Raw genomic sequence first — 71,123 nt, 5'->3', positions numbered from 1 at the left:
TTGGTATCTACCACCAAGACACAGAAACATTCTTTAGAAAGTGTTTTAGAACACACCACTGTTCACTGTAGCACTCAGTTCAATCGATGGAACATGGAAACAGCTGAGCTCTCTAAGCACAGTTGAGTGGGTAATGGATGTGTGGTACATATATACCTGGTGGAATACTATACAGCCACAAGCAATAATGAAATCAGGCAAGTTACTGCAACTTGGATGGAACTGGAGGGTCTCACATTAAATGAAGTGAGTCAGAACATCAAGGACAAATGCCAGATGTTCTCACTAACATGTGAAATATAGAACCACATGTCTAGGGAAGAGAAGACATTAAAAGTGGCCAGAACCATTGGATTTAGATGACAAAAACAAAAACTTCCGGGGAAGCAGAGGCATGGAAGGGGAAGAGAGAAGATACAGGAGAGAAATGGTCAGAGAAAGAAGGAAAACGTGGAAGAGAAATGTCAGTTGGGGGAGGTAAGACAAGAGGGTTGGGAAATAACACAAGGGCAAGGCTGGGGGTTCCCAGGCTTGACTGTGGCATAGAAATGGCGACCCGTTCACAGACCCTGTCCTATTGTGAGTGGGACCCCAACTACAAGGATGAGACCTCAAACTGCCTATCAAGGAGAAGGGTGAATGAGTGAGGGGTCCAGGGTGTGGATAGGGTAGGCGGGTGCAGGGAATGGGGGAGGGGGGTTGTGGATGGAGGGAGAGGGGATGGAGGGAAGATATAGAGGGTAGGGGAGACAAGCTGGGAAACGGGGTGTAACTGAAACTCTCATCAATAACATGGTGAATGCGGCATATCAATTTAAGACTAATTAGATTACTTTTTAAAAATATATATAATAATCCCTCAGACACTGGTGGGAGATAGTGGCATTTTGGTGGTGATTGTGGTGTGGTAACATTGTACCCTGAAGCATATGAGCATTTTCATTCTTATTTTTAAAATTTCTTTTAAGATAAAAAGAAGAATTGGGGCTGGAGCAATAGCACAGTAGAAAGAGTGTTTGCCTTGCGTGCGGTCGGCCCGGGTTCGATTCCCAGCATCGCATATGGTCCCCCGCGCACCACCAGGGTTAATTCTTGAGTGCAGAGCCAGAATGCACAGAGCCTCTGTGCATTGCCCGGTGTGACCCCCAAAAAAAATAAAAAAGAAGAAAGAAAGAAAGAAAGAAAGAAAGAAAGAAAGAAAGAAAGAAAGAAAGAAAGAAAGAAAGAAAGGGATAGCTGTCCCCCCCATCTCCATCCCCCAACTTCACGACCCCTTGCAAGACCGTCTCAGGGAGTGGAGCGGGGACACCCTCCTCCTCAGAGTATCTCCTTGGAATTCTGCCCTCGGCACCGCCCCTGCGTGGTCGCACTGCTAGGCCTGTGCACAGCGACCCCAGAACTGGGTCCTGAGCCCGAGAGCTTTTCCTAAGTGACAGAGACACTGTCAGAAGGGTAAGCGGGGCCTGTCCAAGCAGAGTGGAGAGACGGTCCCCTTAGCAGGGGCCCAGTTAGCACCACACGCACTGGGCTTAGTGCCATTCGGGTGTGGCGGAGGCTGGAGGGCAGAGCACACGGGGCTGGGCGGGGGGACAGGAAGGGGGTGCTGGGGGACAGGCACGGCGGTGGGGGGTGCTGGGAGGGAGGACAGGCCCGAGGGGTGCACAGCGCCCTCGCCAGGCCCAGGAAGTGCGAGGGGACCGGTGCCCGGCCTGCCTTCCTGAGGGAACTGTCCAGCACCCACACTTCACTCTCCAGCGCGGCTCCCCGCGCCCAAACGCCAGCGGGGCGGCGAGGCGGCAGGGAGGGCGCGTGGCCAGTTCCCTGGACCTTCGCTCAGCAGCCGGGCGCCTCTCGGAGGTGGGGCCGTGGGCTCAGAGCAGCAGGCGGGCAGCCTCCCCGGCCACCCAGCCCGCCTGCCGCCTGGCCAACCCCGCCCAGGGTGCTTAGGCATCGCTGCACCCCTCCAGGCACGAACTGGACGGGGCAGGCTCTGAGGCTGCACATCCTGGGCACACCCCCCTCCTGGGATGCCTGGCCGGCCCCCGGGTGGGAACTGTGGGCGCTCCCTCCCCAAAGAGAAAAATCCTCTTTCTCCTGCCCCCACCCAAGCCCAAGTCCTGCCTGGGCGTCTCCCCAGGGCATTCAGTTCTGAGACCCACCGCCCAGACACCCCGGCAGATGCCCACGCTCTGGCGCTTCCGGCCACCAGCCTCTATCCCCTAACCCTCTTCGGGGTTAAGCAACGGCCATGCAGGGCCCTGGCCACTAACTGGCATAGAGGACGCCAACCCAGGGGCCGCGGGGACAGGTGGCCAGGAAGAGCTGCCACCCTACCAAGTTGGGGGGACCCTCCAGCTGCCCCCTCCTGCAACTCTGCATGCCCCAGAACAGATTCAGGGGTCTCCCTGAGAAGGCACCGTTAGCTCCGCCTCGCCCCTCTGGCTCATAGGCAGGGGTTGGGGAGATAAGCCTCTAAATGCCACGTGGTCTTTCTGATGACCCTGCCCCCCCCCCAATCCAGGATCCCAGAATCACCTCTTGGGAACAAAAGACAAGGCTGGGCCCAGCGCCCGAAGTCCCCACCCTGCCAACTCAACCACCCGCCCGCTCTTTAAATTCATGAACTCCTCTGAGGAGATGCAAGCCCGAGGAAACGCAGGACAGCAGCTGAAATTTAGGGGCACACCGGTCTCTCGGTTGAAAACTCTGGGGTGCCGTCATGAGGGGTGGGCCGAGACCCCACCCTGTAGGAGCCCCAGTGACTGCACCCACACCCTACAGCTGCCACCATGCCAACGGCCCCACCCCACAACTTTGAGAACCTCTGAAGACTCATCCCCTTTCTGCAGATCCTGAAGTTTCTGGACCACCCCAAACACAACACCTGCAACTTCCACGGTGCTGGAAGTCCCGAAGAAGCACAGCGTATGCGATTGGAAAGGATGCCAACTAAACTCAACACAGAGAAGAGTAATGCAGGTTTCCATGAACAGCTAAGAAAATCCTCAAAGACTTCACAGCCCCTGGGGAGATATTACAATTTTCACCAATTTTCTTCTTTTGGGGGGGGGGGACGGTTATTCAGGTGTTACTACTGGCTCTGCACTCAGGAATTACTCTTGGTGGTGCTTGAGGGACCCTATGGGATGCTGGGGATCGAACCCGGGTCGTCCACATGCAAAGCAAATGCCCTACCTGCTGTACTATCACTCTGGCCCCACCAATTTTCTTTCACTGAAGCATTTTTTTGATAGTTCTTTCAACCATTTGGTTGTAACAAGCAACAGAAGACAAATTATGGTGTGTCTGCTAAGGGCAGCGGGCATGGGGGGGGCGCGATTGGGAAAATGGGGACAATGGTGGAGGAATGGTCACTCAGGTGGTGGCGGGACTGGAGCTAGAACATCCAAAGCCCATCACAACTGTATTACGAACAACTCTGTAAACCAGGGTGTTTAAATAAAGGAGATATATAAAAGACAGCGCTTCCAACCAGAAAAGGGGCCGGGTTGGGTAGGACCGGCCACAAAGACTAGCCTGGCATGACTCCCTGTGCCCTGTTGGCCTCTCTGATCCATGGAGGACGCTGGCGGGTACCACCTGCCTTTCTCTGCTCTGGCCCACACCCCTGCCCGATGCACACCCCTGCCCAGACAGGTCAGGAACAAAGGAAGGGTGGGGGCTGCCTCGGCTGCCCCCTTGGCAAGGCCGGCTCCCAGTTCCTGCACACCTGCCCTCCCCACCCTCACCTCTGCCTCCACCGGGCCAGCCTAGCCACAAAGCCCCTGCCAAGTGGCCAGGAGCTGCCTGCCCAAACAGCAGGTGCCCAGCCCCGATGGTGAACAAAGAAGCTGATACAGAGAGGCTGTGGTCCGGAGCGGTCGCCCAGGGCTGTTCCCCGCCCCAGATAAAGGAGGAAAACACCCATGGTACCTGCAGGCGGGGCACTCGTGTTTACTCGTGTTTACCCAAACCCACTCCGGCTTTCCGCGGCTGCTCAACAGCCTGCCCCCGTCCGTGGACGGGCAAATTCCCTCGGAGACCCCTCTGCACCCACAGCCTCCTGGGCACAACCCACTTCTCCCGGCTGCAGGAGTCTCTCCCCTTCCCCGGGCTGCGTGTCTGCTCTGGGGCTCACGGGCACACGCAGTCCGTGGAGGGGCTTCCAGGCACCGGCTGGCATGGGCCAATCTCTCCCCTCCCCAATGTCTCCCCTCCCCAATGTCTCTGCTTCCCCGTCATGGGGATACCCGGGGCCTTTCTTCTCCCGTCCACTTTCTGCAGAGCATCCACGTCTTGGCGTCTGGGACTCGGGAGCAGCTTCCGGGAGACGGTCGCCAATTCTTTAGAGCTTTGTGTATGCTGTGTGTGGCGAGAGGCAGGTGCAGCCTTTCTGTGCAAACCATCCGCTCCCGCCGACCCCCAACGGCGGACTGCGTGGAACAGCATCCCCTGGCGGGCCCGCGTGAGCACTGTACCACGGGGCCAGGGACATGCTGCGGGAAGGTGGACGGAGAAGCCACCTGGGTTGGGGACAGGGACAGATATGCAAACCACTGCCCGAAAGGGAAAGTTGCGTGAAATCAGCACCACAGCAGAGATTCGGGTGGGCAGCCGGGAGGCGGGAATAGTGGTTCGTGGAGGGCCGCGGGCTCCTGGTTTTGGGCCCCAGCCAGAGCAAGGTCCTTAAGCGCCGCCGTGTTTGCTCCGGATCCCAAGACAGGAGTTGCTTAAAACCCAGAGGAAGAGGTGTGGACACTGGGTCTTCCAATCCAATGAATGAAGGGTGGCCCAGGACCAGCATACTGGTCGGCAAAGCTGGGGAGGGGCACTGGGAGGCATCAGGCCAGGCTGAAGTCGCAGGGCCTGTCCCATCTGCAGTGGGGTGCCATATCTCTCCCCAAAAGGTCCCTTTCTGCTCACAAGCCTTGGTCCTGAGAGATAGTACATGAGTTAAGGCATCGCCTACCTGGGTTGGACCCCCAGAAACACACACAGTCCCCCAAGCATAGTCAGAAATGAGCCCTGAGCACAGAGCCAGGAGTAAGTCCTGAGCCCAGTTGAGTGTGGGCTACAGTATTAATAAAATAAAATATGCCAGTGTCTTCACAACACAGTATTGAGAAGGATCCACATGCTAGCGAAACACACTGTAGAAATAGTAAAATTCTCCTAAGTAAACTTTATTTTAAAGATACGTTTCTACGGTGCTAACACTGGTTCACAAGAATGCAAATGTATTTTATGTTTTAGGGGGATTCTGTGAGCCCACCATGTCACCCACCTCCCACAGGGCCAAGATTTATCCATCACCATCCATGAGACCAGTGGTTCCCAACCAGGGGGGGAACCATTGGTCTCACGTGGGCCTTCGGAATATTCCAAGGTGGCCCCAGTGAGAATCACATAAATTGGGGGGGGGGGGGCCTCAGCAGGAGACTAAGATCCAACTGGTAGAACAGGGGGTCACAGGAAGGAACCAAATTAGGAAAGCGGGAGGCCACAGTAGGAAAAACATTGAGAAATGCTGCAATACACCCTCCCCTAATGTAACAATAGCCCATCTGGCCATAGGTGCTTCCCCTGCCTCTCCCTGCAGCCCTGGGGGTGGGGCAGGTAGTCCCCCCAGGCAGGCTTCCCACCGCGGGCACTGGTGCATACTGGTCGGCTCCATTCTGTTTTCCAGACATGCCGCTCCTGCTCAGTGAACAGGTCACAGGATGGTGTAAACATCCTGAATGTACTCTGGGACCCAGACTCTTGCCTGGCCCCTTGACTGGGACACTGGCTTTCCGCTGTAGCGCTGCGCCCCCCCACACCTAAGAGGTGAGCCTGGACAGTACCTGTGTTTGGGAGGCAAGCACTGAGGACTGGGGCTCAGGGAGGGGATGTGACTGCTATAGCAGCCTGCTCGAGAAAAGACAAAAATCCTGTGACCGGGTTTTCCTACTTCTCCTCACAGAATGGGGCGGGGACCTGGGAAAGGCTGCAGCAAATGCTGTCTATTTTTTTTCCTGGAGCAAAACAGAGACGAGAAGGAGTGAGTTCTCAGAGAGGGGGCGTGACCACAAGATTCTCAGATCTGTGCCTTAGGAACATCCCAGAAACTCATTTAAACTAAAAATGCTCTCCCAGATCATTGATTCTCAGTATTTGTGTTCTTAGAACCTCCTTACTCTCCCTTAGAACCTCCTTACTCTCTTATAAATGATCATGGACACCCAAATAAACTAATTTTTAAAGTATTTACAATCTATATTATACAGTGAATTCAAACTAAGGTTTTATAAACATTATTCATTCAAAATAACAATAAGAAACCATTGTGTGTTTATATAAATGACTAAAAAAGTTATTTTAAAAGTTTTAGTTATGTAATAATTTTTTTTAAATATAAGTGATTTCCCAACCAAAACATAGTGTTTGGAGAAGAGCAGTACAGTTTCATAATTTTCCAAATCCTTCAAATGCTTCACTCCATTAAAGAGAAAAAGTTGGATTATTCTGTTTCACAGTGGTAGGGCGTTTGCCTTGCATGCAGCCAACATGGCCGACCTGAGTTTGATTCCTCTGCCCCTCTTGAAGAGCCCGGCAAGCTACCCAGAGTATCTCGCCCGCACGGCAGAGCCTGGCAAGCTACCCATGATGTATTCGATATGCCAAACACAGTAACAACAAAGTCTCCAATGGAGACGCTACTGGGCCCACTCGAGCAAATCGATGAACAACAGGAGGACAGTGATTCTGCTTTACCTTAGTTCATTACTATATATTAATTCATAGCTATATATAAACATATTATGTAGCTTCCTCTGAACATTTATGAGAACAAAAAGAACAAAAGGTAGATCACTAGTTATTATGAAATTACTTTGGGCTCTGCCCATCTGTGGAACACTGTCTGGGCTCTCTGGGATTCTTGAGAACCAGGTTCTCGCAGGTCTGGGGTCTGGCATGGGCTAGGGCTGGTGGTGCAGCCAGGCTGGGAGTCAGGAACAGGACATTCATCGAGGCTCTGTGACGTCAGCGACTATTCAGAACCAGACTTGGCAGAAATGGTCTTCGAAGGCTGAGAGGTTGTTTGAAAGGATCTATCCATGAGGGCCTAAAATTTTGCTCTCCGGGAGTTCAGGATGCTGCGTAGGCACACAAAAGACCCCTTAAAATCTAGAAAAATATGATTTCAAACACAGCTCTCTGGACCCTGCTTCGGAAGGCTCTGGAAGGAACAGCCAGTAGCTGAGCTAAGGTACTTTTCACGGGCTCCCCAGGTGAGTGCAATGGTCAGCCAGGCTTAGGAGGCCCTGCCAGGGCTACAGCCGTGTCTTCTCGGGAACAGAAAGGCTATCTGGCTGCGTGAGTGTGAAACTCTTGAATTTTACTCTGAAATAAAACATCTGGGCCAGATTGATAGTATGTTGGTTAAAAGGATTGCTTTGCAGGGCCCGACCCCAGTTAGATCTCCAGCACCCCACAGAGTCCCCAGAGCACTGCCAGGAGTGATCCCTTAGCAAAGAGCCACGAGTAGGCCCTAAACATCACAGGGTGTGGTCCAAATCCCCTCCCAAAATAAAAGTATCTTCCTAGAATTCTATATGTATCTGAAAAATGCCTCATGTTTATGTTATTTTTTTTAAAAAGCTCATTTACACTGAGGTTGCTTAGAACATTAAGTATGGAAGACATAGCTGGTATAGCATCTGTATTTCCTTCTAGAAAACACAGTATGGGCTTTCTCATGCACACATCCCGTACTCTTCAGACCCCACCTCTAAACTAAAGCGAGATAAAATGCCACTGTTCTCCGTGAAGCAAATAATGGATCTCCTGTTTCCATAACAAACTTGTAAGAGAGTTTGTTCCTATTGGAAACTCACTGTCACTGAATAGAAATCTTCTTGGGAAGGAAAAAAAAAATAATAATGTCCCTTCATATATGTTCTCCATCGGGGATGCAAATTGCCATGTAACAGACACCAGGGGATTTGCATTTAATCAAATCCAGAGCTGGTCACTGCAGCAGCATCAGAGAGGGCCACTGCAGGAACCTTCCCCATCTCCAGGGTCGACCTTCCCAGGAGCCTGGAGCCCCGGCCAGGGAAAGCAGCACAGCCACGCCGAAGTGTGGGCCCAGAACCATCCAGAATGGAAAATGGTGAGTCAGTGCCTCCTTAGAAAATGCTCTTAATTTGATAATCCTAATATTTACTTTCAGCTTCACAAAGATAACCTAGAGCAAAGAGCAAGAAGAAATATCCCAAACCCTGGCTAGAACCCATGAAAACAGAGAGTGGACCCGCAACAGCAGCTGAACCCTGGACTGCAGGTTCCTACTTCTCGTGTCCAGCTGCTGAGGGCTGAACTGGTCTCTGCTGCAGAGCCTGGGGTGGTATTTGGTCTGAGAGGCCAAGCTCCTGGACCATTACTTTTATCAGATGAGGCGTTTGATGGTCAGGCATTCTTTCCCAGTATAGTGAAGTTCCATGTGAACTGCAATGACTCCCATCTCGCTCATGCAATGCACGGAGCTCCCAGACTGGGGCTGAGGGGTGGTTCGCAGCCTGAGAGAGGAAAGAGCCTCAGGACCAGACGGCAGCCAGCACAGAGCACCCCACTCAGATGTGTGTTAATGTCTGCAGAGAGGAAAACCACCCATCAGGAACAAATCTGAAACTAAAATGTTAGCATATGAAATGCAAATAAATGATGACAGAGGAAATATGATAAAACATAAACTATCTTGAAATAATGGCTTTTATTTTTGTGAGGAGTGGGGGACTCCCAAGCAGTGCTCAGAGGGCCTGGGGGCCACTCCCAGTAATACTGAGCCAGGTGAGTCAGTGCCAGGGCCCAAAGAGTCAAAGCTGCTAGGGTAGGGCCGGGGGTGCTGAGGACCACCAGGACCATTCCTGCAGTGACCTCCGGGGCTACACCTAGCTTGGGGGCTGGAGGGCCGGGACTTAAATTCAGGTGCTGACCACTGAGCCATTTCCCTGGCCCCAAGAACGATCAGTGCTTTTAAAAAATGCTCAGACTCAGCAAAGTCTCATCTGAAAAGATTTTAGAAGCCACAGAGCACCTGTGTTCTGCAGCCTGGAATAATCAGTGATAGAAATAGTGTTTCACAGCCACCTATGAGGATAGAAAGGTTTGGGAAGGGGGAAGGGAGAAGTGCTTCCTGAGATGGGCTCCTGGCAGATGCCACTGTGAGCAAACGAGAATCCTGCAAAATCCTCTTGCTAGTGAATGTGGCCTCCCATCTTTAGAAATCAGCCATTTCAGGTTCAGATTTGCTGGGTATTTTGCCCAATTTATGGAGAGAGCTCTACGTATTTCATATGCTATTGCTTATTAATATGTATTATATAGCTATATGTTACTATGTATTATACGCTTGCACTATCACTGTATCACTATAACTGTATCACTGTCATCCCGTTGTTCATCAGTTTGCTCCAGTGGGCATCAGTAACGTCTCTCCATTCGTCCCAGCCCTGAGATATTCGCAGCCTCTCCTTACTCGTCCTTCCCAATGGTACCATATTGGAGGCTCTTTCAGGGTCAGGGGAATGAGACCCATTATTGTTACTGTTTTTGGCATATCGAATATGCCACGGGGAGCTTGCCAGGCTCTTCTGGCATTTTCACTATATATATATCTATATATCTACATATATATATATATATCAAATAACTCGGGTTTGGGGCTTTTCACAGTTAGCTGCTCAACTTGCTTTTCCCTGTAGTCTCCTTGGAGTTTCCCATCACCTCCCCGGATCATGTGGGAACCCCAAAAACTTGAGCCTCTAGTGGATAGAGACCAGTTTTCCCATAGGCGTCTGCCTCCCCTCCTGCAGTCGGGGGCCCTCATATCCTCAGCAGTGGTTGGCTGGATGGCAGGCAAGGAAGGGGACCCTGAGAAGCACACTGGCCTTACTCCACACACACCCTGGTGCTTGCTGGGCCTCTCTGGGCCCTATTGGTGGCACCTCCATGGCAGAGAAATGCAGCAAAGAGAGGCTGCCCACCAACAAGCCAGCAGTGAGGGCTTTTCTGTTTTGTCGTGCTTTACCCACTGGGTGTCAGTCTGCACGAGGAGGGGCCACTGTTGGCACTGATGCCCTCTCCTCTCGGTGTCTGATGAAGCATCTCATATGCACCCCTTGGCGTCCAGAGGGCGATTTGGTGACTTAAAGCTCAGCTTCTGCATCTGTGTGGCATAGAACTGAAGGGGGGAGGAGGGGATTGGGGGAGGAGGGGATTGGGGGGAGTCAGGGAAAGTTTGGCAACAGTGCGAGTTTCCAGAATGCACCACCACTCAAAAGTTCACATGGAATCAAATGTGGAAGGAATCCGCAGCGTAGCTTGCAGTGCTCACCCTCACTGCAGAGGGGAAAGGGGCTGGGAATGGAATCCAGGGAAGAAGCCCCAGCTAAGAGCACTGGCCAGACAAGTGCAAAGCCAAGTGCAAGCACCAAGGCAGAACAGCCAGCATTACTGTCTTGGGTCCCTGGGCAGGGGCAAAGGGGAGGGCAGGTCTGTTCTACGGTGAGAAGGCCTTATCTTTTCAACTCTCTCCTTCCCTCCACATGTGTAATGAGCACTCGTGAACCCTGTGGAGATTAGCAAAAGTCTCAGGGGCTTCGGACACAGGATTTCTGACACACGGCGACAACACACTCTAGAAACCGCGACCTTCTAGACATTTGCATGCAGTACGTGTGCCTTTGACTCGGCAGAGAAACTTCAATTGTTCATAAACAGTATCAAAAGGCCAGTGTAACCTGCCCTACTGGCCCGATGGGCATGGCACAGCTGGCATGCCCGGGCCGCCGGCTGCCCAGAGCCACACATAGGTCATAAGGCCCCGCACAGACACGGATGCCCGCATAATTCGGGACAGGAGTCTGGCGGGTGAATTTGCTTGCACTTGCTCTCCCGGAGTGCACTGTCTTTGTTTTCTCAACAACCGATCTCTGAATGCAAGTTTCTATATAAGGGATTTGAATAGGAACTCTTCAGCAACTCCTGGCTCATGCAGGTGGATTCTTTAAATAGACACAATGCACCGGAAGACGTGTCTGGGGTGGGAAAGTGGGTGCCACTTTCAAACTCTCCACACAAGGAGGGCAGGGAGGGGACGAGGCCCAGAATGCCCCTAAACATGAAGAATACTCCAGGTGCTGGTTTTGAACAGCGTTTCCCCACTGCGGGCCATAGAGTCCCTGGATAATCCCAGGGTGCCACAGGCAGAAGTAGTGTCAGTGGGGGGCCATGGCACAAAATTAGGACAGGAGTTGGGGGCAGGGGGTGGCACAAGAAGGAAATGAGGTTGGAAGCAGGCCATGGTCAGAGGGCAGAAAGGCTGAGAAGTTCTGGGGCAGAGGACTGGGACCTGGTGTCACTGCTTAGCTGAAATTCTTTCAGTTCCCTTTGATGCTGCACACAAAGGAGGTGGCTGAGCTTGGGGGTGGCTCTGCCCAGCTTCTCTGCCCTGAAGCTCTGAAGAAAGGGCTCCCTCCCTTCTCCCTTTCTCTGAAGGTGCCATCTCCACCTCCTTTCCCTCACCATCCGTGCCCACTTCCCTGTCCCTCAGTGCCTCTATGAGTCGAAGAATTTGACTGACTTCCCATCTATTCTGGTGATTTTATTTATTTTTTAATTCATTCCACAAGTCTTTATCAAAGTCTTGCTGGATCCGGGCGCTTGTCCAGCTGATTGTTCTCTCCACTCCTCCTTTCCACTCCTAATATGCCACACCCTCCGCTGCATCCTCTTTTCCCCCAGGATACCCCAGGACACCCCAGGACACCCCAGGACACCCCTAAACTTTTCAGATTCCTGGTTTCTCCTGGGCAGCAGAACTGTGGTAGCCCCACATGGGGCCTAGAGCTTGGATTCCTACCCTGGGTATCCCTGGGAAATCCAGACTTCCACAGCTATGAGTACTATGGGTTTAGAGGAATTTCTTTGAATGTCCAGTTCTAATTCCGGTCAAACTTCTCATCTGAAAATAGCTCCAGGATAATGTTGTGATTGTGCCACGAGCACCTAAAAAATCAACATACACAAGAAGGGAAGTTTTTCCCCATCAGGACAAACTCTGTTCCTTGGCTTCTTGTTCTCTCTTCTGGGTCTTGCTTTGTTTTTTGAGTCTGTAAGGGTGGTGATAAGAGGAGTGAGAAGGGTCCTTAGAACATCTCCCTTCCTTGCTATTCCCATTGTTTCTCATGACCCGGCCATTTCTACCTTCTCGGCTTCCTCATCTTCATCCCACCCAAGATCAACCTGCATTAATCTATCAAAAATTTCATCCAATCACCCAAACACGTATGCCAAAAAATGAAACACACAAAATAATGTGACACTCTTCCTGGTGGAACATGTCAAAATCTCCATCACCAACACCATCAAGGAGAACTTTTCCCAGACTGGTTTTCAGCATCTTCAACACTTCTATCCTGGACAGCCACAAAAGCCAAAATGCTTTCAGCAAATTTAGACTAAACCCTTCCAGTATGGCACAGATAACCAGTCACATGCTTAATAAAGAAGGAAATCATATAAGGCATGAGCCAGGGATGGTGCTACATAGGAGAACCAGAGTGCCGCCAGATTCCTAGGGAAGGTGCAGCTTTAATGATGTTTCCATTGTGAAGATGGCACAGGAACTAGAACTTGCAGGAGGCCAGGACACTGAGCCACAGGGGGATGGGGTGGCCTTCCAGCTGACGTTTGTAAAGATGCCCTTCAAAAACTCGTAGGAGTCCTGAGAGCCAGAGGGGTGGGGGATGAGGACCCGAGAGTGGTAAGATCGGGCTCAAGGTCAAAGAAGAGGATTTTAGTTTTAACTCTGAGCAAAATGCAGAGTCGCTGTCTGGAGGGGTGACAGGACTAGCTGATGTGGTAGGACTCTTGAGGGGTGAAGGGTAGAAGCCTGGAGAGCCAGCTGGGGAGGCGGCTGCTGAGGGAACTCCCAGAGGAGGAGGGTCTTCCTGTCAGTGGCAGAATAATGGCAGGAGCCCTGGTGTCTGCTTGTAAGTGGCATCATCAGGAATGCTAGAAGCTGGTTTGTGACACAAGAGACAGAGCAGAAAGGAACCAGGACCCAGGAACTATGCAATTGGGCAGTTCCAAGCAGGGTCTGGTGCTTGAGACAGGGGGTTTCTGGGAGAGCAAATGAGAAAGGGGAGTATGGAGTTGCTATTCAGTGAAGTGGGGCTGGAACCAATTTCTAGATTCCCCAATGAAGATGGGTGCCCAAGCGTAAAACCCACACAGGCCCTGGCAAGGGGCAACCATTTGCAACTCATCGACACAGATGGCATTTTGCAGACATTAGCTCCATTCCCCAAGGTCCTAAGCTGTGTTTTCTGTGCACACCTTGCACCTCTTAATGCTCCTTCCAACTTATGCCGCATATTATGTCTCCAAGGCCCCATCGCCCTCCCTGAGCCTGTCCACAGTCTTCCTAGTCTGACCCATGTCCAGCCCTTCCCATAAAGCTTCACCAACACTCCTGAGTGTGCGTGTGAAAGTCTGACACCTCTCATTTAAAGGGGATCTTTCAGGACATCTGCTATAGGTTCTAAATTTATTCTGCACCCCCCCCCCCCCCGCCGCCCCGCCGTGGCTCAGAGCTCAACTTGACTCTAAGTCAGGGCCAACTGGTGCATAAGTCTAATTACTTGATGACAACATTTCAGAAGTTCTGGTCTACCATCTCAGAACCTTTCTCAATTAATCATCCTGTAGGTATTTGTTAAACTGATACAGAGCAGGCCTATTTCTAAGAGGTTGTTCGGGCATACACTCGGCAAGTCAGACTGAAATCATCAACTAAAAGAGCCTGTGTAAAGTAAAAGTTAGCAAAAATTGTCAGCAAACACACAAAGGCTCCTCGCCTAAGCCTCTCCATGCCTCCATCCTCAGCAAACCCCCACCCCCACCCACTGGCTGCTGTACTCAGTCAGTTAGGCAGAAATGCTCAAACAGAAACGCCCAGGTTGGAGTCATAGAAAGTCCTTAAGGACTATATACACGTTCCTATATGTAACTGTGGTCCTCAAACTTCAGAATCACCTCAAGGGTTTGTGACGGCACAGATTTCTGTCACCCCACACCAATCATGATAACCTTTACCTAATGGCCAGGAATAACCAGCGCTGGCAGGATCACAGAGAAATAGGCACGCTCTTCACTACTGGTGCAAGTGTTGTCTGGTTCATCCTTTACGGAAAACAATATAGAGATTTCTTCAAAATGTCAAAATGGAATCCAGTGATTCCACTCCTTGGTATCTATCCCAAGAATACCAAAACACCAATTCAAAATATCCATGCCCACTGATATTCACTGCAGTGCCATTCACAACAGCCAAACTTTGGAAACAACCCAAGTGCCCAACAATGGATGAGAGGGGAAAGAAACTGTGGCAGACATTCAGAAGAGAATAGCACTCAGGTATGAGGAAAGATAAACTCTCTCCTTTTGTGACAACATGGATAAAACTGGCTAAGCAAATAAGTCAGAAGGACGATAAATACTGGATTATCTCCCTCTTAGATGGTATATAAAGCAGTGAAGCAAAGGAGCAGGCAATGTCCAGTGAAAAACAAGCCTGTGGTGACTTTGACTGCAGAGCTGAGGTTAGCACACAGAGGATAAGGGAGGCAGACATGGACGAGAAGGGACACGATGGAGAGATGCTGACATCTGGGTGGCGTAGTATGGACACGGGCTTTGACCAGTGCCCACCCAAGAGGCAAGATCTGCACTTCTAGTCCCACCAAGCCCCCTGCTCTGCCCCTTCTGCCCCTTCATGCTAGGAGGAACCCCCTCCCCCACCTTCCTCCTTCAGGCTGCTCAGGGCCAACTGCCACCACCTGCTCTTCTCTCTTCCAGCCTCAGAGGTCAGGGCCAACTTGTGCCCTTGCCCCCAACTCCATGCTCCTCTTCAGTCCTCCTTCCTTGGGAAATTTCTCTCTCCTTCCCAAATTTTCTGTCCCGCTGTTGGTCTGCCCAGATATTCTCACATCCCTGCCCCTCTAAGAATGCAAATAGCCTTAAAACCACAGCAAACCTGCCTCCTCACTGGACACTTCCCCTTGCATGCTCCGCCCCCACTTCCCCTTGCATGCTCCCCCACTTCCCTCCAGCCCTGCATAATTTCCAATCCTCCACGTGCTCCTGTACATTCCCCCCTTTCCTCTTGCCTGCATTCACCGAGAATCCCCCTGCACGCTCTCCCTGTGGTTTTGTGATTCTAAAATCTGCCCTCTACGCAGAGGCTGCTACCAGAGAAGCAAATCCAACCACACTCCTCCTCCCGTCCTTAGAAACCTCCAGAGCAGGGCCAGAGAGAGAGTACAGGGATGAAGATGCAGGCCTTGCATGCATCCTACCTGGTTTGTCCTGGAGACCCCAAACACCATCCTGGTGGCCTGGGTAATGTCCCTCACCGCAGGGCCCAGGCAGCACTGCCCTCTCTGGCCCTCACACTGAATCCCTATCTACCAGGGTGGGGTCCCTGGACCTCATGAGCACCACCCGCAGGTGTTCCCCTGTCCTCGCCAGGAGCTGACACCTTGGCCGCCTCACCCCAACAGCCCAGACTTCCTTCTATTATTGCACTGCGAACATCTGCGTTATAATCATTTTTAAGGATTTCTCTCCGCCCACTAGATAGCATGTTCTTTTGTGTCCCCAGTTCTCAACACAATGCCTGACACACAGAAAATAATAAATCTGTGATGAATAAGTGCCGCTGTAGGCTTTTCAAAAAGGAAGTGGGGGTCACATCCATACAATTCTAGGAGCAGCACCTAAGATTCCTTTGTAACAAGCATGAGGTCATTAAAGCTTTAAAGTTAAGCCTCTTAACCCTCTTCAATTAAAAGATACATACTGAGACCAAAGGCTGTCAAAATGAGACCAAAATCAGCAAATAATTTGGTTTCTCTGAAACCAGGTTGCCTGTGGCTATGTCTGAATAAAATAATATATTATCTTGGAATTTAAGTGTTCTCTTTCTGTTGCATGCTGGAATGCTGCAGGAAGTGTGCTGGCGTTCAAGGCGTTTCCACGTGCCCGCTTTATCACACAATGACAGCCATCACCCGGCCTTGGGCAGGCACCACGTGGCCTCTGGCTTGGTTTCTGCCTCCTCAAACACAGCCTAAAGTCCCCATGGTTTCAGCCAGATTAAAGAATTATTTTCCGTTAAATGCCTAATGCCGGTCGTGCTGGTGTAGTCTGCTATTCTCTCAGATGCTGGATTCTGTGTCAGCTGTGCATGCTGGTAACACCTCTGCAAAAATGAACTTCCACCATCCGACCCACCCCAGAGCGCTTCCCAGGTCAGAAACTGTTGTGGGATTCCTCCTCCAGCTCGACCACCAGTTCAACATGTCAGTTCCAAGGTCCCCCTGTCATGGCCAGATCCACCTCAGAGACAGGAACACCTTGGGCCTGGAAGCAATGCTTCGATGCAATTCAGAACCAGGGGCAAGTTTTCTCTTCTAGAATTCATTCTAAAATTCTTCGTTGTGAAAATAGCACATTTTATGGGTTGTTGGAGCAACAATCTGACCAAAGTTAGAATCTCAGCTGTTTTCTTATTAGCAGCCATGAGCTATTAGCGAATGACTTAGCCACAAATCTGTCTTTCAAGCTATAAACTGGATCAGGTACAACACAGTTTTAGACTGCCAGCGTTGTTGCAGTAACTTCAGTAAGTATATGTCGTGTTGTGCCCAATTAATATTTGTTATTGGGAATGAATGACACTTCCCTTTCAGTGATCTTTAAACTTCTTTTCATAGCAAGTCACTGTATTTTCAAAAGTTTAAAAGCTCTCGCAGCATGCATTAAACAGGTAACTTGAGAACCGTTATCCACTTAGGCAAAATTACCACACAGCACAAACTGGACAGATCTAGTTTTTGCATCAAAGCAGACAGAATAGGTAGGAAAAAACATTGTTTCAAGTCACATCTGATCTCTGCTGCTGTTGGTAAAGTATAAACTGTAGGTCTTCCTGGATGAGAATGCTGGAGAAAGACTGTGACGGCACTGATGAATAGAAGATGAAACAGTGTTTCTTTTTGTTTACAGGGCCACGCCCCCAGCAGCACACTGGGGATAAAACGGTGGGACCCCCAAACAGCAGGCCTGTGCTCTAGCCATCTCCTTGCCCTGGCTTAGTGTTCTGTTATTTAAAAAAAAAAAAAAACTTTGGTACAGTTTACATGAATTTCCGTCAAAAATTTGGAGACAGGACAAAACGACCTGGGTTCCAGCCATTTCCAATTCAAGGAGTCTTTTACTTCAATGAGAAAATAGCATCAGGTTTAGCCCTTAGTAGAAGGCTATTAATTTTTCCATCTCCAACTTCTGCTTAAGTCCCAGGAGACTTCAGCAAACGAGTGTATCAAGGCGTGAGAGTGAAGCACACAGTCAAGGATCTCCTGGCAGAGAAACGATCCCGGCAGACGAACAACTCAAGATTTAATGTGAGTCCCCACTCAACCCCTTATGAAGCTTTAGGGTTTGTACCTTCTGAAATCCACAGTTTCCCTCTCCCATCTGCATCCGTCTACCACTCTCCAGGGCAAAGCTCTATTCTAGCTGCCTTGTAATAGAATCTATCTGTGTTAACTTTGGGCTGGAGCGATAGCACAGCGGGTAGGGCGTTTGCTTTGCATGCAGCCGAGCCAGCCGACCCGAGTTTGATTCCTCCGTCTTCGATTCCTCTGCCCCTCTCAGAGAGCCCGGCAAGCTACTGAGAGTATCTCGCCCGCATGGCAAAGCCTGGCAAGCTACCCGTGACATATTCTATATGCCAAACACCGTAACAACAAATCTTACAATGTTATTAGGCCCACTGGAGCAAATCGATGAACAACAGGAGGACAGTGACAGTGACTGTTAACTTTGGGGCAAGGGATAGTACAGTGGGTAGGGTGTTTGCTTTATGTATGGCCGACCTGGATTCCAAATGGAGTATGAAAAAAAAAATGTTTTCGGGGCTGGAGCAATAGCACAGCAGGTAGGGCACTTGCCTTGCAAGCAGCCAATCCAGGTTCGATTCCCAGCATCCCATATGGTCCCCTGAGCACCACCAGAGGTAATTCCTGAGTACAGAGCCACACCTTACTGCCCACTACCATCAAATCAGCACATTTCGACAAATGACTTTGGGAGGATACATGTTTAGATCACAGCAACCTGAAAATGAAGGACACAGAAACCAGGGAAAATACATGATGCAGAAAGAGGTTCTAGGGCCAGGAAGGTATGAGTTCATCCTAAAAATGGGAGCTTTGGAAGCTCAGGCAGCTGGAATTCGACTGAGTTCACGGCTGTGGCCCAACATCTCAGCATACCCCAGTGCAGTCCTCACATCAGTGACCTGGCGAACCTGGGTGGCTAAACTTGGGCCTTCCCAAAACATGGAGAATTGGACTTCAGGTTTATCCCTATAGACAGACTGGACTGTCCATCCACTCGTGGTTCCCAACTACCACCCCAGAATATCAGCATACTCCAAGAAGGCGACATTGATTCCTTCCCCATTCCCTCTGGGTGGCAGGAATCCTGAAGAGGACCCTGCCTGACGGCACTAATGGGGCTAGCTGCAAAGATGAGCCTGGCCTTTTCTTTGTCATACCATTGCAGTAGGTAGACTTGAGTCCAGTCCCTTGGGGAAGTTCAGGCAGGGAGGCCCTACTTAGTCATGTTCAGAGGCTGTCCTGGAAAGACGAGAAAGAGCCCAAGGCAACTTTGAAGGGGTGAGAAATCCAACTAAGCCATTTTGCCAGACACACTGTGCTACACACACACTCACACACACACACACACACACACACACACATGCACACACGCACACGCACACACAACACAGAGCAATCCCACATCAGACCTGGAAATGTCTTCTCACATGGCAAAGTACAGGATAAAGTTAAGGATCTGACCCTGCAAGGGGTTGGGGACCAAATGCATCACACACTTCCTCATGAGCAGGAGTTTCAAAAGTAACACACACACACACACACACACACAAAATAAAAACACAGAAGAGTCACAGTGCATTGGACAAGGCAGAGCCTGGAGCCCACCACGAGATCACAACACAGGCAGCCCCAACATATTCCAGAGCACAGCCACGTCAGCACCCAAATAGGACCTCTGGTCTCCAGAACTGCAAGAATAAAGGTCAGTCTTGGTTAGGCTGCACTCTGATCCTGGTCACTGTAGCAATAAGAAAGGAACACACATTCACTATGGAAACTGCATCCCCAACACACCTGCTTTCCAAAGCAGGTATCTGATGCCCAAACTGCTGCTAATGTCCCCAGTGGCTCTGTGGACCCATCTTTACAGCTTCCCCTCAAGAATATCTGCTTTTTTGTGCCATGAAACATTTCCCGGTTCTTCGCAGTAGGAATAAGAGGTAGGTAAAAAGAGGAATCTCTCGATTCCTTCATCAAGAGAGACATGCCAGAGATTGGACTCAACCACCAATTCTGTGCATTTTGGTTATAGTCCTATGGTCTCACAAATATGACTGCATGTATTTTTTCTATTTCTCAAAATTCTTTTATTCTTCTCTATGATGCTAGATTCTTCTATAAAAATATTAAAGCATGAGCCATCTACCAACATCTTGTACCCTTAAAAAAAGTAATTAGACTTGTAATAGAGATTTCTGTTGCATTGTTTCTAAATTACTCCATTTCAACAGAGCACCGTAAGAGCTAATCATTTAAAAAATATTAATTAATAAGTAAAGTAAAGTAAAGGCCCTCCCGTTGATCATCGATTTGCTCGAGCGGGCCCAGTAACGTCTCCATTGGAGACTTTGTTGTTACTGTGTCTGGCATATCGAATACATCACGGGGAGCTTGCCAGGCTAATATTTTAAAAATTTGTTAGGACAATAAAGAGAAGGAAGGGGGAAAAAGATATAAATTTTTTGTTTTGAAATTCAACATATGATCTGAAGTTTACTGAGCTTTCTAAGTTTTTCTTTTCCTTTTTTCTCTAAGTTTTTCTTATGTGATCATAAAGATTCATTTAAAATTATCAAATATGTAATAGCTGTCACAGAGACTTGGCCAAAAATTTTTGCCAAGTAGGAAGAGCAGTTCATATTATAATTAAAATCACATGGAATGAAGAATTTAATTAAAATGGGGAGGGGGTGTTCAGAATGGATCTGAGAATCAAACTCCGATGTGGAATCTATTTTTTTCTGATTTATGGGTCAATATTAGCTAATTATTATTAGCTATAACTGTCATCAAAACTTTATAGTAAAAAACATTGAGGAAATATACATCAAAGTTTCTGAGGTCAATATTCTACACAAATATAAAGTAACTGAAGATTTCTGAAGGTCTGTACTGAGAAAAATGCTGGAGAAAATGTCCTGCGTGGGACATCAATTTTGATAACTTTATGAGCTCTGAGTTATACTGTCTTGCCGACAGGGTCCCAAAAATAACCACTTCCCCTTGGCATATCTCTTCTCATGCAGCCTCTGGTGTTTGCTTTTCAAATCTTAACTGGGATTATTTTGTTTCCTAAGTTTTCCTAACCCCTTGCCTTCCAACTGGCTGCTCAAATCTCCAGGCAAGGCCACCCAGGACTGGGCTGTGTTATCAGCTGGGGTTCTGGGCTAATCATCTTTCCTGATTACTTTTGGAAGGAAACCATGGCCAGCACAGAGATAGAAGCCTGACAGTTGAGCACATTGATGGGGAACGGGGGTGAACAGCAGGTGCATGGGGGCCAGCCCGATCAATACATTTATGGCCCTGAGTCCTTCCAAGTGTTTGATCTGGGTGGCGAGAAGGGGCGGCTCCAGCCGCAGAACAGATGTGCCCTGCCTCGCTCCATACCCCAACAACTGTCTGTGCCCCCCATCCGGAAGACTAGCTGCAGGGTGTTTACCTTCGCGCCCAGATGCTGTTTGGAGGCACCAATTGCTGGCACCTGTCAGTTACCTCCGCATGGAAACATTCTCAGGCCTCTCCCTGGGATTTGCATGATGACTTCTCCAGAAGTACAGAAAATGAAAACCCACAATGGGAAGGAAGCTGGACGGCAGCGTATCCCATAGTGGCCCTGATCTCCCTCACACACCACTGAACCCATCTCTTGGCCAGCTCCAAGCGGCCACTAGCTTCTCAGGCGGCATCCCTCTCCCTGACTTTCCAGCCACGCAGTCACGGGGACACACCTGTCCCCTCTCCGGGCCTCGGTGCCCTTGCCCATGAGAGTGGTGGGTTAGGAGGGGCCCTCCCGCTTCCGTCTCCAATTTAAAAACTCATCACTTGAAGATGCATTGCCCCATTCCTTTTTCTTCTTTACTTGGGCCATTCACCTGGAAAATTGTTCCTGGCTTTTACAAGAGCACTGGCCCTCCAGGGTCCTGCTGGTGTTTCCAGCCTCAGACATCGCGCCGGGGCCTGCTGAAGCATCTAGGCTCTGAATTCAGATCCTTGCTCGGCAACTCCTCACTGATGGGGAAAGTCACTTAATCTTACCCTCCAAGGTAGATAAGAGTATCTGCCTCAGATGTTATTGTAAGGGTGAGACTTACTATTTGCCAAGGGCTTGGCACGGGGGATGTGTTCAATCAAAGTGCTGGCTCTGAAATACGGGCAAGTGTTCGAGCAAGGCAGCTGCCCAGGGCTCCAGAGTTCAGTGAGCACTTCCCAGGGCAGAGTGGGAGAAGGGGCCAGTTTAGAAACGTAGAGTTAGGGCTTTGCCCCCTGTACTGAACCCTGTACACCGAGGTCAGACCGGATGGCATGGGGGGGCACGGGGTGTGCCCAGGAGCAGCTGGGAAACCTGCTGGAGGATGTGAGGAGGTGAACTTCAGTAAAGCAGGGGAGAGAGGTGGGGTGAGCAGAACAAGGGCTCCACAGACGCCGAGGCAGATGGGGTGTGAGCAGGAGTTCGGGGCATGGGTGATGAAACTGAGGAAGGAGAGGAGGAGGAGGAGGAGGAGGAGGAGGAGGAGGAGGAGGAGGAGGTCGCAGTCCTGGCCCCAGCCTTGCAGGCCAACGTCCCAACGCCCAGCTCCCTCCCAATGCACAGCAAACACATCTGCTACCCTCGCCCCCAGCACCCACAGCACCCACGGCTCCAAAGTTCTCTCTCCCCCGACTAGTTGGGATTCTACTGTTTTGAGGAATCGAAGTGGGCCCAGGCAAAGGGGCCGGGAACACTAGAGTAAGGAGCCTCGCAGCCTGGCTGGGTTGTGCCTAAGAGTGAGACCACCCCAAAGGCCTGGGAAGAGGCAGCCTGGGAAGGGACTGGGTCACAGCTGCCATGTGCCGTGTTTGCTGCCACAGGAAGCGTGTGGCTCTTGTGGTGTTGACACTCCCAGTACCGCACAGAGGAGAGAAGCCCCCAGGCGGGGTGAGGTGGGAAGCTGAGGGACTGCGATCAGGACCCGGATTGCCTGGTTTCCGGAGTCTTCTCTCTGCCCAACTCTGCCCCTTCAGAAAGGAAAGGGGGAGATGACGGCCCCCACAGCCCTGCTGCCTCCAGAGATTCCCCTCCAAGCTGCCCCACCCCTGCAGCTTCAAGAAACCCAGCAGCTCACTTTAAGCCACTAGAATTTCTTAGGCATCTTTATAAACACAACTGACCCACCTGTGAGGCTCGGGATGGTGGTTGAGGGGTGGGGGGTGCGCTCTCCTGCCACGCCCCCCTTTTCAGGTGCTGTGGGAGAGATCAGGAGAGGAAGACAGCCCAGGGTCTCCTTTCCGAGACACTACGCCAACCTTTAATTTGTCCTGCCGAAGACAGAACCCAAGGCCAGAGCAAAAGCTAACTGTAGCCTTCTGCCAGCCCAAGCCCGCTGACACTGGAGCTTCTAGGCTGTGATCCTGCATTTTGCTATGCTAAAGGCAGTGCCAGGAAAGGGACGGAATATGAGTGAGATGAGGCCTGGGGTGCAGTGCCTTAGTGCTAGTAGCTGCAGCCTGTGCTTCTGTTGCAGGGAAACTTCTCGGGGCACAACCCTCTCTGCACCCTCGGATCAAAGAGCGCAGCTTAGGTAGAAACCGGACCAAAGTGAGAGCAAGGGTGAGCTGGGGATGGAGCCCCAAGATCTGAGGGTGCGAGTGTAAGAACTGTGACTGCAGGCAGCACCCAGAGCTTCTCCGATTCTTGTCTTATCTCAAGGGTCACACTCTGAGGTACTGGGGTTGGGGTCCAGGAGGGAGGCAGGCAATGCTAGGGATGGGGTGCAGAGACTTACAAATACATGCAAATATATGACTTGACTCTTGAGCCAGAGATCTGATTTCTTAAAAATTTATCATGTTGGTTCTTTCTCATCTCTCCAACTCTGATGAACTGAGCCCACCTTCTGTTGGGCACTGGCGTGAGGTGTCGGGGCTTGTTTGGAACATTTGAGGGTCATTAGACAGCAAAGTGCTGTTTCGCTGTGTTGTGTGGCCCAAGATCTGCCCTAGAGTTTAGTAGCAGCTGTGCTCTCTGATGCTTCAATTGTTTCTCTGCCATAACCCATCTCCCTTGCCCCAGTGACGTTCCCCCTAGACTGCCAGCAGAAGGCTCTGCTTCTCTGGGTGGGGTTTGCACAGTGACTGACAAAAGCAGCCCATGTCTACCGGGGGGAGTATCTCCCCACACCTTTAGCTCACTCTCACAGCACAGAGCTTAGCAGATTGCTTGTTAATGTTGCCAACCAACCCCCTTCATGAACCCAGAGAGAATTAAAAAAAAAAAATCTAAGCAGGCAGTAAACCCAAAACGCCAATGTTTCAATACAGGGGTGCAAGCCCTGCCCTTGGCATCCATTTGAAAGAATGTTTTCTCTACGGTTTTTCAGAACTAGCCTATTAGCTGACTTTAATTAGCCCACTGTCCTGCCCTGTTTGGAGAACTGAACCGCGTTTCCAGGGCTTTCCACGCCCCCCACCCAACCACCTGCTCCTTCTCTGTCACAGACATTTTTAAAAATAATCATCATAAAGGCAAACTCTTTGCAACTTATTTTCTCAGCTGTTCGACTGGCTCTGTCATTTAAAAAAAAATGTCATGAAATTTAAAATATTTCCTGGCAGTGGATTCTTTCACGCCGCTTACAAAAATAATCAGGTTTTGCAGCAAAACAGCCATGGCACGTCCATCTGGCAGGGCTGAAGTTCTGCAGATTCTGTTCTGGCCAAAGCATCCAGGATCATTTATCAGCACGTCTCCCCGAGGTTCCCAGGGCTCTAACTGCTCCCCCAGCACAGAGAATATTACCGAAGGCACCCAGACCCAGCGGGCTGTGCTCTGCAGCCGGACACAAGGCCTGGCTTCCCCACAGCCTGCCCCCTGGACACTGCTTTATGCAAGCAGGAGATTCTTAACAGTCAAATGTCTAGAAGTCATTCAGACACAAGAAACTGGGAGACACTTGAAATCTCAGCTTTTAAAGACATTTATAGCGAGAGGAGGCTTTTTAAATCCTACGTTTTAACTTTTCACTCACTAATAAGCTTAAGGACAACAAAATAAGCGTCTGGAGTGGAAAGCAGATGTGGATGCATCTCCCTGGACCTTGGGCGCCCCCCCATCCCCCCACCCTGCCCTCTCACTCGCCTCCTTTTCCTTCCCGGGGTTCACCCTACTCGGATTCATAGAAAATCTTTCAGAACTTTGCTTTAACAGTTTATGAAAAGTGAAGCAAGCTCATGGATGTGGGAACCGATGTTGTAGATGTGCTTGCGCTAAGGCTAAATTTAGTTAACTAAAGGATTCCTGACACGTACCCTTCCTGTGGGGCTGGAGTGATAGCACAGCGGGTAGGGTGTTTGCCTTGCACGCGGCCAACCAGGGTTTGATTCCCCTCTCAGAGAGCCCGGCAAGCTACTGAGAGTATCTCACCCGCACAGCAAAGCCTGGCAAGCTCCCCGTGACATATTCGATATGCCAAAAACAGTAACAACAAGTCTCACAATTTGTTGTGAGATGTTACTGGTGCCCGCTCGAGCAAATCGATGAACAATGGGAGGACAGTGCTACAGTGCCACCCTACCCGTGAGATCATTTAAACCGGACTCGGCGCCTTGGCTTGGCCTCCACACATTTGAAGGCCTCACGGAAATCCTGCCATGCTTCTGTGTCACCTGTTTATGCCAGTTTACATACCGCCTACTGTCCCCAAGGCTGGTGATAATGAAACATGTGGCACAGCACCCGATGAGCTTGCTTTTGGAGACAAATCCTCCCTAATCTGGGCTTTGTGGACAGAAGGCGAATGTATGCAAGGATACGGGACTCACTATTCTTTCTTCACAAATTCATATTGACTTTAGGGCTGGACCAACGCAATGTGCTGGGAAGCTAAGGCCTTTCAGAGTGTAGGGCTTCTCCCCTTTGTAAACAGGGCAGTGTTAGGGAGAGGTGCCAGTTCCCTCTTTACACAGGTACCAATGGGGAGGTTGCTGATAATGGAAAGAGAAAGAGCCCTGGGAGTTGGCACAACTGGCACAGGTGGCCAGCAAACCCGCAGCGCCCACAAGACAAGGATCGGCCTTTGCCAGGCTCAAAAATAAAGCCAGGGAGAGGCCGATGGGAGTGGGAATGGGACCAGGGGGAGCGCTGCCCCCTGGTCTCCGAAAACCTACATCTATAGAGACCGCATCATTGAACGTGAACCATGACCTGGCCTCACCCTCCAGCCACCATTCCTGACCCATCGGCTTCAACTCCAGGTCATCGTCCCCAAATGCCCTTCCCCATTTTCAACCCTGCTAAGCAACTTCCGAACAAAGTCCACGCTCCTCAGCAGGACTCCAGAGGCTCCGTGCCCTGGCTCCACCCCAGCTTCCCTTCCTCTTCCTGTCTGTGCACGCCTTGCACACAGCTCTACATCTGAGTCTCTGCTTTGTCCCCAATCCCGTGGTGCTAGGGTGGAATGGTGGAACCAACCTGGGGTCTCACACAAGCAAAGCATACTGTACCATTCTACTCTACTCTGCCCCTGCCGTGTTTTGTTCTACTCTGTTGCGACATCCCTTTTATCTGCTGACCACGTCTCTTTCATCATCCTTTAAAAGGGGACTGGCCCCACACCTATAGTAGGAGATTCAGCCCCATTTTGCCAAGCCACAACTTGCTGGCACCTTACTTTCACCCTCACTCTGCTCCCCACCTGCACTCAACCACAGTCTCAGCAGATTTAGCGGGTCACCCAGGCGAAAGAACATAACGAGCTTTGTGACTTTGGAAAAATCCATCATACTGTCTATTAGTTTCCCAATTGATAAGCCAGACATAACTTGAAATCAATTTCGCTAGTTACAAAGATGTGTGACATAAAATATGTAAATACACACAGCACAATATAGCATGTGTCTTGACTACATATAATCTCTACATACTGTATGATTTCTATATAGTCAGTACAGACTGTACCCAGCACACCTTTCTACATTAGTGGTTATTAAAAAGGATGAAACCCAGAATCTGGCCATGAAGTAAATGCTCACGAAATGCCTCTCAAGCCCAGTCTTTAATAAGCACGTTGTTTACATGTAGACATTTACCCAAGTGCCTTCCCCACCAAACCGCAGTTGCCCTCAGAACAGAATCCATGCCGCCTTCTTTGCATTTCTGGAAATTACTACAATCCTGATGCATTGTGGGCGCACAAAATTCGTTTCCATGTCATTAACTAGATGAAACTTCTCCCAATAAACAACTTATTTTCCCTGAAGGAGCGATGTGCCCCATCCCCCCACCCCCCACCCAGCCTCACATTTGTTTCATGCCTGGACCTTCTTTTCTCCTGTCCACATCTTTCACCCTTTGGTGCCTGATGCACAGCCCAGCACGTGGATTTCCCCAAACAGCTGAGTATAGACCCTGCACCAGGTTTGGTCTGTACCATGAGCAACTCTTCCTTGGCTATGCCGATTGTTCACCTCAGCCCTATCCCGAGCAGCTGTGATGAGTTACCATTATCTCACAGTTCGAAGAGGACCTGGGGTGTCTCTGCAGGGGTTCCTAGGAGGTCAAACCAGGCTGGATCTCCCAAGATGGCTTCTGGGCCACCTGACAGCTGGTGCTGGCTGCCAATAAGTGGAGCAGGATGCGCCTCTGCCTTGTCACTCACCCTCCCTGGGGTCAGCTGCCGTCCTCAGGAGAAGACCCATAGGCCTTCTTCAAGAAAAGCTGCACGCCTTCACAGGGAACCTGTGATGGCTATCTGAGCAAGTCACCCATGCAGCCTAGGTGCAAGGCAGTTAAGAGGCCAGGCCCTGCTCCATGGGAAGAGATTCATGTAAGGGGCCTGTCTCCCTAAAACGGGGCTAACCTTAAGACCCGGGGATGCACTTCTCCCAGCACTCACAGTTGGAAGCACTGTGCTCACACCTCACAAATACTCCACACACACACACCTGAGGTCTGACAGAAGGACCCACTCACAGAGAAAACCCGCTGGTCTCCCCTCTATAGACTTGACATGACCGTGTCTGCTTCATAACAAGATGCCATCAGACCAGGCACAAGAAAGATGCAGTTCCTAGTCATTATAGAGTATTTTTTCCTATTTATGGTTAAATTACTGTGTGCAGTGGTAAGTAGTACTTAAACCAAGCCCTGTTCCAAAGTCTGTAAATAACTAGTAATATCTATAAGGTCGGGTTTGGTAGTTTAGTGCCTATACACCATTTCATACCTATCAGAATAGCACTAGTTCTGCTTATTTCTCACAGTAGCTAAGACATCTGGTTCCCTGTGCTAATTCTCTTCTTCCAGTCTCACATGAGTATGTTTTGGGGTCTGTTTGTGTTATATCCGTCTAGATTAGACTTTGTTTTCAAAACTGGAGGAAAATCACATGACCGAGTGTGAGTCGAAAGTCAAAGAATAAAATATGGTGTTAAAATATCCAAAACAGAAGCTAAAACGATAGTACAGTGGGGAAATCATTTGCCTTGCATGTGACTGACCTAGGTTTGATCCCCAGCATCACATATGGTCCCATGGGCACCACCAGGAGTGATTCCAGAATACAGAGGCAGGAGTAAGCCCTAAGCATTTCAGGGTGTGGCCCCAAAACAAAAAAATAATTCAAATAAAATAAAATATCCAAAATAGTTATCAGCATCTTCTGCCTCCCCTTCAGATGCAGGAACGATGAGAAATTCAATGTGTAGAATTGCTGTAATTTCCTTGAAGAGGGATCCTGGTTCTTTGCAAGCATCTATAACCATTATCATTTGAGCATTGGTAGCAATATCTTAAATTTAAAGACATAACTTTGTATTTCCATAAAATTAGAAACAAAAAATAGTTACACAAAGTATGAACTTTTTTTGAAGTTACTCGGCAATCTCTTACCTAGCCCACTTTGATATATTTATTTGACCAGGTTGGCACCTACAAAATATTATAGGGCCATAAAAATGACTATGACTGTACTCCAGGAAAACTTCTAATCTTATCACTTTACTGCCTTGGTGACCTATTAGTTCAAATTAACTCATTTTCATGGAGGGGCTTTGGGGCAGCTGTGAGCCTGCCGTGTTAGCTACAGGAAGTTGCAGACTGGCAAATTTCATTCAAATACAAACCTCTAAATTTGGCTACCTGGCATTGCAGGATCCTGTTGTTTGCAATATGCAAAATAAAAATTATATACCATCTCGCTTGGTCAAAAGTTATGCGCTCTTCGATATTAATTTCAGTATTCTTTCTGGAGGAGTCGGATGGTGAGAGGCAGCCATAAGGCGACACTGTGTTGAAGGGAGGAAGCTAAGACGCAATTCCTCCTTTACACCAACGACGACGACGATGACGAGGGTCTGTGCCCCATGTTCCCGCTTTAGCCTGTTCTTTCCCGCCTATGAAATCTGTGCATGCAAGTGGAGAGACTAGGGTGTCGGTTCTGAAAAGTGTGCAGGGAAACCCTTGGAATGCCCACATGAGCCCTTCACAGAGATCCAGTGGTCTGGGGGAGAGGGGTTCAGAATATCGCAGGGCATATTTCTCGGTTTAAATGCCTTCCAGGCCAACCTAGAAGAGACAGCACTAATTACAACTATAAAATAATTTGGTGGAAATGCTTTAAGATCATGCCTGAGATGGAGGGTGAGAGGAACTTGTCAAAATTTGTCAAATTCAAGGCTGGAGAGGTAGTACAGTAGGTAGGGCACTTGCCATGCATATGGCCAACCTGGGTCTGATCCCTCGCATGCCACATGCCCCTTTGAGCCCTGCCAGGAGTGGTCCCTGAGTACACAGCCAGGAGTAAGTCCTAGACACATGGGGTATGACCCAAAACCACCCCCTGAAAATCTATCAAAATTGATCAAAATGCATGAGATTTACTACAAATCATACCTCAGTAAAGGTAAAGGTAAAGGCCCTCCCGTTGATCGTCGATTTGCTCGAGCGGGCCCAGTAACGTCTCCATTGGAGACTTTATTGTTTCTGTGTCTGGCATATCGAATACTCTCGGTAGCTTGCCGGGCTCTCCGAGAGGGGTGGAGGAATCGAACTCGGGTTGGCCATGTTGGCCGCTTGTAAGGTGAACGCCCTACCCGCTGTGCTATCACTCCAGTAATTAAGAACCAGACCATGAAATCAGAAAGGTTCTTATTTTCATCCCACTCACCACCACCCCAGGGGATGTTATGTTTCCTCCTCATTAGGATGAGAATAGTTATTACATATCTTCTGGGGTTGTTGTGATACATAACACATATAATTCATGTGGTTGTGTGTCTGACAGTGCATTTATGAAACTGTTACAAGTATATGCTCATTAGTTTGACTACAATTTAAATATCTGCCCGAAAATACTATAAATCAGGAAACCTGCTTTTGTACCATATTTGGAAAGGAGATATAAGTATCTAGTTTCAATATTTAGTGACGCTATCTGTTGTGGTCAAACTAGATGTGCCAAGAGTGGGCATACCTCAACGATAATTCTGGATCAAGATTCTTCCTTGAATCCATTTTTATTTGTTGTTAAGCCAGCAAAAAGGAAGGAAAATCTTCAAACCCAGAACTGAAAGGCAGGAGAGTTTGGCTTGGGAGGCTGGGGAAATTTGGGAGCAGAAATTAAGATATTAAATTATGTATTCAAATTCAAAATCACCGAACACATGAGAAAAAAACCACAGTGAAGATGTCAAGATAAACAATAAACAATATTTAAATTCCCAAGACTTTCAGAGGTTAGAATTAACCAAACACGAAACAATCAACTATTCAATAATAAATTCTCAACAAGAAACTCCAGAACCTAAGCAGAATTTTTAAAGTAAAACTTTTTAGAATGATAAAATATATAGATAATTAAAAATTCAATAGCATTTTAGCCATGGTTGAAAGCATTAGTGAAGTGGATACAGACCTGAAGAATTCTGTATCTACATCAATATATAGAACAAAGAACCACGAGAAACTGATGAAAGAGGGGTACTGAGGAAAGGAGTCAAAGATGAAATCACAGCTCTACAGAATCCCAGAGGAGAAGGTAAGGATAGAAGATATAATTTTGCTAAACAAGTGTATATAAACAGATAAGGCAATATTTTCCCCACTTTTTTTATTGAATCACCATGAGCTACAGTTACAGAACTTTCATATTTTTTTATATTTATTTATTTTTTAATAGTGAGGCACCATGAGGTACAGTTGTAGACTTACACATTTTTGTGCTTGGGTTTCAATTATACATACAATGATCAAACACCCATCCCTCCACCAGTGCGCTTTCTCACCACCACGGATCCCAGCATCCCCTCCCCCCCCCCAGCCCCTATCCCACCCTGCCTCTGTGGCAGGGCATTTCCCTCTCTCTCCTTTTGAGTGCCATGGTCGGCAAAAGAGGCATTGAGTGGCAATCATGCTTGGTCGACAGTCTACCCTCAGCATGCTCTCCCATCATGGGCGGATCCTCCCAACACCCTTTATTTGGTGTTCCCTTCTCTTTCTGAGCTCCTCCTTCCCCTAACATGTGTGGTTGTCCTCCGGGTCATTGAGTAAAATTCCTGGTACTAATCTCTGCCATACTTGGGTGTTAGTTTCCTATTTTGTTACTTTATGAAGAACTTTCACATTTGAGTCAATCATACAATGACTGAATACCCATCCCTCCACCAGTGTATACTTTCCACCACCAATGTCCCCAATATTCCTCCCACCCCAAACCCTCTCCCTGCCTCTATGGGAGACAATTTTCTTCTTACTCTCTCTCTACTTATGGGCATTAATGATTTGCAATACAGATAATGAGAGGACATCATGTTTGGCCCTTTATCTACTTTCAGCACACATCTCCCATCCCAAATGATACCTCCAACCATCATTGACTTCGTGATTCTTTCTAAGGCAATATTTAAAGAGATATGGTCCAAACTTTTCCAAAGTTTAGTCAAAACACGAATTCCCAAGCGCAGGCTATTCCAAATAGGATCAATGTTCTCTAATTCATCTCTATATGAAGGTGAGCTAGAAGAATCTTAGTATTAGAGCAAAAATATTAAAAAAGAATCCAGAAAATAAAGATTGTCGCACACAAAAGCTGTAAGATTAGCAGCAAACTCCTCGACCTCAATAGATGCAAAAAGAAAATGAAGAGATAACTTTAAAGGTTGAGAAAAGCAACCTATATGCAGACTTAAAATTGTACACCCAGCAATTTTATCAAGTTCAAGGGCAAAAAAATAAAATAAAGATGATTTCCAGATAAACAAAATACAACTTACCACAAATATCACCTAAATTTTTTTCCAAAGAATTACTTTAGAAGGAAAATTAATCTAGAAAAATGTCTGGGAGAAAAAGTATAAGAAACCAGTGAATGTATAAGTATGTATCTCTGAGGCACTTCCTGAAGGTTGACAACAGCTACCATGGCGTGTTTATTTAACAAAAAGGCAAAGTTAAAATAAGAAGACTGTAGGCATTGTCAGTGATGGAAAGGGAAGGTCAACTACTACAGCAAAGGGGCTGAGTCAGTGATATGCAGAAAATGACTGTCACTGTCACTGTCCTCCCATCGTTCATTGATTTGCTCGAGCGGGCCCAGTAACGTCTCCATTGTGACAATTGTTACTGTGTTTGGCATATTGAATACGTCACTGGGGCTCGCCACGTGGGCGAGATACTCTTGGTAGCTTGGTGGGCTCTCAGAGAGGGGTGAAGGAATCGAACTCGGGTTGGCCATGTTGGCCGCTTGCAAGGCAAATGCCCTACCCGCTGTGCTATCTCTCCAGCCCATGCAGGAAATGACATTCAGGTAAATCAGGAGAGGAGTGAGCATGGATGGCCCGAGGATCTCGTAGTCTGTCAGTGGGAAAACTGAGGCTTTGTCAAGCATGCAAGGCAAAATTTTACAGGTAACCATAAAGAACAAAGGGAGAGTAATTGCCCACAGCAGAAAGAAGGCAAAATTGTGTCACAGAAACAAGAACAAGAGGCTTTTTCACCCATCAAATAATAAAAACAACCAACGAGACTATGATTGTGACATCTTGGCAGTTCGGGGATATTAAAACTGGGTTGGGGAGAGTGCTGGTGGTTCTGCAATAATCGTGAAAAATGGCAGCTTGGGGTACTCAAGCACCACTGGGGGTGGCTCAAATAAAAAAACTAATTTTTTCTATTTTGAGCCATACCCAGTGGTGCTCAGGGCTTACCCCTGGCAGTGCTCAGGCACTTATACAGGCACTTATACTTATACCAGGGATCAAATCAGGACCAGCCATATGCAAGCAAAGCAAGTTCCTTTAACCCCTCCACTATTTCTCCAGCCCCCTTTATTTTTTTTTATGTGTAGCTAAGAGGAAAGGGTAGGAGAGTGTTAAAAGAGTAAGTGTGCTCCTCTAAGAATACTGGGTTCCCCTTCATTAGACATCAATTGTCCCCCACATGCCCCCACTCCCGCCCCCACACTAATATTACAGAGAGAGGTTTGGCGTTAGTGGTGGGTGGGCAGGAGAGACTATGAAATCCTGCCCAGCTCAGAAGCACCAAGCCTACGGGGGTCAGTGCTTAGTGCTCAGATCAGAACTCTAAAGATCAATAATTATTTATTTTATAGCAGCTACATTTTCCACCTTGTTCAAGGCATCTGGGGCGTGAATTTGCATTTGTTTGTTTGAAGACTTGATCACTCCTGCTCTCAGCCCCCTTCTCCCCTACTGTGCTGCTTCACTGAGCCTCCTTGGGATGTGGGAACAGAGGCTGACAGTGAGCAGAGTGGGAAACAGCAGGCACAGGGAGGTCCCTCCCACTGTGCCACCTATTACCAGTACCCAGTACCCAGCTCCTGGTGTTTCTTAACTTGGGGTTAAGAGTTTATGCCTCTTGCCTGATGAGGCCAGTTCTCTGCTTCTTTCTGCCCTCTTCCTACAAAAACAATGGCTTGCTTCATGAGGGGTCCACCCTAACCCACTATATCCTCCCCATCTTAACCCCACCACAGGTCAGAACTCAGAATTCCTGTCTCCAATAAGGTTGTATCCATTAATATGCCACAGGATTAGGGTCCATAGGTTACTGTGGGGGCGGGGAGATCGAGACATAATTCTACCACCATCAACCTCCAACCTCCCAAGTCTGCACTGCATCACCTCAGTGTCCTGGACCCTGAGGATGAGGGATGAGTTACGGGAAAGGTTGGAGCTCTGGGGGAGCATCTAGTCTATGTGAAGGCAGACTGTGAAGACGGTGGCACCATAGACTGTGAAGACAGTGACACTATAGGCTAAACATGTGCACATGTGAATGGACACAAGCATCATCACTGGATCTCTATTTGATACGGAATGTTAGCACAAACAGCAAAATGCAAAGAATAAACCAGTCCACTTCATCTAGCCAGGGCTCGGCGTGTGGAGGCGGGTGGTGTTTCCCAGAGCCTAAAACTTCATTCTCTGCTACTCAGTTGCTCCCCCTCACTGAGCCACCCCAAACAATGTTTCTGACGATAGGAAACCACGCCAGGGCGATGCACTGCTGACAGGTTTGTGCTCTCCTTGCCTTCCAGGGTGGTGTCACCTCCCAGTCTCCATTTACCCAGGTACCAGGTGAGTATCCGACTTCTACCAGCATTTCACTTCATTTCCTTTGGAGCTTTCGGTGGAAACTTTGGGCTTTCATGGTGTGGCTGTTTGGGACAATGGGGTGGTGGGGCCTCCCAAGTGGTCCCCAGAGGACCCAGGGCCACCCCCATGAGTTACAGGCACACAGACAAGAGGTTCAGTGAGGGTTGGATGCTGTTCACACCCTGGTGCTTGGGGCCACCAAGGTCATACCCAGTGGGCTGGGGCATAGGGGTGGTGGTCCAGGGCTAACCCTGGCCCTGCTCATGGGGCCTGTGGGGGCTGAGATCACTCCCAGGTATACACTCATCATGTGCACTAACCTCTGTGCTATCTCCCTGGCCCCCATGCTTCTATAAACGCCACACATGTCTCCTAGAGTCAGACTTGGCTGAACTACCAAGGCGGAAAGCAGCAAAGACAGACCTGTGCAGGGATTCTAGATAACAGTACTTTGTTTCAATGGTCTTTTGATCCCCCATCTGGAAGCAACTTACCGTGCCAAAGCAATAGAAGGAAACCCCCTTCCCCCAAGACAATGTCTCCATCTCTAAAATTTTGGCAACTTGGCCTGAGAGATAAGACAAGGGGCAGCCCTGCAGGCAGAGGAGGGTACCAGCACGCCATTCCCTGGGTTGAGAGAGCTCTCCCTGAATTTCCCATCATCACTTCCAGGTGCCCAGGGACCACCCTCATCAAGGAGGTGTGCTCTCATCCACGTGTGCATACACACACACACACACACACACACACACACACACACACACACGGCTCCCAAACATCCCCTCAGAAGTGGCCTAGTAACTGTGGGGACCGTCAGAGCTGCAGCATGGGCTGGAGTTGGGGCAGGGGAAGGTTTCCCGTGTGGGCATGTCTCTAAGATCTTTCTCAGCTGTGGCCATGGCCACTGCAACCTGGCTGCTTCTGCCCCCTTCCGCAGCGTGCCTAAAGCCTCTTCTTCCACCTAGAATTATTCTCCCCCTTGAGAAGGAGAAAAGCAAAAAGGGCCAGAGAAATAGTACAGCGGGCAGGTAAGGCGCTTGCCTTGCATGCAGCTGACCAGTTTTGATCCTGGGCACCAGATATTGGTCCCCCAATCCCTACCAGGAGTGATCCCTGAGTGCAGAGCCAGTGCAAAAGCCCTGAGCACCGCCAAGTGTAGCCCCACCAAAAAAGACCAAAAAAATTTTTAAGAGCAGAAGGCTGTGGTTTTTTTTTTTTTTTTGTATTTGGAAGACTTGTTTGCAGTCTTTATTCTGTCCCCACCGTCCACCACTCCCAAGGATGCAGATTCATGGCATGAGAGAGAACCTTATTGATTGAATTTTCATTTGTTCTGCTTATGGTGAAACCTCTTGCTGCCACTTTCATGTTCCCCAGCAGATGAGAAGTGTGAGGCTAGAGGGTGGGCAGTGGATGTGGAGGACAAGGAGAGTGTGCTGTAAGTCTCTAGGGGCAAGCCTGGCTTCTTTATAACGAATGAACACTTGTGTGTCTGAGCTCAGGATTAGACTTCCAGGTTTGCAGAAAACAGACTAGACCTAAGCCCAACACCCACCCACCCCAGAGCTGGCATGTGGTTTGGAGGAGGGCTCAAGAGGAGGTGTCTGATCCTGTGGCTTTGACCAAAGTGCTGAGCATGCCATGAGCCCTAATTGCAAAGGACAGGAGGGGTCTTCCTGAGTCTGCGCGCAGACAGGCAGCAGTCCACTGTGGGTGGGGGATGACGAAGGAGTTTGACACATAAAAATAAAGCAAGGCGGATGCCTTCCCTTCTTCCCAGCCCTTCTGGGCTCGGGCTGTGGGGTCTAGCTAAGGAGACCACTTCCACAGCACACTCTCAAATATTTCTGGGTGCCATGAGCTAATAAAGAGCTACACAGTCCTCAGCAGGGACAGCGTCCCTGGCGTGACCCTCAGCGAGCTGGCCCCTGCCTCGGCACTCAGGCCTCTCCTCTGGCTTTCCCACGCGGGAAATAAAGTTCCCCGACCCACGTTCTCTTTCCCGCGCAGACGCGCAGGGAACTGTAAACCCGCGGCGGCCAGCAGAGGGCAGCAAACAACACGGGACGGGACCCCGTGGAAGCCCCAGCCTCCCCTGCCAGCCTCTGCAGGGGCAGCACTGCCTCAGAGGGCAGTGTGGGGAGAGTGCGGTGTAAATCCCGCCTCTGGCGAGCATCATGCAGCCTAGACAAGCTGAATGCCCCGGAGCACTTGCCCAAGAGCCTGGACCTTGCTAAGGGTCCAGTGTGTGTGGAGAGGCTCAGAAGCTGGGAGAAAGGTAGGGGGGAGTGGGGGTGCTCCTCCTCTATTTGGTGGAATGCCTAGGGATGGGCTTCTCTCTCTCTCTCTCTCTCTCTCTCTCTCTCTCTCTCTCATCTCTTCCCAACACTGTGCCTGGCACAGATTCAGTCCAATCAAAGGCTGCTGAATGAGAGCCTAATTGGAATGAACTAAAACTAGAACATAACGAACTCATACAAATATGTCATTTGCAGGGAACCAGTTAGAAGCAGCAATGCAACGCTAGGTACTACTTTTCCAGACACTGTGCTTGGTTGGGCAGGATGGGGTTGGGGGGAATCACTCTCCACCATGCTGAGGGACTGCAAGTTACTGGGGATCCGACCAGAGCTCCCTCCCGAGGGACCCCCCTTTCAGCTCTTGCAGCACCTCCCTGGTGGTCTATTGAATCTATTTCAATGCTAGCCTCGGTAGCCAACCCGCTTTCGAACCCCACTTCCCAAGCAAACCCAGTGGCCACAGAGATGCTCTGGTCCCCGAAACGGCCCTTCTGCCCCCTGCACTCACTTTCCACAGCAGGTTCTCCGGCCATGTCTGGTTTCTACGGCATCAGAAGGTCATTCCTCTCCGACTCGGACTTCCACAGCACCAAGCAGTATCCAGGTGACGTCTGTGGCTCTGGCGCGGCCAAGGCCTTTCCCTGCGAGCCCTCAGCGGGCTCCAGCCACCCAGCCCTCCTGGATCCCTACTTCCCGGAGCCCTACAGCGACCACCGCCCCTCGGCGCTGACCCCCAGTCCAGGCTCTCTGTTCAGTGCCTCACCCCTGCCGCCGCTGCTTCCACCACCCTTCCCCGGAGACCCCTCACACCTGGTACTGGTGAGTGGACAAAGGCCTGAGATTGGGGTGCAGTATCAGACCAGCCCAGACAGTCATACCCCCAGGCTGAAGTGCCTGTGACTGGCTGCTCAGTCAGGAGCCTACCTCCAAGACCCATGCCCAGCAGGGCAGCCAGAGGGACCACCCGGGGGTGGGGGTGGGGGAATAGAAAAGGGGCATAGGTGCTATGTCCACACCCTACTGCCTTGTTAGCTGCTCCCCATCATCCTCCAGCAAAGGGCCCCACAGTGACAGCTCAGACAGGGTTCAGCTGCTGCCTTCCTCCCCATCCCCCACTCCCGTGTTCCCATCCTGTGGAACTTTGCTCACCAACCTTCCAGACGGGTAAGGCCCGAGTGGTGCGGGCAGGCCTGCCAGCACACAGGCTCGCTGAGGCCACGCACTGGCAGTGCCCTGTCCAGGGGAGAAAGCTCTGTCCCCATGCGAATATACCCTGCCAACTCACCCCTAAGACCTTTGCCTTCTCCCCAGAGGGACACATGGGAGCAGACGATGCCTGAAGGACTCGGCCAACCAGACCCTGGACCCACAGACACGCTGCCAACCCTGTCACCAGGCACAAGCTGCCTGTCCCAGCTGGAGTCAGGGAGTGCCAGCCAGCACAGGAGCTCGAGCTGGGCACCTGCACTGCCCGGGGCTCCATCCTATTCGCTGCATGCACTGGAGGATCTGTACCACAGCCCAGGGTACCCCACCCCATCCTCCTACCCCTTCAGCCCCTTCATGACAGTGTCCAACGACCAACCACCCAAGATGGTGCCTGATGAGAGCACGGATCCCTCCGTGCTGCAGGATTCTTCTCCATGGACCAAAGAAGATGGGAGCATGACCTGGGGGTCATTCGAGTGCCGCAGAGCTTACTGAGGGGCACCCAAAGACTGCCAATGCTTGAGGGTCTTATCCCTGAGGCAGCTCATTCAGAACTGGATTTTCGGACTGGGTCATCCTGCCACGCTCTGTCAATAGACAATGCCACTTGTAATCCTCCCCATCACCGCACTGGACCACAACTGGTGGTTAATTCAGCGTATCAGAATCCATATTCAAGGGAGAGAGCCTGACACTAAGGTCTTTCGGAGACCTCAGCATCCCTGATCCCACATCTTCTTTTATCTTTAAAGAACCTTTTCTTGGCACTGACACTTTTCTCTTAATTTACATCCAGACCTTGATGAGATAATAGAATATAGTGATTTTTCCAGTTCCATTTTTCTTAAGTGTGAACTGTGTGTGCTCTGTTGCAAAAGAAAACATATGAATGCAATATAGGCTACATGAAACACAAGTCATTTTATACCTGGGGATTTTAAAAAAGGAAACCATTAATAACATTTTCTCCTACTGTGACCAGCAGCAAATATGATATCAAACATAAGTGCTTTACTGCCACACAACTAAGGTCAGGAGACTGACCTCATAAATACTGCTTTGACTCTGCCTAAGTCCATGGTATCCAAAATTGAGTCTAATCCGAAAATAATAAAATTTACCAAATATCTTCGATTAGTAATAGTCTTAGTTAAGCTACTGTCTCTCTGATGGTATAGCCCTGGTGTTATCCAGAGCTGTTGGCAAGACGGACATTGTGGGCTCAAATATGAACACATGCATTCTAAAGAAAAGACTTGGACTGGATTATAGGAAGCAAAGAAGCTTTGGAGAAAGCATTTTGTTAGGTGGGAGCCAGTAGAATTAGATTCAACACCCTCCAGGGGAAGGGAGATTTGCTGGTCACAAAAGTACAGCTCAGGCTATGTATAAATGAAGAAACCGATGTCAGAAGCATTCCTCTGTCTTCCAAATTTAACCACTATACTTTTTTGGCTGGGCTGGAGCGATAGCACAGCATAGGGCATTTGCCTTGTGCGCAGCTGGCCCAGCTGAGCCGGGTTCGATTTCTCTGCCCCACTCAGAGAGCCCGGCAAGCTACTGAGAGTATCTTACCCGCACAGCAAAACCTGGCAAGCTACCCATGATGTATTCAATATGCCAAACACAGTAACAACAAGTTTCACAATGAAGATGTTATAGGACCCGCTCAAGCAAATCGATGAATAACAGGAGGACCATGACCATGACCGTGACTTTTTTTGCCAATTAGGTTCCTAAAATACTTCCCACCCAGCAGAGTGCCCACATATAGACCCAAGTCCATCATTATTATCCTGTGCATGCTTTGATTCTGCAACGCATGACTCAAGGCCCACATGACAATGACACTCCCCCCACCCCACCCCCATCTTCCTTGAACCTTTCTCTCTCCCCATCTGGCTGCCTAAAGTCCCTTAACTCAAAATCTGGGACACCCTGGGGACACCCTGGTTTGCCATGCTCTCATCAGCAGAGTAGGAGTCCAGACAGTCAATAAGGACACTAAGTAACACCCAGAAGAAAATGATTGATGTTCCTCCTTCTCCAGGCCCTCAGGGGCATTTGTGTTATGCAAACTCCTAAATTAGGAAGGACCCTGAAGAGAGGGCTTCAACTTTCTGGTGACCTCCCACCTCTCAGCCTTGACCTGCACCTTTCCTCCAGGGGCCAGTTCATCTCACAGCCTGAGCTGCGCTTTGACAATGCCCTTCCACAGAGGCTGCAACTTATTCTGGGGGAGGGAGGCTGCAATGTGTAAGGCCAGAGAGAGAGAGAGTCTCATTCCCAGGATCCTTGGCAGTACCCTCTGTCACTCCATGTCTTTCACACTGGACAACAGGCAACTGCCCATGCAATACTCTGGGGTCTTGGTCCAGAGAGCATGCAGGGGTTAAGGTATTGGCCTTGCACAGGGCCAACTCCGGTTCAATCTTTGGCCCAATATGGTACCCCCACCCCCACCCCAGTACTGCAGGGTGCAATCCTGGAGGTTCCCAAATGCTGCTGGGGCTGCCTGGGAAGGCCCCAGGTCAGCAGGCTCAGTGTCATGTCTTGCCCACCACCTACATAAACATCCGGTCCAGCCCCCACACCCACATGAACTTCCAGTCCAGTCCCCCCACCCACATGAACTTCCAGTCCAGTTCCCCTACCCACAAGAACTTCTGGTCTAGGCCCCACCCACATTAACTTCTGGTCTAGGCCCCACCCACATGAACTTCCAGTCTAAGCCTCCCACCCACATGAACTTCCGTCCAGGCCCCCCACCCACATGGACTTCCGTTCTGGTCCAGCCCAAGATTCCAAGAGGGTCAGGCTTCCTAAGCACCGTTGGAGATCCTGTCCCCCACCTCCAAATTAATCAAGGCCGGGGGCGTAAACAGGTCTCAGCATCCCATTTTCTGGAGTAGCTGTGTGAAATGGACCATCATTACTGTTCCCCCAAAGCGGCCAGGCACAAAAGTGGGTGTCAATGTGGGTGACACATGGATTAAGTACTCCCTGCTACATCTGTCCCTTGCATGGGTTCCTGTGAGGGTCCAGGTCCCTACCGCCCTCAGCTCCTTCGGGTCCTATGCTAAGAGAGGGCGCTCAGGCCCACAGCTTGCAGGATGCGCTTCCTGTACGTGGTCTATGGCTGCTGGTCCCATCCACAATCCAGGTAAGGTGGCAGCAGCAGCAGCAGCGGGGTTGGCAGGGCTCTGGGCAGGTTCACCTCAGGGCCTGCTCCTGGGCCTGCCTGCGAGAAGGTAGAAAACAGCTCAGACCAAACAGGGCATGCTGAGCCCTTCGGTGTCCCGGGGCTGTGCAACAGATGCGCCTGCTCAAGGAGAGGGAGGCAGCACCACTGCAGGGCAGCCCCTGGAGCCTCCCACCCGACCCCCGGCACGTGCTACCTCGGTCCCGCCCTGCCCTGCTGCCGGGCCTGCTGGCACATGCTGCCTCCTACCCGGAACCTCTGCATGTGCCACCTCCAAGCCAGCCCACACTCTCGACTCCTGCACCTCCGGCCCGGATCCTCAGCACCGAGCATCATTAGTGCCACCCACCAGGGCCCTCAACACATGGAAGTCCCACTGGACATGATCCAACACACCCAAGCACACAGAACCCCAATCCTGCATCCCCCCCGCAGACCTCCGGCTGCACCCCTTCAAGCCAGTAAGGGCTTGAGTAATTAAAAAATGGGGGAAAGGGAGCCTGGTAGCAGTTCTAATACCTCCAAATGGTGACTGATATTTTTAAAATTCTATTTAGCTTGTCAATACATCCCTGCATTGTATTTTGGTCCTGTTTCATTGTTCAGAGACTTTACTATGTTAAAAAATGAAACCAAGCTACCAATTATGACAGGGACATTAATCTTATTTCTCTGGCATGTTCCCCATTAGACTCTTCTCTTTTTCTCTGCCTGCCTGGATGAAATGCTTCTTTTCCTAGTAATGCACACCACCAGTCTAAGGATAAGAGGGAGGGGGAGGAATCGTGCCACTTCCAGCCCTCTCTTTCCTGAATCAGGTTTCCTGGGAAAGTGGGAGTAATGTTCCATCTCTTGGGTGTTGTCTGTATAGTTCAAGCTGGACCAGATAATAAAGTCAAAAAGTGAAAGTAACGAGAGAGACAGTATAGACAGCTGTCTAGTAAATCACAGGGAAAAGTCATCACAGCATATGTAATGACACAGGTCCTTATTAGTAAGTGATACACACCCCCAAAGAATGATCAGAGGAGCAGAGAGATAGTACAGCAAGTAAGGTGCTTGCTTTGTATGATGCTGACCTGGGTTCTATCCCCAACTCCACAGACAGTCTTTTGAGCACCAACAAGATCCCTGAGAGCAGAGCCAGGTGTAGCCCCAAAGTCAAAACAAACAAAAAAGAATAAGCAAAAATTACGATAAGTGTAAATCTGATAAGTTTTTTCAAATGAACGTGAGGACTAGCTTCAGCTCAGTTACTAGTGCAATATGATGGTAGTATTGTGCCTTACTGAAGTTTCAGAGTATTTCTCAAAGAAATTCTACAACAGGAAAAGAATTACTCCAATAACAAGATGTATTTTATATAGACATGTATCTGTATATATACAGCTAGTGTATTTGATTCATTTTCAATATGTGATCATAAACAATATGTCCATTTAAAACATTACTTGTATTAAAAGAACTAAAATAGTCACTGAACTCCAAGATTTGTGACATTCCTTTCTAATAATTCTGCCAGTCTCACACCAATTTGACGCTTTCTTTTAGAGTCTCTGACTAGTTTCTGTCTAAACTCTTCGTTCTTTTCAAAACAGTATTGCAGTGTTCCCTTTTACCACATCTCATAACTACTTACTCTGGAGAGGCTAGAGGGAGCATCAGAGATTCTAACTTTAAAATAGTGATTCTCTAATTGCTCATCAAAGGGAGAACTGCTGAACAGCTCTGCTCTGTGACTCCAGAAACAGGCTTAGGGCCCAGCAGTTCAGAGTTACTTAGAAAATTTAGTATAACCTTTGTCTTTTTACATTGACCTGAGATCATTCCTCAGATGGGCCAATTAGACCTGATCATGTGGACTTTCTGTGCCTAATGAATGAAGAGGTAGGTCATCAGCATGTCTGCATTCATAGAAGCCACCATCTCTGCAGGTCATGAAACTGTCACAAGGTAGATCTGGGGCATTAACAGTAATATCTTTAAGACAACTAACTTAGGAAAGGGTTAGATACAGAACAATCTCCCATATACAGGACTTAAAGATACACTGCAAAGTAGTAATAAAGAGCCAAAGATAACATAATGGAGACCTGATCCACACAAGTGATCCGGTGTGTATAGAAAGGCTTAAAGGGAGGGAGATTGTAGTTCTTGGGGGAGGGAGCTGGGTACTGGTAATGGGTGTGATGTTGAAATTATGTGCCTGGTAAACCATAATTAATGGTATTGTAAATCACAGAACCTCAATCAATAAAAATTTTAAACACATGCATTTAATAAGTAACCAATAAAATTTTAAAATCAATACAAATTTTTAAATAGTGCATTTATTAAGTGGATTTAATAAGTAATATTACTAAACCTTTGAGGTTGCAATGAAAAATGTTTACATATTAGTTTATATCTACATATACTATTCTTTTGCCTTTTTTGGGGGGGTCACACCTGGCAATGCACAGGGGTTACTCCTGGTTCTGCATTCAGGAATTACTCCTGGCGGTGCTCAGGGGACCATATGAGATGCTGGAAATCAAACCCGGGTTGGCTGCATGCAAGGAAAATGCCCTACCCGCTGTGCTATCGCTCCAGCCCCAAGATACACTATTTTAGACTGCTGAGAAATTTTATAAATGTCGTTCAATATTTGGGTATTATCTCTGATGTGATTAAAGCAAATATGATGAACAGGCCAGAAGCTAGAATCCTCCCCAAATCAGTGTACATAATTGTAATATCTTCTGTACTTACTTGTAAATGTTGATACCATGTTATCTTTGATCTTTGACATGTAATCATAATCTCTGATAAGATACATGAGTTTTCAGTATTCACTGACATTGTCAATACATTACAAGCCAAAGAGAATTTTACAAATTTAAAAAAGAAAAAATGTGGACCAAAAAATCATATCTAAGAATTAACTCTTTTACATCAGGAAAATTTGAGAGCTGTTTTTGCCAACCTACCTAGTAACAAAGTACCTTGAGTGAAATAATCCAAAATTTAATGTTTACAAACATTTAGTTATAAATGAAATATTGCTTATGTGGCATATTTATTAATATAGTCATAGATTTTTATCATGAAATCTTAAAATATTTTATGCCTTAATTATTGCATAATAAAACCAACATTTTAAGTAAAAGATAAGACCTTTTATGCAGTGTTTGTTGGTATATCCTTTATCTCTAATATACAATTATCAAATGCTAAATCCCCATGGATACCACTAAGGAATAAATTTTATACTTTGAGCATGTTTTATGGGGGAAAGATTGGTATAAATCATCACCTAATATTTTCATCTAACATTTTCCTGGTCATTTCCCTATATACCAAACACTCAATTGCATGCCAGTGTGTACTTGTTGCCTCCATGTTTTTGGAACTTGATATTTTCCACAAGTTTTGGTAACAGTGTCCCAGAGCCAAAATGACAAAAGAACTTTGCATTAATAAAGAGAATTTAGATCTGTAGTCAAATTTGGAGGGAACAAACTATCACTTTGCTATTCGTGTTGAATAGTATTCTACTTTGGAGAAAAAATACAGTGTTCTGCAATGTCATTTGCATATAAAAGTCTGCCAAATGTTTTCAGTGAATATCTTCAGTTTGAAAATGTAAAGAAATTGGGCAGGAGAGATAGTACAGCAGGGAAAGTGCTTGCCTTGCAGGAGGCCAAATCACATTCTATTCCAGGCACCCCATAGGGTCCTCAAGCTCTTCAGGAGCGACCCCTGAGTGCAGAATAAGTCCTTAGCACCACCAGGTGTGACCCATAAGCAAACAAAGAATAAAGAAGTCTAGTCTATGCCCAGTATGCTGGATTCTAATAGTTGAAGAAGGTAATAAACTAAAGGGTTGCTGAACTCCGTGACTGAGATCTCTGAAAACCTTTATTCTTTGAAGATCTGGAGAGATTACAGTCAGCCTCAAAAGAGAAGGTTCAGGGCTGGGTGAGAGGAGGGCCTGGTAACTTTTTCAGTCTTATCACAAGCCAGGCGGGTCAGAGCAGATCACTGTCTGTGATCAAATGAATGAGTCAGTGAAGGAAGCCCAAACACCAGGATGGAGAAGGAGTGTGCAGAAATGGGAGCCGCTGACAGCAGGAAGCTGGGCTGAGTGATTTATTTTACTGCTTGACACGGTGCCTCGGGCGGAACTGATGCTCAGTGAATACCAGCCTGGATTGCGGTTCCCATTCACTCACCATCAATGTTAAAACAGTGCAACAGTCAAACAGGCTTTGAGATGAAGACCGTGCCCATCTAAGCACATGCCAACAGCTCCCCATCACTTCTAGCCAGTGTCTTACTCCAGGGTGCTCTAGTATCCTGGTCTTAATGGAGCACTCCTAAGTCAGAATCTGTACTGCCCGGGTCTCCACACACAGCGGGCAGCAAGTACATTAGAAACTATCATTTTTCCAGTGTTCCTCACAACGCATCAGTGGCTCATTCAGTTTTCTCGGTGGCTCCCAACCAACTTTTTTTTTTTCATAAAGAGAATGAGACAGAGAAAATGAAATGAAAACAAAAATCAGAGTTCTTCCTACACTCAGGTGTATATTGTTTCTTGAGGAGTTTTTCTGGAGGCTGGAGTGATAGTACAGCGGGTAAGGCATTTGCCTTGCACACGGCTGACCCGGGTTCGATTCCCAGCATCCCATATGGTTCCCTGAGCACCACCAGGAGTAATTCCTGAGTGCAAAGACAGGATTAATTTAACCCTGTGCATTGTTTGGTGTGCCCCCCCCAAAACAAGGAAAGCTTGTCTGGTAAATATAAAAATATCATCAAATGGGCTAGAGAGATGGGTAAGGAAGGCATTTGTTTCCCTTGTATGCAGCCTACTCAGATTCAACCCTTGACACTGTATATGGTCCACTAAGCCCCACCAGGAGTGATCCCTAAGCACAGATCCAGGAGTAAGCCCTGAGTACCCTCCGAGCGTGGCCCAAAAGTCGACTGAAGTTGGTTTTGTGCCCTGCCACATCTGGGTTCAATCATTCTGGGTATGCTTCTTCAACTGAGCCTTACCTGTGAACCATGTGGCTAGAATTAGCACAGAATTAGCACCTTCTGAGTTTAGAAGAACCCCCAACTCCAAGGTGTCTCAGGGGAAATCTGCATGCTCTAGGCCTCTACCACCAAATGTTCTATCAGAAGGCCACATGCCCGCTTAGAAAGGGGTTTCCTTGGCATCCCCCCATGGACATTTATCTCTTCGATTCCTGTGCTAGGGATTTACAGTGATATAAGCAAAACCCCAAACTCCTTCATGGCATACTGAAAACCGGGACTGGACTCTGACCTGTGGTGGCCCTGTTTGCTGAAACTGCTCAGCACAGAAACAACCAAAGTCATGGCCATAACACAGGCAGGGGCTTCCTTCAGTGATGTTGCCAATGGCCCCTTTATTTGGGGTCCATCTCCAGGCGGAAGGAGAGCTTTGGAAGGAGAATAAAAACTGAAAAGAAGCCTTTATGGCAGGAAACAATAGAACCATGCTGGGCACAAGGGTGCAAAACGTGGAGGCTGGCAGGGACAGAAGAAAGAAGCCAGGAAAGAAAAGAAGCTTGTGGGGGGAAATACACAAGCCCAGAGAGACAGTGAGATTCTCCAAATCAAACCCGAAAGTAAGTGCAGGAGAAAAGTAACGAAGGTAGTAGGAGAAAGGAGGAGGACAAGAGACAGGGCCCAGGCCAGACTGCTGTGCTCCCAGAGACCGCAGACCAGGCAGCACCCAGCAGCGGGCAGAGAGAGGGTACAGGGTGCCTGAAAAGCCGTCCCCTCCTCTCAGGTCTACTCCCCAGGCCTCACTTCCGTGGCAGAAACTCTGAACACAGGCTCAGGGTCTTTGGGGAAGGAAGCTGACAGGTGTTGGCAAGTGAGTTATAGACCAGTGACGTGACCCAGAGAGAAGGTTGCAGTGCCAAGGAGCTTCTGCCACCACAAATCCTGGGGCTGCTGCTCAATGAGCCTGTTCCCCACTTCCCTGGGCTCCAGTCTGCATCAGACACATTCCACGGCCTTCAGGAATGTTCCATGCCACTGACTTTCTGAGAACTCAGAACCAATTGTAAGGGCCCACCCTGAGAGTCTTGGCTTGTGAATGAAGGGGACCCCGTTCCACCTCTCTAGGGCTGCCCCCTTCCCCTCGTGGCCAGGATGGAGCAGGTACTCATTGCCTCACTAGGCCACACCAGCTTTCCAGTACCCCTGAAGAAATGCACAGTGCTTGGAGGAAAGAACCCAGCAGAACCACCTCCTGGGAGCCTAGGCAAAGGAGCCTGAACCGTGGAGCAGACCTGGCCTCCATGCCCTGCACCTCTCACCCCACAGGGTGAGGTTTGAAGGCAAAGCCAGGCCCTGTCAACTAAAGTGAGGACTCAAGCTCTTTGCTGCTTCCTAATACACCTTCTGACACCTTGCGGCAGCAGCAGACCAGGTATGGGTCAGAGGGTGAGGAGAGGAGTGGGAGGTCCAGCCTCAGAGAATCCACCCCCCGCATGAGGCCCACAGCATCCGGGGCTCCCAGGGAGCATCAGAGGGCCCTTCTGTGCTGACTCCCTGGGATCTGCAGCAGCGCAGACAGAATGCAGGCTGAAAGGGGAGGGAAGGAGGCGAACATGGGCCAGGCGGGGCCAGAAGGAGCCAGAGCCCAGCACTGAGGCCTTGCATGGCCTCCAGCCTACAATCTGGGCCCAGCACAACTCACAGTCACCGCCAGGCTCACCTGCTGCCAGGCTTATTCTTCAAAACCTGAGTTTTTCCCTTAAAACGGAGACTGGAGATATGGGCATCAGGCAGGCCGGTGAGCCTGGCCCAAGGGCCCATGAAGGGCAGCCTAGGCTGCTCAGGGCCCTGGCAGCTCTCTCTCAGACAGAAACATGGAGCATCTTTGAGGGCTGCTGCCCTGTTTGTGGGAAGGTGGGCAAAATGCTCAAAATACAACAAAATCAAGGGCCAGCACCCAAAGGGGGCTCACTCCCTGTTTCTCTGGACTCCCTGTGGGGTGCCTGTGTGCAGGATTTCTGCAGAAGATAGTCCATTTTGTTAAGCCTTTGAATATTCAAATTGAAAGTATCGCGCAATCATTGATTGTCAAATCATGGGTTTCTAGAGGTTTTAAATACTTGGCATGAGGGGGAAAAAACTCAAACCTATACCCGAAGGTATAAAACATGAATTCTGTTTGTCTCCTGCTCCAGGAACCTGGATGCAGCTGGATGCTTTGTGAAACTTTAAAAATGTTGCCTCTCTGTCTCTCTCCTCTGCACAGGAGCCTCCTGGGCACCGAGTGTCTGCAGCCACAGCATCTGGCCAGCGACCCAGCCTCTGCTGACCACCATGTCGGGTAACTCAGCCTCTTCTCCCGGGGGAGGGTCACGCGGGCCTGGGGCGCTTCAATCCGGGCGTAGAGCCACCGTTTTTCCTGCACAGAACAGAGAGGCACAAAGTCAGGGCATCCAATTCTGAGCCAGAGAATGCACGGGCCATGCCGTGGCAGCTTCCACTGGGCGTCTGCAGCCCAGGGCAGAGGTCCAGAGGCCGAGTTGGCCGCCGCCGCTGTGTGTGTCCCCGGGTACCCCCCTACCCGCTCTCCCACTTTGCCACTGGTGACCCTGAACTTGGACGCCGCGCGCGGGCGTTGCGCGCCCCGAAGCGGCGGCGGGGGGGAGCTAGAGACTCGTGGAGAGTCCCGGGAGCCCGCGGGCCGCGCCGGCCGCCCCGAGCTGAGCCGCGGCCGCGGCCGTGCCGGTGGGGACCCCGAGCTGCGCCCGCAGCCCACGGAACTTAGAGGCAGGCGAGGAGGGAGTCGGGGGAGACGAGATCGAGGACCGCGCGGGGTGGGGCGGCGCGGCGCCCAGACCCCGCGAGCAGCCACGCACACGGTGCCCGGAGCCTGGGCCACCCCGAGCGCCTCTTCCCTCCCCTGGGACCCCCTCGCCCCGGGGACGCGGGCTCGCGGGGGTGGGGGGGCTCCCTGCCGTCCGGCTGCGCTCTGCACAGTGGCCAGGCGAGGCGCTGGCGGCCCGCCCCGGCCCCGGCCCACGCCCGGCCCCTCCCCGCGCGTCCCTCGGCGCTCGCTCGCTCGCTCGGGGTCGAGGTCAGAGCCGGAGTGGCCGGGCTCCCGCGGCCACCTCGACGGCGAGAGCGCGCCCGGCCGGGCCCGGCTACTCACCGCGGCTCCGCCGAGTCCGCTCGCGGCCGCGGCCCCCGCCGGGGCGCCCTCCCCAGCCGGTGCCGCCGGGCCCTGCGCTCGGCCCACGGCACCGTCCGGCCCGGCTGTCCCGTCCTCCCCGCCGGCCCCGCCAGGCCGAGCCCGGCGCCCGCGCCGCGCTGACTCCCGCGGACCGGAATGCCTGCCCGGGAGGGAGGGGTGGGGAGAGAGGAGACATGGGGAGCGCAGGAGCGGGGGCTAAGGGGGGAGGAAGAGGTGGCGAGCGGGAAAGGCGGAGAAAGGACCAGGAGAGAGGGGGAAGGAGAGATAGGAAGACCCGGGGCTGGGGGGTGGGGGTGGGGGGTTCTGTAGCCGGGTGCCCCAGTTCCCCGGGTGCCCCAGTTCCCCAGGCCTGGCCCCTTTCCCGGGTCCGTCTAGCAGGTTCCTAAATGCCCAAGGGCAGGTCCACCTCCAGCTGCTTGCCCAGGCTGCCTTGCAATCTAAGGACACTTAGAGGTCGAACCTGGCAGAAGCTGCACCTGCCCAGGTGGAAAAGAGTCGAGTCTCAGGGCCCCTACAATCTAAGAACCTGGGGGTGGGGACTGGGGGGCGACTTAGAACAGCTGCTGCAGAAGAGAGCTCCCTCTGCCAGACCTGCAGATGGGGCCTGATCCCAGGACACCCACCCCCCCAGTTTAAAAGTGGTGAACCCACACTCGCAGTACGATCACCACCCCCTCCAAACTGGTCTCCATATTTCTCAGCAGAAAATTCCAGGTGCACTATTAGCCTAGGGATGGAGTCAGGTGGGGGTGGGACCCCACCCCCACACACAGATCCCCAGAGATTATGCTCGCCTGAAACAGGCCCCCACCTTCATCCTTCCAAGTATAGGGCATGAGGAACTCTCACGCCCATCAGCCTTCCCTTTGCATTCTCAAAGCCTAGAAACCTGGATTCAGGTGCTTCAAGGGAAACCCTCACAACCAAAACCAGATACCTAAACCCCACATTTGATCACTGACTTGGTTGCTTTTTCCCAGAAAAACCAAAGGTGTATCAAGGTGTCCGGGTGAAGATCACGGTGAAGGAGCTGCTGCAGCAGAGAAGGGCACACCAGGCAGCCTCGGGGGGAACCGTAAGCATCCCCCCCTCACTGACCACCACTTCCTGGTAGGGCCCCTGCAACCTGGAGTCTCAGAGGGGTTTGTGGATCCCAGACTCGATCTTCCTCGTTCTTATACTTTCCATGCCCCTTCCTCCTGGGTCACCCCAGGAAGCCACAAAGAACAGCTGTGTGGGGCTCTGGGCTGTGCTGTGTGTGTGTGTGTGTGTGTGTGTGCGCGCGTGTGTGTGTTGGGGTGTATCTAGTCCTCCCTCATCAGAGTTGGGTCTAAAGGCTCATGGAAAGGTGTTGCTCTGTGAGGGAGATGTGCCCTCGAGGACACAAAGCAAATGTCTCGGCTCTCTTCATCAGACACCCATCCTGCAGAGCCCAGCCTCTGAGGTCACTAATCTGTAAATGTCCCTGCCAGCCTCCAAGGGAGAAAGAGCCTCGGCTCTGCAAGGGACATGACTTGGCATGGAGAACGACTTCCTGTGAAGTTTCTCGAGCCGTGTACAGTGCTGTGTCAGGTTGTCATGAGGCAGATCTGAATAGCCCGGAGGCTACCCCCATATTCTGTATATGTCTATATATATATCACAGAGCATCCTCAGGGCAGCAGCAGAAGCAACCGAGGTGGGTTTAGGCCTCAAGGCGGGTGATTCTTCATGAAAGCCCTTGAACATACAATTGCTTCTGTGGGTGTCAGGCAGAGGATCCCACAGCTGGGGCCCAGGCGCTGGTGCTGGTCAATCTCCACCTCATGGCATTTCTCTGACAGTTTTGGGACTGGGGTTGTTAGTGTGCAATGCAGAACTGCAAGAAATGGGATTGTGTGGGAAGAGGCAAATAGCGGGTGAGATTCAGACCCCAGTTCCTTTGTGGTGGGTGTCCAGGCAGATGGGTCCAGCTCCCTGACCTCTGCTTTTCCTCTCAAAACTGTTAGTGATAGCACCCCTGAGGGTTAACTGAGTTACTGCATTTAAAAGCACTCAAGAGAGCTTTCCTCACAATAGATACTTCCTATTCCCAATAGATACTCTGTTATCATCTGGACTGTTTGCAGAAAGTTACAAAAATAAAATTATAAACAAGGACCGAGAGCCAGCTATTCAGGAATGTTCATTCACACCCTTTGCTCAAGTTTCAAATTCAGGTGCGATCTGGCTGTGGTCTGGCAAGGGGAGCTGTCTGCGAGAAAAGCTAGGCCCTCCCACTGCAGAGTTTCAGCAAATATCATCAAATGGCCATTTGTGAGGGGTGGGGGTGTACAGGGGCTAATTAAAGCGCTTTCACAAACATGTTTCGTTTAGTTCTTATAACAGCTACGGGAGGAGGGAGGTAAACCGATCAGAGAGGTTTATGTCTTTTATACAGCTGAAGTTCACAGTCTTACAGTTACAAATTATACAGCTACAAGTGCATCTGTCTTCTTTATATTATTTTTGTAAAGCCTTCCCACTGCTTAGCTCCCTAAATTCACCCATCCACAGATCAGCTGAGGTGGGAAGAAGCCATCAACCCCATCAGTACAGAGATGGTCATTGAAAATTAATCAAACCAGAAGCAAGAACCTGGGAGGAAATTCTTGTGGCAAAAAACCCCCCTGAAATCATCGATCTGTTCATAACAGAATGCAACCTGTCATTCAGGTGCTTTGTAGAATTGAAGTCAGTTCTATTGCTGTGGTTCCCTCCCAAGTTCATTTGACCAGTGTCTTCTCTTGCTTCGGTTCCTAACCGCAGGAACAAAAGTGAGAGGAAAAGTCCCTTGCATTTCTTCCCTGCAGCCGTTTGATTATCATGGTTTTCTGAATTCCCCCTGAAACAACAGTAAACCAGACCCTCTGGGGAAGTGCCTTGCACTAACATGCCGAGAAAAGCCTAGAACATTCTCTATGCCCAGGCCCTTGCAGGTACTCGGAATGACATGCAGACAGTTAAATTATACAAGGCAGAGGTAGAGTTCCTTACCTATCAGAAGGCTCTGAAATTCTAAGAAAGCTTGAGAGTGAGTTCAGTAAGCAAGAATGGCTTATATTCGGGAATAAGGTCTGCCTGCTCCTTGGTAAAACCCTTCTTCTGCTTCAGCAGTTTCTCCTAATGTTTAAGGATGGCTTCTGGAATCCTGATGCCAAGAAAAGTGTTAATTTTTGTTTATTAGTCTGTTTGGGGGCCACACTCAGGGGTGTTCAGGGCTTACTTCTGGCTCTGCACTAAGGGATTACTCCTGGCAGGCTTGGGGGCCCACAGGGGCTGCTGGGGATGAAACCTGGTCAGCCATGTGCAACACAAGTGCCCTGCCCACTATCTGAAGAGGGACAAAATTTGTTGTAAATATAAAATTGTGTGTGTGTGTCTGTGTGTGTGTGTGTTGTTGGGGACAAACCAAGGACAAACAGTGACAGTAGAAATGTAGGCATGCCAGATTTATATATGTGATTTTAAAAAAATGATTTCAGCCAGATCAGTTTGCAAACATTACACACACACACACACACACACACACACACACACACACACACAGAGTTCTTTCACCTTTAGAATGAGTGAAACTTGAGTTAGCATTATCAAAAGCTATCAGTTACCCTTTTATTTGTACCATTCCTTTTTTTAAAGCAGCCTTGATGTATTTTTATAAACTGCAGATTGTGGGTTTCTGTACTGTTTGAAATCAAGGAGAGAGGTGTCTTTCTTTGTATTCTTGGAGCAAAGTTGAAAGTGAACCCATGACTAGAAAGATAATATCAAGTAGGATATTGTCAACATACCTGCAGGAGATAACTGGGGAGGCAGACAAACATACCGTGCTGGGGGAGAAACGGGGTGAATGGGAGCTCTACAATGAGGCCGGGTTTTTAAAACCCACTCCTTCCAAGTCCTTTAGTTCAAGCTGCAGTCAAATATTTGCATAAAGAGCTGGTGAAGGATTCCAGCTTCCTGGTTCATGACATTACAGTGTGGATCATTTTCAAAATGAACACCACCTCCTGTTCCCGCAGGGCTGGCTTGCTGTCTGCAGAGGCTCGGGTAAGGGAGTAAGTATACCCTGTAACCCAAGAGAGAGGTGTGGTGAGCAGGGCTTCCCAGCACAGAATCACAGAGCCAGATGAGGCCCTTTAAACTTTAAAGCCTCCACCTGGAAGGTAAAAACAAAACACAACACAAGCCTAAATTACTGTTTAATAGACTATTATCAATTCAATGGGAAATACAGGCTGCTTTAAGCAGCTAAGTGGGGCCATTTCACCACGAATTTCTGGTGTTTCCATCCAGTAGTCCAAAAAGCAACTTCTTAATAGAAAATAGTTTGAGGAAAAGAACAGTTGATTTACTAGAATGTGGAAAGGTTCCAGCTCACTGACTCAGCTCCAAAAAGACATTTTCTATTTTGATGTTTCAGAGTTGGTTAGAACATGTATGCGAATATTGTTTGCTATCAAGACTAACAATGTTAGAAATGAAGTACTTTGGAGAAAATAAATTCCTAAGACTAAGCAGCCAGATAATAGCTGAAAATTCTGAGGAAAACTAAGCAGGTAACTCACAGAGGATTGGGGTCAAATAAATGTTAGTCCTTCTTAATCACTTTAAATTGAATAACTTTACAAGAAGGTGCTTACTGAGTTTTCTCTAATGAGTACACGTCTGCATGATAAAGACCATTTCAATGAATTTGTATGAAAATAAATAACATTTCAAATTCAAGCAAGAGAACCTGCTATTAAAATAATAAAATAATAAAAAGATCCCCCAAGCAAGCATGAGATGTTGGATCTAAGTGAATAGGACCTTGGTTGTCTCTAATGATTCTGGAAGAAATACTTGGGCTTACCTGAGCGCAGAGGCAAGGAGGCTTCCCTGCCAAACCCGAGTCTCACCGTTTCCCGTCGTCATATTCTTGTTTTACAGGTATCCGGAGGCAATGGTGTTCCCCCTTCTGAGCTGGCCCCACCCGTTTCTGCAGGTCAGTAGAGCCAACTTTACAGTTTACTCACATAGTCCTCAAAAAGGCCATCTCAGAAGTCTCAGTGCTTGGCTTGGGAGTGAAGATAGGCACCACCATTGCATGGGAATCCAACCAATCAGGAGGGGGAGAGAGGCACAGACCAGAGCCGCAGAGGCAGCCCCAGCTGGGGAGCCGTGCAAATGTCTGTCCTACTTCTTAGCTGTCAACTCTCTGCTGGCTCTTCTGTCCCAAGAGTGTGTGCTTCACCTCTAGTCCAGTTCCTCAACTCCAAGTTATTAAACTTGCCTAAAGGATACGTTTTGTTTTCCCCAACCCACCTGGTTTGATGCACTCTGAATCTCAGAGTCCAGAGCTGCTTGAGGTTCTGGAAGAACACCTTTGCCCCGCTTCTGCCTCCAGCCAACAGGGGCTTCCCTCCTCTTCTTTGCTCTCTTCCCAGAAAGCAATTCAAACAAGTATAGGTTTCCCTGGCGCATTGCGAATAACTCTATTACATAAACACTCCTGCCTATGCCAGTCAACAGCTGAGGCTGTCAGGAGGTCATACAGAAGGAAGCTTATGCTAGCTCACTGCTCAGAGTGCAGCTGGAGCTTAAGGCATCCTGAGACTGAAGATTCCGGTATTCTGTGGTCCCTCTGAGGGATCTGTCTTCTATACTCTAAACCTATCTTCTTGGAGCCTTTAAGGATAAAAGTCACAAACTCACACTGAACTGGAAGAAGGAGTCAAGCTTTTGAAATTATTTTTGTCTGCTGCATAACAACTTACCTCAGTTTCCTTAGCCTTCATTTTGTTGGTTTTGGCTTGGAGTTTTCTTTGGGTTTGGGTGTTTTTTGGTTTGTTTGTTTGTTTTGTAATTTAAAACTAGTCGCCCTAACTGTGCTGTCTGTTCTGGTTTCCATTTTGATCAATACCCATGCCATTGACATCATCCCTCAGGATTTTTACTGAGTAAGTGTGCTAAGTTTAGGGAAGCAACAACCCAAGTAACTGTAAGCTTCTTGGAAGGTTTTGGGCAAGGAAACTAAGCACTGATTCTTTAAAGTCAGAAAAGCGGAGGCTTGAGCCACTATTGAACAGTTACAAGAGACCACCGGTTGGGACCACCTTCTTTTATTTTTCCCTAGTGACTTTGACTGTTAATTTTCAAATTATTTCCCCGGGACTTGAATGAGCTAAGGCAACTGAAAAAAATCCAAACTGCCTGCTTGCATTTATTTGACTTTTCTGGAACAAGTCATCCCTTTGTATCCCCTAAATACAGTAATTATTTAGGGTAGAAAAAAGAATTCTATTCAAACCCACCAATTTTTAACAAAAATCTGTTTCTTTTTCTTCTCTTTTAGGGCTGATTTTAGAGCCTGAACCAATTTCTTCTTCCACACCTGATTATTTTCCACCCCGAGAATTTCCCAGTTGTGTTTCTTATGAAGAAATCCCAAACTACCTCGACCAAATCTTCGAGTCCTACCTCCCGCCAGAGCCCCATGTGGACCCTGCACTCAATTCCATGCAAACTGCTCCACACTATTTCCCGGAGAGCTTCCAGTCCACCACGTCCTGCTTTAACCAGAGCCTGGTAATTTATCTCAGTTCTTTACAAGTCCTGGTGATTGCTTTCTATGGGGGAGAAATGTTTAAAACTTCATCTCATAAGAATCCAACAGATACCACCAGTAAGGAGTTATCCAAGGGAATAAGCAGAGTTGGCACAGGCTCAGTGGAGCTAGAATTAGCTACACAGTGCTAGACACAAGCCTTTGGAGACACACATAATTAAGATTTCCCCGTCAGCCATGCCCATGGAAGTTGGTGTATGGAAATAGAAATCAGTTCCCTGGCAATAATTGCTGGATGTATTTTAAATGTTAAGAATCTACTAACTGAAGGGCTGGAGTGATAGGACAACAGGTAGGGTGCTGACCTTGCATGCAGATGACCCAGGTTTGGTCTCCAGCATCCCATATGGTCCCCTGAGCACCGCCAGGAGTGACTCCTGAGCGTACAGCCAGGAGTAAGCCCTGAGCACTGCCAGGTGTGGTAGCAAGACAAAATAATAAATAAATAAATCACTTTTTTAATTAAAAAAATCTAACTGGCAATTACTAGATGGCAATAATGGTCCTTGGGTTTTCGAGTTCTTGAAAAAGGAAGGCAGATCATTACTGTGATAAGAGGTTTGGGGATTTATTTTGTCAGTGAATGGGTTCTTCACTACTGCTTATTTGAGTCTATCAGCATGACAACTCATTGGGTCACAGAGGATTAGCAACACATTATGTCCTAATACTTGAAAGAATGTAGGTGAGCAGTTCGTGATGGACCTCAATATTTGGAAATATGCTATCATTTGTAATGGAGTAAGGCATCCAGCAGTAGATACCAGTGGTCCTAGCAGTCTTTGAGATGTTTCTATCATTTTTGTAAACCTCAGGAAGCATGTGTTTTTTTAAAAAAAAAATGAAACACAAACATTTTTTTTTAATTTCATCAGAAGTTTGTGTAGGGATCAGAGTTCCTTTTAAGGGAGCAGGAAGTTAATTCTACTACAGGCTCTGTGTGAAGGGCCCTGAGCATCCATCCAGACTTGTCCTGCCTCCCAGCTAGGCCTCTTGGTACCAAATTCAGATCTGCCCAGGAGAAGGCAGAGAGAGGCACCAACCCCTCAGCAGATCAAACTTTAATGATGGGAAGAGCAGTTGCAGGTCTTGGAGTCTCCTGGGTGCTGGGTCCAGCCAGATCTGTGCATGTCCATCTTGTTCTCTGGCCAGAACTGTGGGGCACCATCTAAGGTGCCACCTGCAGCTTCCGTTGTGGCACGCAGCAGGATCACTGTGCAGGTGACTGGAAGCACAATGGGATTTTGTGGTTTAAGAACAAAGCATCCTCTAAAGTAGGGGTATAACAAAGGAAGCCAGTGAAGCAGAGCAATTTATTGTTGGGAAAGAACTGGGTAAACAGAAAGTGTGATGTCGTGAAATCACACAGTCAGCAAATAAATTACTTCTGCAGACCTGGGCTGGGTCGTGGGTTTTGTTGTACAAGCACGGTTTTGTTTTGTTTTATTTTAAGGGTTTTGTTGTTGTTGTTACCCCAAACGTTCTTAGACTTAATTAACACATCAGTCTATTCAGTGATTTTAATCCTAAATTCTCAAACTCTTTTTCCCTTGGTTTTCATTGGTCTAGAACCCAGGATCGCCTTCAGATTCCTCCACTCTCTCTGGCTCCTTCGACTACAGTTATTCACCAGCTCAGCTACCTCCATACGTGCCAGAGAATTACAACTGTCTCCCTTCTCTGGACACTAGACACTCTGACTATCCCTCAGACTACGTGTGCCCTGCCTTGCCCTCGCATGCCCAGGATGACTGCTTCCTCCCCAGCACCACCTCTGGCTGCTACTGCGCCTCCTGTGAGGCCGACCGCTTGGATACCCTTCGAGCCGCCGAGTATTTCTCCTACCCCAGCACAGACTTTGTGGGCTTCAATCCCTCAGTGGTGGCCTCCACCAATGATTTCTATAAGAGGGACACAAACTGTGACATGTGCTACAGTTAATAGAAACAACATTTGCTTGGAATATGGCATGTTTCTACCCAGTGACAACCTGGAATCGGCAGCCTGGTAACCAAATGTCACAAGGACCATCATCACCTGTCACCATTCTCCACATTCTGACACTAGCTTAGGCATCCACCCGAAGCCCTCAGGCCCAGTCCTCAAGTCACTTCTACTTTCTATGTTCCCAGTGAAAATTCTTATAGGGATCGTCCAATTGTTTCACTTTTTTATGTCATGAACAAATTCTCTCTCTGTTTTTTTTTTTACTAATAAATCATTTTGTTTTACTAAATGTTGGTTTGTGTTTTTTCAGTTTTTCTAATAATAGTAAAAGTTCTGGGATCAAACCTAGTCAGCGTGTGCGAGGTAGGTGCCTTAACCTGTGCTATTTTGGATTATTTTTAAATGGGGAGATGCTTTGTTTCCCGGGAGGATGGAGGACAAACACTACCATGGTAGCTGAAAAGGGAAGTTGAAATCACCTCTAAATGAGAGGCACTACTTGGAGAAACACTAAGAAGACATTTATCAATCATTAATTTTTGTAGCTAAAATTAGTCAATGAAATGTTAATATGACTAAAATAACATCTTACTGACAGCAATATTAACTTGCAGATGATTATTTTCATCTTCAAAGTATTTTTTGGCAAACACTTTTCTTTTCTGGGAAAATATTTTTCTCTTAAGAATTGTTGTACAGTTGAGACACCAAAAAGTTTAGAATTTGCTGTCACCTATAAAATGTCTACATTTCTGCTTTAGATTTGTTTTGCTTTGGTTTAGTTTTGGGGAAGTGCTTAGAATTTACTCCTACCTCTGTGCTCAGGGATCACTCCCGGCAGTGCTTGGGAGCCATATGATATACTGAGGATTGAACCAGGGTAGGCTGCATGCAAGGCAAGCATTCTGACCATTATACTATCCCTCCAGTCCCTTTTCTTTAGATTCTAAACTATGCGTCACTCCTGTTTACTGATGGACTTATAGATTGACAAAGTGGTTTACAATAAAATCTCAGAGTTTACTTCCTCTAATCTATTTGAACAGACCAACTATATTTCAAGGTAAAGAACAATTACTTAAGCCACCATGCTTGAGTCTACTGCTAAATGTTGTCTGCATAGGCAACAAGGCAGAAGACAACTCCCTTATGTGAAGTCTGGGACTTTTTCCATATTGAAAGTTTCTGTGCAAAGGCAACATTAGGGGTAACAGTGAGAGTGACCTCAACTACCACTTTCAGAGTCATTTTGTGTGCTAGATTCTATAAGAGCTTTTTGGTGGTCCTCTTTTCTCAGGACACAGTATGTGCCTGGCAATGAACTGTCTGATTGTCCCATCCCTGGGAACTCTCGAAGGCTCAGGCAAACAGGACATGTTGGAACCTGTCTCCTGAGATAGTTGTTCCAGGGAGATTAGACAATGGCCACCTTTCTGAGACGCCAATAAAACGAAATTCTGAATAGTTTAAAACGACACTGAAACTGGGCTGCTGCCAACAAATTTGTTCTCACAGACCAAAACTCCTGCACACACACCCATGCATAGCAGCTGTCCCCAAGGGACAAAGCCCAGGGAATTCCAAATGTCCATTAGTTGGCACCAAAATATCCTTTCCCAGCATGCCACTCCCATCTTCAATTACTTATTTCCACCATCTGTTGTAGACCAATGCAGCTCTCATAGAGATCTTTTCTTACAGCCTGTTAATGTCCTTCTTCAATTGCCCTTCAAATTCTGACTATATCTTGTATGGAGGAAAATTTAATAAATATGTGTGAAGTGAAGGCTCATAAAGTTTCACAGTGAACAACTCCTGCCTCACAGCGAACAACTCTGCCTTAAATGGCTCTTTAAGATTATTACAGAAATTTAAACCGGCAGGTCACGCAGCACAGCATAGTAGGAAGCAGATGGATGCTTCTCACTTCTTCTCACTTGGTTTTTTATCCACTGAGGATCATGCAGAACCAGTGAGGAACAGCCTTGACACAATCCTGTGTGCTAGGGTGCTTTCAGCTCTGCCCACCTGCAAGGCTGCAAGATTCTCTAAGGTTAAAATGGGTATCTGCATTGAAAAAACTCTAGGTTGAGTCTGATATAACTTGTCCTCTGTCTGCATCTGAACAACAGTGACAAACTCAATGTCTGAAATGTACAACACAGGGACCTAGGAACTTCCAGTAGCTTAAATGAACTCAGCTATTTCTAGGGGTATATGCAAGCTTTGCCGCCTTTCATCTCCGAGTAACCACACACAACAGATTCCATTATAGCCCTTACTTTTTGGCTCTGTTTTGTTTGGAGGGCCACATCTGGTATTACCTGGGTGTTACTCCTGGCTTTGCACTCAGGAATTATTCCTGGTAATGCTCGGATAAAACCCCCTGCCCCTGTGTCAGGCTGTCTTCACTAGGACCCCTCGGAGAGGGATAGTCGAGTTTCCCTCCCCGCCCCAAGCAGAACCCTGGCAGCCGAAAACCTCCAGACCCCAGCCACAGCCATGCTCAAAGCGAATCTCCACATGTTCAGATGAGCCTCACGCTTGAAGGAACTGGTAGAGGAACCCAGGTGTGCGGGAGCTGTGGCTGAGATCTCCAAACCTGCTCGGATTGGCACTGGACCTCCTCCACTCAGATCCCCCCATTTTCCAGTAGCTTGGCAGTCACACCCACAAACTTCCCCTGGCGCCATGTAATCTCATCAACAGCCAAGACTCAGAGACTATATAACAAAGCTCCCAGAAGAGAGCTATGCATCTCCGAGGGGGATTTCCCTCCATCCCCCTCGGAGGGCCTGGCAAGCTACTGAGGATATCTTGCCCGCATAGCAGAGCCTGACAAGCTCCCATGGCGTATTCAATATGCCAAAAACAGTAACAATAATGGACCTCATTCTCCTGACCCTGAAAGAGCCTCCAATACGACAGCTTTGGGAAGGACAATTAAGGAGAGGCTGAAAAAAATCTCAGGGCTGGGACGAATAGAGACGTTACTGGTGCCCGCTCAAGCTAATCGATGAACAACGGGATGACAGTTCTACAGTGCAGTGCTCAGGGGAGACCATAGGGAATGTTGGGGATTGAACCTGGGTCGGCTGCATTCAAGGCAAACGCCCTACCCACTGTACTATACTCCGGCTCCAGTCCTAACTTTCATCCATGATAAAACTGAAGTTTCAAGAGGTGAAATAACTTGCCCAAGATCACACTGCCTATAAACGAGAGTCAGACTTCTCCATCTTGGACTGTCCGATGCCACACTTGGAATCAATAGCTCTAACTATGCTTCCTGCACATCAGACCTGGAGGAATAAGCTGCTTGGAATTAAATATTTTGTCTTAAATGTTTACCTGTGCAAACAGATCTCATCCAACAGAGAAATTTAGTAAGGTTATAAATGAAAGAGAATCTGAGGGAATAATTTTGTTAGAATCATTTTCAGAAACAGTGAGATGAATAAAACAAAATATTGATTCAGGTACTTGAGTGTAAGACTGATTATGTGCCTTCAAGCTGTCACCAAAGGCTAAAAGAAGTGGTTGAAAACTTTTGGAACTTGAGCACTTCAGGTGAGCCTGTGCTGATTCTCAAATCCTGCTATGGAGCACACCCTGAGGAACAAATAACCAAAATTTCACCTCTTAAATCTCTGCTTTTGAAGCCAAGAACAAGTAGCCAAAATTTCACCCTGGTAGTCTAGAAACTGAGAGTGGTTGGTAATAATATCATGTGAGCAGACATCAGCAAATTTGGTTTTGGATTTTTGCTTGCTTGCCTTATTTTCCACACAAACTGAATCAGAAACTTAAAGCTCTCTAATTTTTGGTTTTGGTTGTTTTAGTTTTTTTCCAGCAAGTAAAGATCTGATGGTTTCCAGAGAGAATCAAGAAATGCAGAGACAGAAGCGTTATTCCAGGCTCCCTGAGACAAGTGCTGCACACTACAAAAGCAGCCATACAGCTGGTGCCAGGCTGTGGCCAGGTCTGCTGCCAGAACCAGAGATAAAGCAGTTGCCAGTCATCAGGGCCACGTAGCAACTACCAGGTCCATAGGCAGAGGTAGAGACCCAATGGCATGTGGGAAAAAGGCAGCTCCCTCAATCTTTGTGGCATGCTCATAGGCCAACGAGGACACAGCCTTGCTAGGACTCGTGTCCACAAACGTTTCAAGAAAACTCTGAATCTTCCCAGTCAGGACATGGGTTCTAACCTCAGAGCCCAACTGTTTGGTAAAAAGTTCGATAAGAAGTTTGCATTGTCAGGCCTGGGAACCCAGAGGAATTCCCAGGAGAGAAAGGAAGGGCAGGAGATAGATAGATAGATAGATAGATAGATAGATAGATAGATAGATAGATAGATAGACAGAGAGAGGAGAGGAGAGGAGAGGAGAGGAGAGGAGAGGAGAGGAGAGGAGAGGAGAGGAGAGGAGAGGAGAGGAGAGGAGAAATAGAGGCAACACAGAGTGATGGGGATTGGTGAGGGCGAGAGCAGAGGCATAGGAAGAGTGGACACAGGAAGAGCTTTGGTCTTGCCAAACAACATGGCAACTGCTGGACACTGACGTCTGGTGATGCAGCATCGTTTAGTGAAACAGCTTTTTCATAAAGGTGCGCACATGGTTCTGAGGCATAAAACTGGGGCACATTTCACCCCACTGGAAAGGTAACAGTACTGTGTGTGACTTGATTTAGTTCAGGATTCTCTGTGCCGGGATGGTCTGGAAGCCAGCCCACGGAGAGCTCTGAGTGGGCCTGTACACACGGAGGGAACATGGGGGGTGTGGCAGCTTGAACCTAGCAAGAGCAGAACCTTCTGAGCAGGTGAAGACTTGAAGCAGGACCATCCCCTGTTCCTTTCCCTGCAGCTGTGAAAATAGGATGACACGGCCTTAGGGTGGAGGGTTGACAATAGGTCACATGTCCCCTCTTCTGCCCCGACTGTGGACGCCCCAACTCTGCCCATGGTATGTCCCCATACCTCTCCACACAGGCATGAAATGTCTCCTCACATCCCCATCCAAGCTGCGTTGTAGAAACCTAAACCTCTGGTCTTGTAGGTCACCCGCTTCCTCCCAGCACCACTCAGGAACTGGCTTGCCCTGCTCCTGCCAACAGCAGAACGCCCAGGGGAGCAAACAATGCTGGGCCTGTATCCACCAAACACAGCCACAGCCATGGGCATGCCCAAAGTAGCACACTCATTTTCTGAAGAGAAAAGGGGAATTCTGGAGGAAAATGGTATGGTCCACAGATCTGCCACCTCCACAGGTCATACCATTTTTTGAAGCTCAGAGGAGCACCCCGAATTAGCCAGAAGTACCTGCCACCCTCACCCAAGCTCTGCATGTGTCTCCCTGACTGGAGCTTCAGAGTGTCAGGCTGGACAATCTGCAGTGATACTAAAGCTGACTGAAGTCTGGATTGATCAGAATCAACCCCCCAGGTCAATCAACCCTTACCTTTAGGGAGCCTTCTAAGAGCCAGATCCACTCTCCTCAAAACATCTCAGTAGCAACATCTTGTAATGCATTAGAGTTTTTTGTTTTTGTTTGTTTTTATTTTATTTATTTATTGATGGAGGGCATCATAGTTGACCTGGAAAATTTCCTTCCCAACTTCTCCTAAAATCTCCTAAAGAGTTTGGGCTTGAAGTTGTCCTTGGAGATAAAGTAGGCAAATATTCAGTTGGTATCATGGAAATTCAATTTGAAAAAAGCATGTGGTTGGGAAGAGCCAGAGGCTTGTTTTGGGAGCTGGGGAGGCCTTGTTGAAGCAAGGGGCAGGGGACATACACAGCACCTGGCAGTTCTCAGAGCTTTCTCCTGGCTCTTTTCTCAAGGACCACTCCTGGTGGGGTTTGAGGGACCATTTGTAGTGTTGGGGATCAAACACAGGTCGGCAGCATGCAAGGCAAGCACCCTGCCCACTATACTATCTCTCTGACTGTCATTCTGGGTTTTTTAAGCTAGATTAAGGCAAATCACCCTGATCTTGTGTGAGTACCGTGACAATATCATACTAATGTTTTTTTTGTAGAGCTCTTGTGAATCCAAAGGAAAGAAGGGAGGACGTAATGGGGCTGGAGCGATAGCACAGTGGGTAGACGTTTGCCTTGCACACGGCCAACCTGGGTTCGATTCCCAGCATCCCGTACGGTCCCCTGAGCACCGCCAGAAGTAATTCCTGAGTGCAGAGCCAGGAGTAACCCCTGTGAATCACTGGGTATTACCCAAAAATCAATAAAAAAATTTTAAAAAAAAAGAAGGGAGAAAGTAATGTAATCCTCCTGACAAGAGGAGGGCAGGAGAAGAGCAGACACTTCCCTACATGCAGCTGGTCTGCTGCCTGCCACCTCTTTACTGCATACCCCCAAGCTGGTGAACAAGAAACACATGCACTCCTTTGCATATGGTGATAGCTCTAGCCCACAGTTGGGTATTACATTTGAGCTAAACTCTTCTCAAATCTCTGCAGCCCAGAGACCTTTAGTGGTAACATTTATCACCATGATACATCCTTTCTGAGCTCTCTCGTGAAGCAGGATTTCCACCTCAAACTCAGCTCCCTCATTGCTCAATGGAACACAAGCAGGGGCTCCACTCTCTCTGAGCAAGCGAGAGCAGGGAGACTCAACCCCACTCTTGTACCCAGCCTGTCCACTTCCCTCTGAGCACTATCCCGGAGCTCAGACCTCTAACATTCCAGATGCTTCTAATCCCATTGCAAAATACAAAGAGATAGCTCAGTCCCTGAGCACCTGTCTTGCAGGCATAGGGCTCTGGGTTTGGTCCCCAATACCACCCAACAGGCTGTGTATAACCCTGGCAACATGGCCATTAGCAAGTCTGGAAGTGTAGTAGAGTATTCAATCTCTAGGCATGTGTGATGACATGTGTGACTCCAGTTATCATCACATCAAAGACAACCAAGGAAAAGGGAGAGGAAAAGATACTAAAACAAAATATAAATATAACAGAGGATGATTCATTTTATGGGGTAGTTCAGGTTCTTTATAGCATCTGGTATTCCAAATGAAACCAAGGGGAGGCATCTTTTATTCAAAGTAGACAGCCAAGGAAGTAGAGGCCTGGAAAGGTAACTAGGCTGCCTAAGGTCATCCAATCCAGGAAAGTGGGAAGGATTTAAATCCAGTCCCCTGGTCCAGAACGCCCTAAGCATCACCACTGCCAATGGGCAGCAGCAGCTATGGTCCACGCCCCTCACTAGCCAGACCAGACTCTCAAAAATGCAAAACTCGCTAGGTAGGCGGTCATGCAAATGTGCACACAGCCCATGGTGATGTGCCCTGGCATTGGCGACCCAGGTGGTCACTCAGCCATGGAATGTGTCCAGCCTGATAAGAAGGCAAATGCCAGGCACCTTACGCAGCCAAGGGCTGTGTCAGATTTCACTGTCAGGTAATGGGAAGGCAGGAAGAAGCACTTGGTCTTCACCTGCCAGGACCGGCTGGCACTGCCACCCACCCACGGCCTTCCAGGCATGACAAGTCCCAAGGTGTGCCCCCAGGGCAGCACTTCTAATGTCTTCCTGGGGGACCCGGTTCCATAGCCCCATTGGGCCAAGAAACAAAGCTCTCTGTTGACCTTTGCCTTCTCCAAACCTTATAGCACTTTCAAGGTCAACGCCACACACTACCCTGAAGTCTCTGTGCAAACTCGAGCCTATTGTAGCTCTGTGACTTTTCACTTGTTTTTCAGTCTCAGGGGCCCTTCTTGAAAAACAAACAAAACAAACAAACAAAAAAAAAAGGAAAAGAAAGTCCGATTCTCAGGACAATGGGAAGGACTGTCCCCCAAAGTGAGAGCAGGGTAGTGCATAGTAAACACCAGGCCTATGTACACTTCTCTGAGTGGCTTTCATTCCAGTTCCTTTTATCTTACACCTCGTCTGACTCAGCATCCTCTTCTGCATGGCCTTGCCCCTGTCTAGCTGCCCATTTCCTGGAGCTAGGATTCTAGTCTTGTTTCTCACATGGCATCTGAGAGCCCAGGGACAGAGTTCCCCTTCTTGCCTCCCAGGGGTGCTTAGCAGAGTCTGACCCCCTCAATGCTGGTGACTGGAGTGCCTGAGTTTGTGAATAATCCAGTAAGCAAAGAATTAAATTTTCTTGGGAGGATTTTTAAGTCACATATGCTCTATGATGTGATTTACATAACTATGTATTTCCTTCTGCAAAATAGAGCAGGTGCTGTTTTCATTTCCATCTGACAGGTAATCGAGTCTTCAGTAGTTAAATGAGGCATCCATAGAAGAGGACAGGAAGTGGGAAACCACTGTTTGGAACCCATCTATCCAGCTTACAGTTCATGCTTTTGGCCATTCTCTTAATCCCAGTTAGTTCAATCAGGGTCTGTTCTCCATGGAACCAGAGTGGCCCCTTAAGGTCTGCAAGGGGTTAAAGAAAAAATTAAAAGTAGACTAGAAAGGTCTAAACAAATGTGGGGTAGGGAACTTCTTGATTGGCATCTTTCTGAGTGATCCAAAATTGATCCATCTGGGTCCAAACTACAGTCCGCAGCCCCCTCTAAGAAAACCCACACACAAAAAATAAGGGTCAAATTCAAAACCAGGGTAAATGCCCTCTTAGAATTTTCTCCAGTGTTGACTAAGTGTTTTCCTAATACCACAGCCTGAGAGAATCCCAAGATGGAAGAGACCCAAAAGATTTGCACAGGGAAAGAGAAATAATAATCTTTCTTTTTAGTGATGAGTTTTATGGCAGGAAATAAGCAAGTGCGGACTTCCTAGTGTTAATTCACCTGTCTGTTACACCTCAAATTAAAACCATTTGCATATTTACTAGAGGGGCTTTGAAATTTAGAAATCTGTGTGTGAAAACTTGAAAGCCAAAAAAAAAAAAAAACCCCTCAATCAGAGCCAGCCAGGAGTCATTCCCAGAGGGCTATAACTGAAAGGTACAAAATCACCACCCCCAGGCAGCTGGGTCTGTCCCTGAAGGGAGACTGTCCCTACCCTCTGGGCCTGGCCTCCCCTTGTGTTGCTAGATGGGGAGCTGGTCTGGTTTTGCCAGTTTCTCTACGGGCAAACACAATACCATCTAGGTACTCTGCATCTTCCTGGAGCTTCCAGACCCAAAGAAGAAAGAGCAGATTGTCATAGGAAGTGGTCCTAGGACCAACATCTTAACCTGATAAGAGTGATGTCATGGAGGGACAAGAGAAAAAGAAGGTCCTATTTTTAGGTGTATGTATGTCAGCCCCTTCACCTGACCCAGCAAATGGCTCAGCAATCAATAACACTATCCTTATTTTCTAAGTGAAGAATAGAAATCTTGGTGCCAGAGTGATAATATAGCAGGTAAGGCATTTGCCTTGTACTTGGCTGACCTGAGTTCGATTCTCAGCATCCCATATGGTCCTCCAGGAACTGTCAGGAATAATTCCTGAGTGCAAAGCCAGGAGTAAGCCCTGAGCCTAGCTGGGTGTGACCCAAAAAAAGCAAAAAAAAAAAAAAAAGAATAGAAAGCTTAGAGCAGTGAAGCAACTTGAATAAAGTTATTGAATAAGTCAGTAAAAAGAGTCAGGATTAAAACCAAGATGCTGACCCCAGTACTTAGGTCACTTCACCTGGTGGCTTCTCCTGAAGAGTCAATTAGGGGAGGGGAAGGTGGTGGAGAGAGCCGAAAAACGTTCATGTCTTGTGTGCATTAGGTCCCAAGTTCAATTTCTGGCAGTTCAAACCCTGGTGGCCACCTGCAGCACTCGGTTTGAGTAGCACTGACCGGTGAGGCCTGCCTGGCCTGGCCGAGTGTCAGCTGGAGCTGGGCCCCAGCACCACAGTCCACAGACAAGGCCGGGCATCACTGCCCAGATCAGAGCCCACAGCTGCATCGCTCAGACCCAGGTTCTGAGGTCGGAACAATAACCAGGGCAGTGGGCAGGTGAGGTGGCCTCAGGGATCGCTGTCTGACTGGTTCTATGCCCTCACAATGGTGCCTCGTGTCTGGCAGCAAGCACGGGCTGGGTGGCTGCCAAGGCCACAGGCCAGGACAAAGGGCAGGTTCAGAAAGGCCCCTGAAGCCACCTGCCTGCTGCAGGGCCCCCAAGCTTGCCAGGCCAGCTCTGAACCCTGTTCTCTTTCCAAGCTCCTGGTCTGTTGTGGCCTTGGAGCCCATCTGGCTTGGGGGCACACAGGAAAGCAGGTGACACCCCAGACTCCCCCTGTGTCCACCACCACCTGCCATCCAACGGCACAAACATGCTCATGGTACACACTCCCCCACCCTGCCACAAAAGCCTTCCTTGGGGTGCTAAGGGAATATGGGTCTCAGTAAAGCCACCAGACTGTGACCACGGGGTTATTTTCAGTAACAGGAGCAGGGACGGGAGCTGACACTAGCGAGAACCTCCTCTACCATCACTGTGCCCAGTGCACCCCCGCTCTCACCCTCCAGAACTCAGACAGCAAGGGCACCCACGAGGGCATAAGGGCACGAGGGCATTCTGAAGTCTGCCCGCTGCAAGGCTTGGCTCCTCTTCTATTCTACATGCCCTGGTGCAAGTTCCTTCACTCCTCTTGGCCCCTCAGCTCCCCTGACCCCAGGCTCACAGTCTGCTTGCCTTCCTGCTGGCCCAGCCTACAGATTTGGGATTTGCCAGATGCCTCTGTCAGAGATACCAGCTATATCTTGTGGAACTTTCGTGAGAAGAAATGATGTACTCATTTACTGAAAATTCTAGGCATACGTCCTGGCACCTGATAAGAGTGCAGTTCTGGGGCTGGAGCGATAGTACAGCAGGTAGGTTGTTTGCCTTGCACGCATCCAATATGAGTTCAATTCCCAGCATCCCATATGGTCCCCCAAGCACCGCCAGGAGTAATGCCTGAGGGCATGAGCCAGGAGTATCCCCCTGTGCAATGCCAGGTGTGACCCAAAAAGCAAAAAACAAAACAAAACAAAAATAGTGCAGTCCTGGCACTTGTGCAGATGAGAACGGATTGTCACCATCACCCACCCAAGCATGGACACACATCACAGTCTGACTCTCAGAGCGGGGGTTGGGGGAGGGGGTGAGGCACTGGGACAGTGTGACACCAAGGCTATGGGAAGAAGAGTAAAGTGCCCAGGCTTGGGGCTTAACTCCAGCAGGTAAGAACCAAGAGCATCTGGGTTTAGACTTAGTTCAAGATCAAAGCAGCCAAAGCATCATGGCCCAGGTCTTGGAGAACAGTTGACCAACTGGTCTTGGTGTGGCCAAGCTTCTCTTATTTTGACATCACATGCCCCATATCCTTGGGGCTTCAGAGAGTCAGGGACTAAATGAGACAGTTGTCTCTGCCACAGGAACTGCAGTCTTGGGGAACAAGAATCCTGGAACTTGGACATTTTTCATACTTGCCTAGTCCTTCAGACTCACTAGTGGTGCTTTGGGATTTCTTGGAGATCTCTTTTCTGTTAAAGAGAATGTATGCCTATACACTAAAAGACAACCCCCCTGTCAAGAGCGCTCAGCCCAAACAGCTGAGTGCTCTTGAACCCCAGCCCTGACACACTTACTGCTGGTGAGAATCAGTACACAAAGGAGAGAATCACTGAAGTTTAGTGCCCAGAGATTCGCCCTGGGTTATCCATCTCCTTTACTCCCTCTGGGACTCTGGCCATGAGCACTGGAAGGAACCTCTGCTGTCCAGACTAACTGCCTTCCTGTGACAGCTGCCCACATCCCTTAGACCAGGCAGTCACCGAGACTGAGGCATTCACAAGCAAAAAGCACGTCCTTCCAGGCAAGTCCCCAAACCCTCTTCCATCACGAGTCACTGCTCCATGTCACTTCTCCCCTGCCCTGTTCTCGGCATCCCACCCACAAAAACATGCTCAGATGAGCTCCAGGGCCCCGCTTCTACTGAGCTGACCACGGCCAGCTCCCCCCAAGGTGAGTCCCGGCTGACTCCGAGAAAAAGTCATCGGGCTTGTCAGCTGAGTTTAGGACAGTTCTGGAACAATTCTTTGGCACAACAGAGTCGGGCAAGGGAAAGGAAGGGAAACTGATAGTTTTAGGAAGCTTGCAAGGCTTTAAAATCTCTGAGTTCGGGGCTAGGGCGATAGTACAGTGGGTAGGGCATTTGTCTTGCACACAGCCAACCCGGGTTCAATCCCCAAAATCCCATATGGTCCCCCTAAGCTCTGCCAGGAGTAAATCCTGAGTGCAGAGCCAGGAGCAAGCCCTGAGCATCGCTGGGTGTGATCCCCCCAAAAAAAAGAAATAAAAAAAATCTCTGGGCTCTAAAACACTATGCAGCCCTAATATACTATGCAGGCCCCCAGATCACCAGGAAGCAGGTCTGGGATATGTGATCCCCCCCTTTCCTCCTCTCCAGCCCAGAATTGCCAACATATGGATCTGAGAGAAAGAGAACCGAGGGAGCCCTGGGACTTGATGCTGTTTTTCTCCTGGCTGCCTACACTCAGTTGTCACAGGGCTCTTTGCTTCCTGGTTTCCAGGCCCACCTCAGGCCCACCCACAAGCTGTGCTGCACCTGGAGGAAAGCATCCTACACAGGTAAGTCCTGGCCTCTCCTTTCCCCCATCCCACGCTGAGAACCCATAAATGTTTCTGGATACTTATCAGTGCATAATCTTCCAAAAAAAAAAACCTTGCTGAAACACAGAGACACCAGATCATCAGTCCAAAGCCACACTGCTGTGAGATTTGAGCCCCAGCTATGCCTCCTGAAACTACCACATACTCTCTGGGAGAATTCAAGTAGACAAAAAGCCAATAACATACGTAAAGTGATTAATTAGCATAATATCTGATAGATTAAGGATTTCATGAGAATGAGCTTTTCTTCTAGATATTATTATCATCCCGCTTAAACCAAGCGTTGAGATTTCAAGTGGTGCCACAATTTTCTCAAGGTTATCTGTATGAAGTGAAGATCAGAGCCCATGCGGATGGGAAAATAACACCCCTTCCCACCCCCTCCCCACCCTCCCCCCCATCCTCAAAACAAAAGCTCGAGACCACTGTACTGATATTGCCTTGGTAAAAGAAATCCTGCACGCTTGTCATATAGAATGTTGAAGGCAAAAAATTGCAGATTGCTCCAAAGTGAAAACTTCAAGAGCATTTCTTGTGACTTTGTTCATTTTATGAGAAGGCAATGAAAAGGCAAAAAGGCCCACACTCTGGGCTCTTCTTTGTTGGATCAGCGTCTCAGCACAGGACCATGGAACTGTGTAAGTGTTTGGAACTGAGGAAACAGCGTCAAGTCTCAGGGCCTCTCAGCTTACCTGGTTTATTCTGTGGTACTGGCTGGGCGTTAATGCCCTGACATCCAGCCCTCTTTCTACAGGAGAGATAGTCTTACTGGCCCTTTCCATTGACCAGGAACCACAGCCCTGAGCCTCCCCTGTTCTTGTTGCCTTCCCCTGTAGCAATGCTAACTGCTCATGGGAATGTCCTCTCTACTGAACCATACGTTATGACCATCTCTTGGATGCCCCCCTTTTCTGC

General features: G+C 48.8%; 2 protein-coding genes across 2 annotated transcripts; both read left to right on the top strand.

Annotated features, from left to right (window-relative positions):
- Nucleotides 1-14,270: 14,270 nt before the first annotated feature.
- On the top strand, nucleotides 14,271-38,107 carry POU2AF2 (POU class 2 homeobox associating factor 2). Its single transcript, XM_056107484.1, has 5 exons — nucleotides 14,271-14,280; nucleotides 17,404-17,513; nucleotides 34,046-34,085; nucleotides 36,924-37,222; nucleotides 37,715-38,107. The coding sequence occupies exons 1-5, from the start codon at nucleotides 14,271-14,273 to the stop codon at nucleotides 38,105-38,107; spliced, it is 852 nt and encodes a 283-aa protein (XP_055963459.1).
- Nucleotides 38,108-48,307: 10,200 nt separating this feature from the next.
- Nucleotides 48,308-57,903, top strand: POU2AF3 (POU class 2 homeobox associating factor 3). The gene is made up of 5 exons (XM_056107549.1): nucleotides 48,308-48,575; nucleotides 50,028-50,122; nucleotides 54,001-54,055; nucleotides 55,406-55,638; nucleotides 57,248-57,903. Exons 1-5 carry the CDS (start codon nucleotides 48,308-48,310, stop codon nucleotides 57,617-57,619), a joined length of 1,023 nt encoding a protein of 340 aa, XP_055963524.1. The 3' UTR covers nucleotides 57,620-57,903.
- The last annotated feature ends 13,220 nt before the right edge of the window (nucleotides 57,904-71,123 follow it).

This window comes from Sorex fumeus, unplaced genomic scaffold (assembly GCF_029834395.1).
Source record: "Sorex fumeus unplaced genomic scaffold, SorFum_2.1 ptg000169l, whole genome shotgun sequence".
In the NCBI taxonomy this organism is placed as follows: Eukaryota; Metazoa; Chordata; class Mammalia; order Eulipotyphla; family Soricidae; genus Sorex; species Sorex fumeus.
The sequence above is the reverse complement of the archived record's forward strand: the minus strand, read 5'-3'. Positions and strand labels throughout refer to the sequence as shown.

What these genes read in the sequence shown, in the direction of transcription:
- POU2AF2 (XM_056107484.1), top strand. An exon ending in CGAACAACTCAAGATTTAAT is followed by an intron (nt 17,514 to 34,045) that starts GTGAGTCCCCAC and finishes CTTGCCTTCCAG; the next exon opens with GGTGGTGTCACCTCCCAGTC. An exon ending in TCCATTTACCCAGGTACCAG is followed by an intron (nt 34,086 to 36,923) that starts GTGAGTATCCGA and finishes TTTCCACAGCAG; the next exon opens with GTTCTCCGGCCATGTCTGGT.
- POU2AF3 (XM_056107549.1), top strand. Translation starts at nt 48,308, where the DNA reads ATGCACGGGCCATGCCGTGGCAGCTTCCACTGGGCGTCTGCAGCCCAG. An exon ending in GCTGAGCCGCGGCCGCGGCC is followed by an intron (nt 48,576 to 50,027) that starts GTGCCGGTGGGG and finishes GCTTTTTCCCAG; the next exon opens with AAAAACCAAAGGTGTATCAA. An exon ending in CCTGCTTTAACCAGAGCCTG is followed by an intron (nt 55,639 to 57,247) that starts GTAATTTATCTC and finishes TCATTGGTCTAG; the next exon opens with AACCCAGGATCGCCTTCAGA.